Here is a 72,089-nt window from a genome sequence, read left to right as displayed (position 1 = left end):
CTTGGCACCGCAATTGCGGTGCTAACCCCTGCTATTTTGCAGGGCCAGATAGTACCGTACTATCGGTGGGGCTAGCCCACTTTGGCAAAAACGAGTGTAAACAGAAAGTGGGCTAAGGATAGTCCCGTACCAACGGTGGGGCTAAGAATTGGCAGAATCATACATGAAGTGCGAATAGATTTTCCCTTTAAAGCAAGAGATTATTAAAGCATTGAGGTGTACGGTCTATACGAGGTATGAGTTGTTTTTTGTTTTGTTTTGTTTTTTAAATTTGTCTGCTTAATAATCTCTTGCTTACATTTAATATGAGTTGTCCACCTTGGACTACTAAACATAATAATGTCAAAATTTTGGAACTTGGGTGTCTGCTCCAAGTTCATCGTGTCACTGCCAGCAACCAGGGATAGCCTGGTGGTAGTGTCACTACCCAGAAAGCAGTAGATAACAGGTTCGATTCCACCTGGTTCCTTCTTTTCCAACATGTTTGTTAAAAATGTAGATCAGCAGTTGTGATCTTACAGATTTCATTTGTACAGAGGACAGACAAATTGAAGAAAAGTCATACCTCAGATTTTCCATGCTATAGGAACAAATCTCTTTCCTTTGCCTTTATCCCCTTTGTTGTAACAATCCCCTTGCCCTGCTTTCTGCAGCTTTTGCACACAGTTTCTTCTTGTAGAAATATGCCCTCATAGCTTAAAGGCATAATTTACCATTTGCAGATAAACAAAAACCCAGCATTAGTGCTTCAAAATAGTTCTAAAATGTGAGATAGGGATAGAAACAACCAATGTAAAAATTTGAATCAGTATAATCCATGTTAAGTATCGTTTAAGATACAAAATGTGAACAATAGTTATAATAAAAATGTTTCCAGACTAAACCGTCTACAGTTATGGTTTACTGAGAAAAACAGTGATATCTCCTTATATTTTACGCTTTATTGCAAAATTTTTACAGGGGAGGATGTTTCGTGATACAACTGACCTATTATATATATGTATAAAATGTGATATCTTGAACATTTTTAAATCAGTAATCCCAAAGGTAAACAGGACCTTTAATTGTTAGCAGCTCGTGCTGGATTATTTGGTGGCAAAACCCGGGACTTGAAAAGGCGACTTCCAGTTGGTTGTACCGATTCTCCATCCCCCTTGGTAACGGCTTACCCGTCACTTTGCTGCTCTGCTCAACTACACTGCCCAATCCACTTAATAGGTGTTTAATCGGGCAAAAACAGCTTACCTGAATTAATCCAAACTCTCATCTCTTCTTCTACCTCACCTTCCCTGCACCCCCCCCCCCCCTTCCATAAAAAAAGGAATGTCAACAAGATGGAAAACAACCTACATGTATTTAGAAATGATTTTATTACCTCATTTTCTTTATATATGAGATTCAATTTCATTCTGCTGTTGAATAGTATGAGTCATTTCACTCGTGATCCTGTCTACAGACACTGTTCACCACATTCCTTATTTGGTGAAAACCAAGTCAATAAACCTCTGTAGAAACTAGAGCAAGGATCTACCAGAAGTGGCAATAAAATGGTATTATCTTGGAAGATCGAATAATACTGGAATAATAAAGCCCAGCAACATCAAATAAGGAAAACTTCGTTGTTGTTGTTGTTGTTGTTGTTGTTGTTGTTGTTGTTGTTGTTGTTGTTGTTGTTGTTGTTGTTGTTGTTGTTGTTGTTGCTGCTGCTGCTGCTGCTGCTGCTGCTGCTGCTGCTGCTGCTGCTGCTGCTGCTGCTGCTGCTGCTGCTGCTGCTGCTGCTGCTGCTGTTGTTGTTGTTGTTGTTGTTGAGGATGATCTTGTCGTTGTTTTTAATCTTTCCACTACCATATATAAATAGACACTGCATATCACTGCATTTCATTTTGGTCAGAGAATTTTTCGTGCAATGAAAGACACACATAAATGGATGCGGCCACGAGAGTGCCAATTGACAAAAGCAACATCCCATGGCATTGTACACACTGTCATAGTCCCTGGTGTAGAAAGGGTTAACAGGGAGTTTAACCCGAACCTGTATACAGGAGTTGCACTGGTCTCAGATTATACGAGGAATTCACATTGTAATATATGGTAATTTCTAATCTAGATACGCAATACCCCTGCATTTATGACCTTTCACGCTAAAGCTGGCATTGCACATTTTCAAAAATGATATAAAAGAAACCCCTGCAGCAAAAAGTCATAAAGACAGAGTGTAATGATTAAAAAAAAAGAAAATCTCATTATGCCTTTATGTGCAAACTCTACAGAGTGAAGAAATCTTGCGGCGACGAAGTGACAACACGCAATTCCTCAGCCAACCTCTATAGCGGCTTGCTCCCACCCAGCGAGAGAATGAGAGGTGATGAAGACAAATTGCGCCCTCTGGCCTCCCGATTGTGATTAGATTCTCAATTAACGACAGATTCCTCCCACCGACGTGCCGAATATGTGATTGGAAAGAAATTAAAATTGCAGCGGGGGAAACACCACCTCGGGATCCAGTGTCAGACGAAATCCTCCATCAAGATCAAAGGCGCTTCCACTATTCTTTCAATGGTACGAGGCCTCCATCGTAAAAGACGTGTTTAATGCGTCACAGCCAGTTTTGTTCTTTTCTTCCCAACAGACACAACTTACCATTATACCATTTCAGCTGCCAATGACAAGTGCGGAGGAATTGAAGGGCAGGAAACTATAATATCAACATCAGTCTGATCTGGATTTTGCATTTTCAAGGTATCAAAAACCTGCAGTGAATTTCCCTTTTAATGTCAGTGATTGCTTCAGGCATTTTACCTACAATACTGTATGTTTAGCTTACATACATTATGTAGCATTGAAAAAGCCACTTTTAGCAGGCAATCAATTTTCAGACAGATATTTGATGATGCTGGTATGAATTTTACATTGAAATAACCTCCACTGTATTAACATTCTCAATTTAGCATTAGATTGTATGAATATTCTCAATTGAGCATTAGAATGTAGATTTATACTGAACTTGGTGGCATGATATTACAATTGGGCAAAAACATTTTGCACATTTTTGTGTTAAGGTTTCAGTGAGCCAACAGTGCACTTGTTAACTTGTCATCCCTATATACTGTAGGTTGTGATACAGATTCCATTGAACTTCAGTGAGCCCAAAAGAACATACACCTGCAACAGCATTTCCTTTCAAAATGGGAAAAAAAGAATTAAGGTCAAATTTGTTCATGATATTATATTATGAGTTATCTGTCACGCAAATTCATCATCTTCCTTTTTCCTTCAATTCTAATGGCACGCAATCCAAATTGTGGAGCTTCTAAGCAGCTATCTAACATAAAATTTTGCGAGGCAAGATATACTCCCACAAGTCACTACACTCTCGCAAACACTGAACGTATCATCCAAGTCGGCGGGCGGTTCAAGGGGGCATGTTCAGATAGGCTCATGTGACTTTTAATGACATCACGAAAGAATCCGCGGGCCTTGTTATCTCCGCCGATGTCTCTCATCCCGGTGCACTAGCAGGGGGGTTCAGATAAGATCCCGGAGGGGCTTTTAAGAATCGGCCGTTTTTGACTGCCTGGAAGAGCGGCAGGAACAGGAGATCGATGTTTTGCTCGGCAAAAGATTGCAGAGGGCTATTTCGGTCTCCAGCGAAATCCCATTCCCATAAACACACATCACTCGCAGCCCAACTGATAATGCAGCCACGTCTGTCTCATGGAAAACAATTACAACATTCTACAGATGTTGAACTACTTTGTGCTGAATGTGACAGATGAGATGGCTATGAACTTCAGCAATAAAACCTGCTTCTAGGAAGTGCCCTGCTGTAAACATAATGACAGCAATTAGGTGGCAATTGGACAGAGAACGGGAGGACCATGAAATAAATTATGTGACTTTCATGGTACATTCATATTTTGAATGCAACTTTTGCATGATTCTTCATTAAAGAAAAAAAAACCTCTTTCCTCCAAAGTGACACCAATGTCCTCCTTTCTACCTCTTGCAAAGTACAGTTGAACCTCTCTTATCCGGCCTCCCTTTATCCGGATCTCTCTATCATACGGACGCAATCTTGCCGTGATTTTTTTTAAAATAATTACGGGAGGAAAGGGGGATTCCCAACTCCTTGAGAACTCCTACGCAAACACACATGAATTACATATACTTGATACATTTCTTAATAATTATTTAGGTAAATCATCCCAAGAATTTATAAAAGAAAATGATTTCATTCTTGCAAACACGAACCTCTATTTTGGGGTCTGTTACTGAGTGTAACAATGTAAAGGTTGCAGTATACACATTACTAAATGTGGTACTACAATGGGCTACATCAGTACATGTGTATGCATATGTACATGTATAAAGCATTGAGTCTCCCGTATCCGGCCAAATCCCTTATCCGGATGAGCCCCGGTCCCGACTTGTCCGGATAAGAGAGGTTCAACTGTATAGCAATTTGCTTAGTTCAGTGTCCGGCTTACACTGCTGTAGCATCTTATAAGGAAAAAATAAGAATAGACGAGAGCTTTCAACGATTACTTCACGTTGGATATTCTTGATATTTTATGGGATTGAGCTACAATGTCGAGTGGGTTCTCCAAACTAGGTCATGCTGGGCTCCAATCTGGGTCATCCTGAATGGCATAAGCCAGTGTGGAAATGACTCTTCTATATCTATCAAAGTCGCCACAATTGTCATCATTTAATTTCCTACATTCTGCGGGCTGAGGACCGATCGATTTGTGTGCTTATAATTCAATATACACAAAGCAGTGACAGAGGTGGGTTTTTAAGAGCCATATCCTGTGATATATGATTTCTTAAAATGCAAAACAGGTGGGCAAATCTATATACATGTATGTGTAGATGTGTGTGGAAGTGTCAGACTTTTCACCACTTCTGAAGTTCTATGCATGTAATTTTGTTTTACTATTTGTTGCTTCATTGTTGTTGCTGTTCGTTTGTTTGTTTGTTTGTTTGTTTGTTTTCGTCTTCAATACCATGGGAATTGAAAGTCATTGGCTTGTTTCTACTCTAGCTGAGATTAATATCATGTTGTCATAGTGAATGTTTTAAGTTCTCAAAGCAGAGTCCAGCTGATTCAAATAGTCCATACACCCGTACCTTCGGTGGATGGTAAACAGCAGTGCAAGGGTTAATGAAACGAAGGGGTGGTGTATTACAGTTCTCCGTCTTTGGCAGGCTAACTAATTAAGGTGTTCTCAGCTTCGCACCTGGCTGTTTCAATTCAAATTTGGCATAGAATGCAGACATTGATCAGCCTTCCTGGATCGTGGCTTACTTATCGCTCCAAGCACGCTCACAGGTACGGTCACCATGACGACAAGGTGTTTGTAACAAACAGTTTACTGTGATGTGTACATACATGTGGCAAATCGGAATGAGGTGGAACAAGGCGTGGACGAAAGTTTCTCGCCCAAAATGATTGGTCACGAGAAGAATTCTAATCTTAAAATAAAGTGTTCATTTAGCCTTCCTGTATCCCACGCTGACTAGCAGCTGACAATATTATTGACATACCAGTTTGCTTTTGATTCTTTTAGCATAAATCTTTTTCTGGTTTAACCTTTTGCACGTTCTTTTTTCTTTTTATGCTTCAGGGTACATTCACATAAAGTCTGCTGTAATGTCACAATAAGAATGTGTTGTGAGTTACATTCACCCGACATAAAGACATAGTAAGTCTTAGCAGTGTCTGAAGCAACTATGAAAAATAAGACAGCACTGCATGCATCGAAAGTACTACAATGTAACAACCAATACACACTGATATACCCATCATCTCATCACTCAAACTGCATCTCCATCAAATAGAATCTTCAACATTCACAATACCACACTGATACACAGAGACAGTACTTTAATAGCTTCCTGCCCAAGTCACAGACAGTCACAAACATGTAAGCTCCACCTTGATATGGACGTCAATTTCTTAAAGGGGAGAATGACAATGCTGAAAAATTTCTGGAGCAATTATGTTACACATCCTGCAACAATTTCCAACTTATGCAGCTAAATTCTACTTTTCCCCCGACCCTGACAGAAGCATGTGTTCCTCACCATTCATTACCAAAAAGAGCGGGAGATTTGCGAAAGCATTTCCCCCACCGAGCTAATTTTGGAAACAAAATTCAATTTGGCAGTCCTTACAGTCGTTCGGCACACACATCTCGCACATTTACGATTCACGGTTAATCTCTCACGCGTGCACGTTTTACGGGCGTCATCCAGGTATTTGTGTGTAGGCTGGTGTGAAGGGGAAATACTGCCCCAACCTAGACGGGCGACCACTTGCCAGAAATTTACTTCACGGGATTGTTGCAGGGGACAGGTGTGAGAATTGTTGGGGTGGGGGTGGGGTCAACGAGGGTTAGGAAATCGTATTCAACTTCAAGTTAGTGGGTCAAGTCCGCACTTTGTGACGAACTATTATTGTCTTGAAATCACTGACAACATACAACTGTATCACAAGAGAAAGCCTGAGGCAGAAGATGGAAAAAAGGAAAAGAAGAAGAGGAAGAAGATGATGATGGAGAAGAAAACTGAGCAGAAATGTAGAACACAGAGAAGTAAGAAAGATAGAAAAGAGGAAAAGAAGAAGAAAAGGAACAAGAAGAAAGATTGAAATAGAAAATAGATGAGATGGAAGAGTTCCAAAACAAAGTGAAATTGAGTATGGGAGAGCAATGCAAAATGACTGATGAGGCACAGTTAGCAGTTTGAAAATGCATCGTGCAGTATAAACAGAAAGCAGAAAATCAATTCAATAATGCCTATGAAATTACAGTCAAATCAAAGAAGGTGGAAAATACATTCAAACATATGCACAAAAAATGAGGAAAGAGGCAACAACTGGGGGGGGGGGGGGAAGTATTCCTTAGGAAGGCGGTGGAGAGACAAAATGTAAAGATAGCTATGACATCAATCGGTTTGAAATGAGAACATTCTGTCTGTGGTTGGGTGAGACAATATTGATTTCCTCCATTTTTTGCTATCAAAACGAATTTGCCAGTTTTGCCAGCATTCGCCAAAGCACCGATGAACAATGTTCCTCCAGCTGTAAATCGAGGCGGTGAAGTAGATCAGAAAGGATGCAAGAATGGGTAGGATGTGGTGACGGATGGAGATGACCTTTAAGAGAACATGATAGCTGGCCTACAGCATGTCACACTGTGCCAGGATGTTTATGTTTAAAAAAAAGAAAAGGAAGATATGAAATGGGTATTAAGATAGCGGACAGACAAAACTTGGGACCTGGGATGCGAGTGAGCTAGTGCCCGGATGTCTGACTTCCAAAAGCAGATAAACACGTGTAAACAAATCCCCAGGACTTCACTTCCATATCTCATATATCAGTCCATACAACCTCCATCGCACAGTCCTCTTTTTTCCTTGGCATGTTCACACGTTGACCAATATTCTCTGAAGAATATCACTTATAGTATAAGAGTGATATCGTAAATTTAGGGGTGAACAGTTGTTCAGCCTATCAAAGTCAAAATCAGGACTTTCGCAAGCAATAGCAATGAACTGTATAGACTGTGACAATCAAGGTACATTCAGACAATTCGTTTTTCCGTTTGTGAAACAGAAAAAGGAAAAACAGAATATTGATTAAAATACTGTTTCCATTTTTGGCATTTCAAACAGAAATACAATCATTGGTAGATAATTCTGTCAGGAATGAAATAATGATAAATCACAAAAACAGAAATTTAAATCTTTTTTTTCTTTTTACCTTTTTCTACAGGTAAATCAACAAATCAAACACGTTTTTCTGATTTAATTTTCCGTTGTACTTCTTAAAAAATGAAAAAATGAATACCTGTTCAGATTTCGTTTTTCTGTTTATCTGTTTTTGCTTCTGTGAAACGGATAAACGAATAAATGAAGACTGCCCTCTGCGATGATTTTTTTTTTCCTCGCCCTCGGGCTGTCGCGGCGCTCGCAATGCTGCTGCTAGTACTGTAGACTAATAGCGCTATCCGGCGGCGCGCTATTTTGATTTGTGTAATCAACTGCATGAATGCAATCATGGCAGAGCTTGCCATCGGTCACTCGGATCGTACGTCAAGCGCTCGCTACCACCACGCTTCGTAGTATACCGTACCCAGTGACTTCTTACTTATAGTTTACGTTTACATTCTGAGAATGTTCTATCCTTGAATTCGATGGCTCTCCAGGATCATGTAGAAGATATAAGGAGGTGGTTAAAAGAAGGGTTAAACTACAATGCAATATCTTATAAACTTCGGGAATTAGGTATCGGGAGAGGGGCATCACCTTCAAATATCAAACGAGTATGTCGGGAGGAGGAGATGAACCCTGGTCAGAGTAGGATGACTGAGAACGATGTCTCCCGTGCCGTCAACGAGGCCGTCGGTGAGGTACGTATAGCTACATGCACACAACCCTGTCGATTCGCGACAAGGTTGGATCATATTATTACTAATATTAGTCTTTAAGTTGACCTAACCGTGGACACGCTGGGCACATTGTCGTGAGTAAGCGCAGCGACAGTCAAAAGAACTTCTGTAGCAGTGCCAGTAGTGATCGTCTATAGACTCTAGTGTATGGTAGCCCTATCGACCACCTTCTACAACAACACAACACAACTCAACAGTAAAATAGGACTAAAAATTGGATCTGTAACGTGCTAGAATGAAGGAGGGCAGAGTTTTCTAGAAATAATAATCCCCATGTCATATGAAAACCCTTAAATATCAGTAGGGGCCTACTTTATTCTGGGTTTGTTTGTTTTTTGTACTTTTATTGATGTTAATTAACATAAGATGGTAAAATATTTATTATAATCATGAGCACATTTTAATGCAAGGTACCTATCCTTATGATATGATTTGATTTGATTTTTGTTTGTTTTTTAAAGGTTGGCCCCTCATATGGACGCCGCATGATGAAAGGGTATTTGGCCTCCAAAGGGTTAAATGTCTGTGAATCCAGGGTTGCTGGTGTCCTTCGTCAGAATCACCCATACCATAGGGAACGTGTGCAAGTGAGCATTCAAGTTGTGCATCGTGCCTGCAAATTTTCTTTGTATCTTATATTAAATGTACAGATAATCTTTCATCTCCTATTTTGTAGTTCTGCCCTAATAAAATATACTTTCAGTGTTATGTGGATGTTCACATTTTTTTTGTTTAAAAATTAACTGAAATGTGGTTCTTCATGCTAATTACTATTGCATTTTAGGCAGGGCTCTACACTAATCTTTTTCTGACTTGCTCTTTGTGCAAGTAAAGTTATCAATTTCAGATTTTACTTGCCCGAATGAAGAATTGTCCAAAATTACTTTTAAAAGAGATTAGACATCACTATTTTTAAACTTTTAATAGCAAATTTAGGTGTTGGTATAGCTTTCTGAAGGGTATATACATGTAGCATAGTATAAAAGAGACACAGTGAATAATTTGGTTAATTTTGTTTATATTTCTGGTATTTCTATATTTGAGATGATCAATATTTTACTTGCCTAAGGGGCCGTTCACAATTATCAACATTTTCACAAGCGTACAAACTGTACGCAAGGGGGGAGGGGGTCAACACCCGGCGTACGCTTTTCAATTTCAAAAAATGTTGATCCACACTATGACACTAATTGTGGAAAAAAAAATTGATGTTTTGCTTCGCACACTTTTATGGGGGGGGGGGGGATCTTGAAAAGTGTACATGGTTTGTACACTTGTGAAAATGTTGATAATCTTGAACGACCGCTAATCAGGCAAGTAAATTTGAACATTTATTATTTTAATCACCCCACATAAAATTTTATTTGTCCCAGGCACACTGGCAAGTGTGAGTGTCAAGCCTTGTTTGAGGGCAGATTTACACACACACACATATTTGTTTGTTTCTGTGTGTGTGTTTGTGTTAGAGTGTGTATGGAATGCATAATTTGTATGCATTATGGAACAGTGAAAGAAGGAAAAAATTTTTTTATAATGACCAATTTATCTGTGTCATGTATAGAATTTATGTTTGATTGTAAAATGGAACTAATGATAGTACTTTGTATTCCATCAGAGAGCAAGAAATCTGAACCCAGTGCCCTACAATGCCGAGTACTATGGACACAAGATTCACTTGGACCAAAACGAAAAATTGGCCATGTTTGGAGCCACCCACGTCATTGCAGTCGACGGTTTCAGTAGCAGAATTGTTAGTCACAGCACCATGCCAGTTAAAAATAATCTCACCATATATGACGACGTGTACAGGTAAAGTAAATGATTATCATCATGTTTTGATATTTTGATAATGATAATAAGAATAATGATTCTTAGGAATTGATTAGAATAATAATAAGAAAAATAATAAAGATTATTAGGGAACATCAAGAACTTTGACTTTTTTATGACATGTACACTTGTATTATATGCTAGTTCTTCAACAGTTGTAGATATTGATATATTCATTTTATAGGAGCACATGTGACAAACGATTTCTCTGTACAATAATGTATTATGTGTATTGGTAATTGGTAGGAGCCAGGTTCAGTGAATGCAGTGCAAAAATTATTTTTCGTGCTCCGATATAAAACTGTGTATTGACACGAATCAGTTGTGGCAATCAATATAAATACATGTATTAAGAATTATGTATGTAGTTTATCCATTACTAATGAGATTCTTTTCATCTTTTCCTCCCAAATAATTCGACCAACTCAGAGCTGCTGTCCTTACAGAAGGGATGTGGGACTCGGTTCGTGTGGACCATGGAACTGAGTTTTACCTAACCCTATTTATGCAGGAAAGGAATGAGAGATTACGGACCAATGTTGAAAGGTCGCCCTACCTGCAGACAGAGTCTAAGCATGTAAGACCACTTTCACAGTGCTAGCCAAATTGAGTGCAATTTAAAGCTGGGAAGCTGCCTCACCTTAATGTAGGCTCAGTCTGACCTTAAAAATATATTTAGCTGATTACTCTGCTGCTTCCAATTTTATCAACACACTCATATTGAGAAGTGACACTGACAGTCCAGATAATGTATACTGTGTAGCTATGTCATTGCAACTCTATATATGTTTTGGGAATGAATTTCATTTATATGATTTCTTTTCTTCATGTGTCAAGGTGTCCTTCAGTTATTACAACAGTGAGATATGTGATAGGATGTGTGAAAGGACATTCCTGAAACCCTGATACATCCTGAATACCGTGGGGAGGAAGCATAAAAGCTAAAAATGGCAGTATGTAGTTGGTAAGCAACATACAGTGTATCATTGAATGCCAATACAATTTTACTACCAAACTTATTCTGATTTTCCTAACGTGAGTAATAGCCAAGAATGTTATTTTCAAAGATCATTGACCTAGACCTGTGGCCAATGTGTTCAAAAATATAATCAGCTCATTTACATCGTGGTGTATGAGCCAGGTTTGATAAAAACTTATCAAGGTGTTCTTCAGTTACCGCAGTAACAAGACAGGTAAGCTGTATAGGTGCATGGACGGACAGGTGGTTAATCTAAAATAATACTTCAGTAAGATATTTCAGTTAGCCTGTTCAAATTACTCCTGTTTAAATATGTTGGTATCATGTATGACCAAACTTGGATCGAAGGTGCACTATGGCAACCTTCATGTTATGATGTACTTTGAGGCTCCTCATTGGAGGGCAAACATTTTTTCCCATAATTTTAATGTTGAATATGTATATTACGAGATCAGGTGACATTAGTGGTCTGAGAACTGCCTTGTTTAAAGAAAAAACAAGAAAAAAAGTAGTGCATCTATGACAGCAGTTGAAAAAAAAAAACAAGAAAAAAAAAAAGTAGTGCATCTATGACAGCAGTTGAATATTGGAAACTGCAATCATACATGAGACCTGACTCTCATTTATTCGGTCACATGTATGCAATATGGTATCTATTTTATTCAACACATACAAGCTGTATCTCAAGTTCATGTCTTATTCCAAGAAATGTATTTTTTTCCCCTCTTGAAATAGAACCTGAGAGTGGAGCGTATTTGGCCAGAGATAAACAACAGGGTCAATTATCCTCTCAAGACAGCCATTGTGGAATTGATTGACCAAGGTGACTTATCTATGGATTCATCTCTGGACCGGTATTGCACATCAAATCTTCTGATCCAAGTTTCTAGAATTGGCGTTCAGAGATGTGTTGCTTCATGGAATAAACCATGCTATTTCAGGTAAAGTGAGTGCACTCAGTCCCCCCCCCCCCCCCCCAAAAAAAAAAAATAAATAAATAAATAAAAATAAAAATAGATAAGTAAAATGAATATATGAAGTAATTATTAAAGTAATAATAGTATGATAATAATAGTGATAATAATAATAGTAATAATAATAATTACAATAACAATGATTATCATAACAATGACTAGTTCTTTTTTGATCCATATTTATAATCAGACATAAATGTTATGTTTTGTCTATCCTATTCTCCCTTTCTCCTTGGATATTCAAGAAGATGGGCATTTATTCTTGTTTTTTTTTTTTTCATCAGTACTAGATAAATGTTGAAAATATGAATAGGATTGTATCATTTCATGTTTTCATTGTAATGTGTTTAAATTAAAATGTTATATAAAAACTGATGTATTTAAAAAGTGAGAAAAAGGAACTTGAATTTATTGGGCAATAAATTAAATCTTAACCTGAATAATAATAACAATGATGCTGATGATAATGATGGTAATAATAACAACAGTAATAATAAGGTGCAGGTGCTGTCCCTGAACAAATACTTTTCTTCACTAAAACAAAACCTTACTTTTTGGGACTAACAAAACCTTTAGAATTATGAAACCTAATGTCATTTTTCGGACTAAACAAAACCTTCGGAATAGAGAACCTAATTTAGATTTGTGATTAATGAAACCTTTGGAATAGCGATCTTTTGGGAATAATGACCCGCCGGAATAACGAACTATCAAAAATAAATGAACCCTTCGAAAAGAAGAGATGTAAAACTATGAAGAGTTTTAAAATTTTGCAGTTTTTTCCCTTCTTAGTACCCCACCCCCCATGGGACCATAGGTGTCATTTGAACAGAAATGTATCCCTTGCCCATATAGTCAAGGTGCAGGGGACCCAGAAAAAAATGACTTCGTTCAAACCCACCCCACAGAAAAAGGTTCGACTGCATGGGGTGGTCGTTTGGACCCTCTGGAAACACCCCCAAATTGTAGTATCAATGAAATTTTTACAGGCCACTTGTGACAGTTGTGACAAGACCCTTATTCTTCAAGAAAGAGTCTGTGCACGCCAAAAAACTACTACAAGCACCACTAGCACTGTTACAGGTTTTCAGTGCTAGTGGTGCGTGAAGTAGTCTTAGTACACACAGAAACTTTTCTACGACAAACGAAGGTTTTTGCCTGCAAAACTAAACTCTTCATGACAAGCTGGGGTCAGTGTAGTGTAGTTTTCTAGACGTTTTTTATATAGATTGTCTTTATTTCTCTGAGTTGAAGCAAGCTGAGTGAGAGCGCATACCCAGTGATTATGACTCCCGAAACTGTTTTTTTGTGCAATCACTGGGTATGTGCCCCTCACTCGGCTTAGCGCAATGCAGCAGGCTTCTGCACAATACACAAGCTGCAAACTCAGAGAAATAAAGACGAAATGAAAAAACCGCTAGAAAACTAAGACTAAGAATCGGTAAACGCTTGTCGCTATTGGGGCACTGAAAAGTGACAAAAATTATCTCAGTTTTTTTGTATTTATTTTCAGGAAGAATTCATCAAAAATGCCATAAAAAACTATATAATGTGCCAAGTTGCTGGAGATGTCACCAATACAATGGGATACATTTTTAATGTATAATATTGTACATGGTTACCATGGTACCCCCCCCCCCCCCAAAAAAAAAAAAAAATATCTGGAATTTAGACAGGTTTTCTTTCTTTTTTGCCTTTCGTGCACATCACCCATTGTAGATCAGATTCTTAAAGTACCTACTGTACCTCAAACACTGTGAAATTAGAATGGATAAACGGGAAAAGGACGCCCAAGATTTTTCCCCCCATTATCTCCTTAACACTAATTCACCTTCACGTTTTGATACAAATTTACATATCATGATTTTCAATTCATTTTGATATTTCCTTCTACAATAACTAACGAACTCAAAAGTACGCTTAATTCTTTGATGGATAAATACAGCGCACGTGTATATTCCTTCTTTGAAAAAGAATTTATCTGCAAAAGGAATTTATCTGCATTCTTGAATAACCATTCTTTAAGAACATAAACAATCAATTGCTTTCCTCTGCTCTTTCTCAGGATTGTTTTCAAATAACCATCCCTCTGTAAAATACCAAAAAGAGCTAACATTAGAATTTAATTGCTTTGCTCTCTGTATTCACCTATATTTTTTAAGGGAAAATTTGTGTCCCATACATTACTAAAAAACTATACATTTGCCTCTACTTAAAAGTCAAATTTGTTTTTGAAAGTACGATGGATGCAGTTTTTTTAATGCATTTTTACTACTGAGTATTCGGAAATGATATCTTCTTTTCTATGGTGGTTTATTATACAAATTTTGCTGTAACTTGAGAATGTTTCAATATATTCTTCACATATTGTGTGGTACACTTATGCAGAAGGAAGGGACAGTCATGCTTATTGAGCTTTTTGAAATTATGGGCTTCAGATTTTAAGTTATTGACAGCTGAAATCCTGATTGCATGATACTGGTTGCCATGGAAACTTTTTTTTTGTGATAATCATTAGAATTTTTTTTTTTAATTGCATCTCTAAGACAAAAAAAAAAAATACAGCAGTATAGGAGGCATTCTTTTTTTTTTTTAAGGGGGGGGGGGGTACCAATCACCTGTAGGCATCCGGTTACCATAGTAGCTATGCACAATATTATAACTTACAATGAATCCCACTGTATTGTTGACATCTTTAGCAACATGAACATATATAGTTTTTATGCAGTTTTTAATGGATTATTCATGAAAATACATGCAAAAAAACAGTGATAAGATTGTCATTTTCAGTGCCCCACTAGCAACAAGCATTTGCCGATCCTAGTCTAATTTCTAGCCGATTTTTATTTTTGTCTGTATTTCTCTGAGTAGCAGCTTGTGTATTGTGCAGAAAACCCGCTGTATTGCGCTAAGGCCCAGTGAGGGCACATACCCAGTGATTTGCGATTTTGGACGTCGCAATCACTGGGTATGCACTCTCACTTAGCTAGCTTCAACATGGAGAAAATAAAGTCGAAATAAAAACGTCTAGAAACTACACTACACCGACCCCAGCTTGGCGTAAAAAAGTCAGTTTGTAGGCAAAACCCTTGTTGGTCAAAGAAAAAGTGTGCTTGTGCTAAGACTACTACATGCAGCACTGCCACTGGTGCCTGTAGCAGTGCGAGCAGTGCGTGTCATAGTCTTGGCGTGCGCAGGACTCTTTTCACGTTGTTCCCAAAAAATAATGATGAAAAGTGGCCAGTAAAATTTCTACTGACACCACAATTTGGAATCACATACTACCTAGGGATGTTCATGGAGGTCCCATCTACCACCCTGTCTGGTCAAAAACCTTTTTCTGCGGGGTGGGTTGAAACAGGACTCCTTAATTAAGCCCCTTACAGGAATTAGCGCCTTGACTAATAAGCCATGATTCCAACAAAGTTTAGCAAAAAATCTGATGAAAAATGTGAATATGAAAAATTTGAAAAAGAAGCATAATTGTTTTTTTTCCCTTTTAAGTACTGCACTCAAAACTTGTAACCCCTTACCGGGACACAAGTTTTACGGATGATGAACAGCACACAGCAGACAAATCTCACTTCACTTATCTATTGCGCAGAAACTTTTCCTACTACCTGGAATTAAGTATATAGAATTCTATCTTCAATTGATTTTATGTAGGGACCATCAGGTTGCATAATTTTCATCACAAAGTTGATACACAATGCTATGGAGAAGGAAACCATTTTTATTCCCTATTTTCAAGCTAAAATCATTCTGCATCCTAGTCACCTATATTAGGAGGTCTGGGTTAAGGGCAAGTAATGATAATATTAACATGAATTGGTTTTTAAAAAGGGAGTTTACTCTTGATATAAACTTGATGCAGAAAGAAGCAGAAAATTACAGAAAGTTCATCAGTGAGAGGTCTGATATGCTACGGGAAAGTTGTGAATGTTTTGAAAATTTTAATCAATAAAAACACAAAAATGGATACTCTCTGTGGTGTTTTTGTGAGCATGTCTCCCATGTCATACAAGTTGAAAATTTGTGCTTGATTGATTACAATTTCAAAACGTTTCTAACTTATGTATTTTCACGTCGTATATTGTTCAAACTTCTGTTGATCTGTTTTCTGCACTTCCTGTCTGTTATAAAAACCAACTTTACATAGATAGATAGGACTGAAATACAGGTCAAGTTTTAAATTTGAACATGCAGGTCATAGGTCATAACAACCTCGTTTCTGCCTGGTAATGTGAGATATATATATATGGATTTTTAAATGTTGGTAGTTTGCAAGTAGATAGTACTCAAATTACTTTAAAGGTCAAGTTTTTATTCCCAATCTGCAAGTTCACAGCTCATTTTTCTATACAAATTGTATTCCATTCAGTAACTTGAAATCTCTTTGGTTTGTATGTAGTTGTATTGACATATAGGTGAAGTAAAAAATTTGGAAGCAACAAGTCAGTCATCTCAGCTCATCATATGTGCAAATTTGTTTCTGAAAGATAGCTTGAGAAAAACTATTGAAAAAATTTTTTACAATCTGTTACAGTTAACATAGCAGAAAAATACAAGGTCACGTTTCACATTTAGAGTGTGCAGATTGAAAATCAACAGTCACAGTTTATTCTGTATGCAAAATTGGTTTTGAAAATTGAAATCCCATTTTTTGAGCAATTTTTCTGACCATCATGTATAAAGGGTTGTGCAGTGTCCTTAATGATATGCCCAAAATTTGGTGAAAGTGGTGTTATTTTTATCTTAAAATTGCAGAATGTATCATCAAACAACATCTGTAAATATCTCATTTTTCTCTCCTAAATTAGGCAGAGGTGTTTCCAAAATCAGCGATATACAGGACGAAGGAAATGCTGCAGTAAACAGAAACAGGACTTCCCCACCTGCTACAGAAGCTGCTCTGCTGTACGAAGCTGCCAATCAGTCTGCATTAAACACGGCCACATCTTTTTGAACCATCACCATTTTCTTTTGCGGTGGCAGAGGAAGAATTTGAGAGTGCATTTGTACAATTCACACCAGACCTTAAACCCACTCATGGGACTGTGCTGTGAACCGCAATTATGCTCCATTCCAACAGTCATTGCTTCATATGGTAGAGCTATTGAAAACATCACTGTTCATAGTTGTATCTGTAATTCCATATGAAATATCAAACCCCTTCATGCATCTGTCTCGGTGGTTAAGGTGGCATAAGTCCAAGAAATGAAAATCCTTGATTACTATGTTATCTGGTCTAAAGGGGGCCAGATATCATGATGCCAAGCATGGTGATTGCAATATGTCACCTGGCATGCATCCTTCCACAATTTCAAAAATCCTTCTTCTTTATCATTTCTAGTGTGATCTCACTTCTGTTTGCTTTATATGATTGCACAAGTTGGATAAAAAATGTGTGTGCAGAAAATTTGGAACTGAATGCTAATTTCTGTGCCTTTTTCAGACACAAAAAGTGAAAGTAAATGCTTCTCATTCATTGTTAACCAATATTGACATTTACAGTCATTTGCAAAAGTATAGGACCGCCTTTTATATGTGCACTATACACATTATTGCGGTAGTCAGAAGCGGTTTTACTGACAGGTTTTGGGTGACTTTTGCTAAAAATTCACTGCTCAAACAGCAAGAGGTACTGCTCACACTAACAATAAACACCCTCACAAATGAAGAAACTACTTTGATCTCTTCTCAAAACTTTGATGGATCTCACACAATGATCCCCCTTTCATCAGGCATGTGATGATTAAAACATATGTGGGGGATCAAAATCATTGTGGAGAGAGAGATCACACAAGCTCTTTCTGAAAGTTTGAGGCAACTCTCATTACAAGGAGACTGATGTTAATCCGAGCATTATTTCTCACCATTTGAGCAGACAAATTGGGGGCAAGTTGCATACATCTGGGAGTAAACCTCCTTTGACCAAGGCAATGAATGAGTTGAGGCAAGTGCAAAAACTTATTGTTGGTCCCTATACTTTTGCAAATGACTGTATAATCCACAAGGGTCACTAAATGTATAGAAACTCATCAAAACATTAAAATTTAGGGGGAAAATGTATTTAGCCTAACAATGGACCTTATTCTGTTAAGGGGAATAGGCCATACGTTAAGGCAAAAGTTTTGCTCTTTTGAACAAAGGGAGAAGGCAACAGCTTTCCCGTTAAAGGGAAGATAAATCCTAAGAACAATGTGGATTGAGTGAAAGCAGCAACATTAGTAGAACCTATCAGTGAAAGTTTGAAGAATATGGGACAATTGATGCAAAAGTTATGAATTTTTAAAGTTTTGGCATTGGAACTGCTGGATGAGGAGACTACTACAGGTTATGACGTATGAGAGGACCACAATACAAAGAAAGTATAAAGGAAATTGAACCAAAATTCAGTTTTCTAGCATTATGAAAGAGCACTTTACCGACTGCTTTCAGAGAGCAGAGGGAATGATTGCTACCCTTAATATATGTCAGTATCAAGTTCATGGAATTTGTAATTTTCATGAAAAATGAATTTTTGTAGAATGTTCTTCATATTTTCTTTGTATTATGGTCCTCTCATACGTCATAACCTGTAGTAGTCTCCTCATTAAGCATTCCAACACCAAAACTTTAAAAATTCAAAACTTTTGCATCAATTGTCCCATTTTCCTCAAACTTTCACTGATGTGTTCTACTAATGTTGCTGCTTTCACTCAATCCACATTGCTCTTAGGGTTTATCTTCCCTTTGATGTTGGATTTCATATATACAGTTCTGGGGGAAAAAAAAGACCACTAACCTTTCGGGTGCATTATTATGATAAAGTAGCTACATTTTAGATGTTCTCAGTCAGTGACAATGGAAGTTACTTTTCTTTCATCTGGTGAATGTTTACAGTAAATTTCAAAGTGAATGTGAGGGCATCAATAAGTTTTTGAGAAAATTGAGCCCAAAATGTCCATTATGACCATTTGCCTCTTAAAGGGCCAAACAATTGTATTTTATATTTGGCAAAGTTAAACAGGAAACAAAAATATTTTTTCTTGATAAGGAGGTTGATTCACTTTCCCAATACATGTGCTATTTACAAGTTTAACCAGTTCTTAAGAAGAGGGCCCCATTCACGGCATCGTGTCCTCTGTAACAGGAGTTGGTTTTTTTCTCCCTTAGAGCAGTCAACTCTTGTTGCAAGAATTTTAACAGTTCCTCCTATTTGTGCTAATGTAGAGAAAACGGTCTTCTACTATGCCCTGGCTGGCATGTCCATTCATCAATCATCAATTGAGAATTGATATGAAATAGATGAAACAAAGCCACAAACAGTACACAAGGCATAAATCCGGGAATTCTTGCAACAGCAGTGAGCTGCCATGGCGAAAAAAAAAATGGAAATGTCTATCGCTCTACCCTGGTGGGCCATGGAAGGCTGGTCACCACATATGACATGAAAGGCAGGTTAACATGCATCATGGTTGAACACCTGAAATCGCTCATGAAGAAAAAAGTTAAATGCAATGTCTAACTTGCCCAAAGTGCCAAAAAACGTGTTTTTGGCCACTCTCGGCCCAAATTAAAAAAAAAAAAAGAAAAAGAAAAAGAATAGCTTTGGGACTTCTAATTCTCGAAAATTGGGTAACACCACCATATTCTTCATTTAAATTTACATAGGAAACCACCCTCAGAAGCAAAAGTGAGTACCACTTCCCACTATATTGCACCCATCTGAAATGAAGATATGTACGTGTACCACATTTAAAACAGTTGAGTATCAATGTACTCAACTCAAATAATGATAAATAATAAGTGGTGTACTGTGTAGAGGGAGCACTAGCAATAAAATTATTTTGTGATGTGGATGTAAAAAGTAATAAAATGATAATCATTTCGATGTGTTACTAGAGTGTTCCCACGGGAATGATAGTACAAACAAAAGATTGTCACATGATTGCTCTCGATCAACCAATCATCAGCCGATCTTCTGATTAGGATCCATATCACCTGTTAATAATTTAATTTAACATTGATGGAAAGATAAATTTCAACAGTTGAGTAACTTTTACAAACTTATTAGAATTGGGTTAGATATACAATGTATACATATATGTTCAATCTCTTGGGCCTGAGGAAAAAGCTTCGACCTAGAGAAAATTCTACTTATGAGGGGTCAAAAAGAAAACAAAACAAAGGAATGAGATCCAGTCTAGACCTTCGACTTAGGCAATTATTCGACTTAGACTTGGGCAGAGTTGACTGTATATACTCGATTATGTAAGCTACTACCCTGGGAAGCCACTCAATAAACATTCTTGGAACACTGTGATTTGTTAGACATTGCTTTTTATTTGAATTGATGTTGCCCTGGAAAAATCAGCCTAGAATCTGCACTCGGTGTCATTTTGCAGGTAAAAGAATTGTCCACGCAATTATGGAAATAACATTGACATTGTCCCTCATTACTTTTAAATCACTATTTGTATTGAAGTGTTGCTTTCTTTTTGGGCAACTCGGTATATATATATAATTCTAAAAAATTAGATAGCAAATAGCCAAGACGATTTTAGGGCTGCACATTTGTAACAGGTAGTTACCAACACAATTTTTTGTGCATGGGACTGTGTGGAAGATGGGCGACTCATTCATTGCGCCCACGGTCATGTTCACTTGCACATTGACTGCCCTGTTTGCATTAATAGATGTCGTGAAATTTGATACATTAGAGGGGGAAGCACCATGATGTGCTAGTCTTCATGCTGCAAACACACTTTAGACGACCATGATCCTTTGCGTTCATCCCTCCATTAGGCTTTTTCAGTGCTGCAAGAGTAAAAAAAACACCTCGATAGATTTTCCTCCAATCTCAGAGATAGTCCATAATAGGTTGGTTACGTTTCATGATGCTACTGTGTGGAAGCGATTCACATCAAAATTGGTACAATTGATCATCTGGATGTATAGAATGTTTGACATTTTTGGTTCACCCAAGCAGAAAGCTCAAGTGAGTTACCTGGTAAATAGTAAGTAAATAAATAAATCCTTTCATTTGATATGTGGTATGGAATTCATTTTGTGTGTGCAGAGTGAATCTGGCAGATTGTCATGGCAACCAGGAGGTGTTCTGTTTTAATTCTTTCATGTCTCTACTCCATGTAGTGTTTGAAGTTTTTGGATCGTCTAATATTGACTTGTGGCATGTTGAGAAAAATAATTGTTCCATATGCAAGAAATTAAATGAACAACTGAATCAGTCAAATACTGTTGTCTGCTTTAATTATTTTGAGTAAAAATTGTTATTTTCTAAATTTAGCCTATATAGCATGACTTCTGAGTTCAAGAAATGGGGTTAAGTTAATGGGATGTAGACATGCAGTTGAACCCTGATACGAAGTACATGTATGTTTTTCAAACCAGTGATAACACTTCTTCATCATCATAACAAATACACGCACCTGGGACTAGTAAAGCAGCAAATCAAAACAATTGTTCAGTTAATTATCCTGGAGCACCAAACTGGTCACGCCTAGGGACTTGTATTTATGTTTCTATGGAACAAATCTTGGTATTTGTCATGATTACAAAGGCACTTTATCGAGCAGTAATATTTTTACAAATAATTGAATTGATTTTTGTCAAATTGTGGGGGGGGGGGGGGGGCTCTGAACAAATCTATGCACATCATCAATGAAACTTTGCAAATTGTAATATCAAATTGTCAATCTAATTTTGGTTCCAAGAATAGAAGTTCACAAATACGTGCTGTGGATAGTAACTTATCAAATATAGAACAAGTCTCAATGTTGAAAATTTTCTTGACCAAAACTATCTGTGTGCTTTAATACATTATTCATATATTGATTGACCCCTTTTATTAGTCCATACTTGCTGATAATGATGCATTGCCTACATCTGCAATTCAGCATGGTGAACAATTTGGATGAATGGCTGCCATGGCATTCCATGGAAAATTTTCATTTTTGAAATGCAATGTTTCCAGTGTGCTGAATTTGGTGTCCCATGATAAAACAATTTGTCCCATACACATATATCACCAACTATGTTGGTTGACTATGGGCAAAATAACTTGTCACATGTATAGAGTTTGTTTGGACAGTTTTCTTCATGACCGGGTTCCTTGGAGTTTGTGTCCATTACTTCATCAAAATTTAATTAAAGTGAAGCTATGTCCCTACAGGGCATGACTATTACCTCAACGATGTCCCAATTAAAGTTCCTATTCACATACCAGTGATAGTACTTGTCCACAATACTTGCATCACATCATGGCAAGTCAAAGGAACAATCACTTTCAAAACCTATCTGTGTGGCATCTTGAACATAAATGTATGGCATGACCTAACATAAGGTCAAGTGAACAATTAAGGCTAAGCATGCACACCTACACTTGCCAAGCTGGCCTTGTGATGGGATTTGATGTACACGTGCAGATTAACCAAGTACTAGAACATCACTATGTATGCATTGGTGTACAGTGTGGACTGTGACTGCTTGTTTCTGTTGGCCTTGAACTGGTGCAAACATGCTTGTATATGGGTCATTCTATGGACTTGAGGCAATAAAATCATTCAATGTTCATGCAACTTGGGCATCAATTTTTACAGTTCACAATGAAGTTTTGAGGTGTCATTGTAAGGCTTCTCTCCCGTTTTAATACATATTGTAAAAATGGAAATCTTTTATGAATAGAAGAATTACACAAAAAATACCTATGTTACATGGACATCACATTTACAGAACCTTGGTAATAAATTCTCTAGTAAAACTTGCTATGAAGTGTTGTGTGCCCCCACCCCCACCACCAGTTCTTGCTTACTTCATCATCCTGCATACTAAACGTTTACCTTCAAAAAACACAGTGTACAGAGTATAATTGATTGGAATGGGAGGTGTATTATTATCATTAAGACCCTTATAGTGGCAGCAAGCGTGAAAAAACAAATGCATGTTACTGTAACTTAGAAAATCCTAAAATCTGATGAAAATGAAAGAAATGTAAACATTGACAAGTAATATTTGAGGTAGTCTTCTGGTTCACTTTTTATTCTTTTCACATGTTGGCATGATGAATAGATTCAATACATGTTGTGAGCAACTCATCCTCTGAAGTACTTGGCTTACATTAAAACAGGTGACACATCCCACAATTGTCTATGAAATTGGTGTTTAAAGGTGCATGGTCCTGGTGTTTTAGTCGAATGCAGAAGCGGGCACACTGCGCACGTTTCCTATAGAGACCTACAGTATCAACTCCTCTTTAGCGCTTACGCTTTGGCCCACTTCCCCAAGTACAAAGAAGTCCGATTCACTGGTGTCAGTGGTCCGATCACAGTTTGGCTCATGATTCGGCTAAGGGGGATGACAGCTTTAGGCAACATTACTTAGCAACACCTACGCACTTTACTCTTGATGACAGCTCAACTTCGGTAATCTTCGTATCATTGCTGACAGTGATCGGCAGTATCATCAACAGTGCCCTCTACACTGCTGGGACTATGCCCCTTTAAATGTACTGTAAAGTAATAACAGAGTGAAGATGCTGTGTACAATCATGGTAAACATGCATATAAGTATAATTCTTTACCTTCTTAGTACAATATTAAAATGGTATGTACCTTGATTGCATGGATACAAGTTGGTCTACTTCAATAATTCATATAATTCTGTAATGCAACTACCATCACTCAAGCATATGACTTGGCAAATATGACAAAGCTGACAATATTTACCAAAGCATTCTACCAACAATATGATGACAGCTAGTCCCACTTTGGTGTCAAATGTATTGCATTTGCAAGGTACCTTTAATCTTGGAAAATATTTTGCCTGAGTCGATATAATATGAGACCATGTACCATTTAAATTTTGAGATGCTAGATAATTCTGTATGTATGATGCCGCATAGCAGGAAATAAAAATTATGCCATTAATCATCAATGCAACTGATTAACCAGAATGCACTTTTTACCGTTATTATAAAAAGAAGAAGAAAAGTTTCAATTTATATAGTGCCAAATATGAACGTCTCTAAGCGCTTCACACTATTATTACCCCTGCCAATGGGTTCATTATCTTTCCAACTTTTCAACTACCTGGGGAGCATACTGGCCAGTGCAGCTATAGAGGCGCACACATGCCAAATCAAACTACGATAACGTTTGCATCCTACCGGGTACCCATTTATACTCCTGGGTGGAGAGCAGCAAATGCAGATAAAATGTCTTGCTGAAGGACATAAATGCCGGGCAGTGGGTTCAACCCCGAGACCTCCAAATTGAAAGACCCGCGCCTTAGCTTTCGTGCCACAGCACCTCTGCAAATAACTCTGCAAGGCAAGTATAAACCTAGTACTTGTAAGAAAAAAAAAAACCAGATCCATAATAAAACACAAATATATAAATATAGCAATATACATGTATCTCGTTACCACAAAGTACATTTGGCAAGAAAATATGACTACTACAACAATGTATGTCTTTGGTTAACAACTTTAGGAATGTTTAGCACATAATGTCTGCATGCAATCATACATAATAAAAAATAAATAGATATAATTTTGATATAAAAATATATATCATACATGATAAAAGTCATCTATTACTGTGTTAACTTACATGAAGTTTCAGCCTGTGCATTTTTGAAGAACATGACTGATATCTTATATCTAATGACACACTTAAACCTAGTACTTAAAGAAAAAAACAACAACGATCCATAATAAAACACAAATATATGAATGTAGCAATATACATGTATCTCATTACCACAGTACATTTTGCAAGAAAACATGACTACTACAACGATGTATTTCTTTGGTTAACAACTTTTGGAACATGACTGATATCTTATATAATGACACACTTGAACTGAAAAAAAAATAAACATTTAGCTATAAATGCTACTGAGTACAACTGCTGAATACGTATATGCCAAATAAAATGTTCGGTACAAAATACATACTTTTATGTACATAATGTTTCACACACATGGGAATGTCACAAAAAAAGCTAATCTAATGAAGAATAAAGTACTATTTACAGACAGGAATATATGAAAAAAAAAAGAGAGTCCCAGGAGACTTAACACACACCTGAGCTGAAGGATGATTTCACCACCATTGTAAGCTCCCTTTTTGGCACCTAGAAGTATGTCATCAGAACTATGGAATTCTACAAGATCTTTATTACAGGGCCCAATGGAGAGAACCTTGTGGGGACCACAGGTAGCATTTGAACAAATATCTATCCCTTGCCCATAAAGCAAGTTTTGATAAAATGCAACATAGCATTTTGTAAAAGAACCCCCCCCCCAAAAAAAAAAAGAAAAAAAAAGAGAAGAAACAAGGCAAGTGCCAAATTGTGTCTCGCCCACTCGCGTACAAGAAATTAATATTTTTCTAACTCCAAGAAGTTAATGACCTGCCTACGACCTTTGACCTAGTGGTGACCTTCAACTCCCCGAGGGACATTTACCATCCAAGTTTGGTCACAAAGGGACAAAGGGATCGAAAGTTATGAGCCATAATCTAAACGCGTCACAAAAACTTTTGGCCCTAAAAGTATGTTGACCCCTGTCTGTGACAGTCTTGCATGTAAATTTTCATGTATGATCTCAAATGACCTTTGACCTTATCATGTGACCTCTTACAGTACCATAACATGAAAGTACCCCCAAAGCATCCATCACCCAAGTTTGATTGCCATTGTAGCAACATGTGTCGAGTTACGTGTGATAAGAGACTCTTGCAAGTAAACTTTAATGTATGACCTCAAATGACCTTTAACCTTATCCTGAACCTCCAACAGCACCATATCATGAAGGTACCCTCTTTGCATCTATGAACCAAGTTAGGTTGTAATCCAAGCTACTTATGTGAAGTTACTTTTTAGAAGAGAGTCTTGCAGGTAAACTTTAACATCGAAAAAGAGAGTCTTGCACGTACTCTTTAATATATGACCTCAAAATGACCTTTGACATCATCACATCATCTCTGACAACACCATAACATGAAGATACCCCTAGTGCTTCTATCACTCAAGTGTGGCTGCCATTGCTTCAACAGTTGCCAAGTTATGCATCATAAGAGAGTCTTGCAGGTAAACTTTAACATTTGTGACAGACGACAGAAGGACACCATTTGAATCTCGTAGTCTCGCCTTCACCTCTGGTGGGCGAGACAAAAAAACACCTGGAAGTACCCACACCCACTAACTTTTTACCCCAATCGGGGCTCATCACAGGAGTTGTTAAATACAAATCTTATTTTCACATATGAAGGCATCTGCATACAAGACAACCTGGTTGTTATTGTTGGTCTGGAAAAGAAATTTGAAATTTACATCTTGTGGAGCTTCCATGTGCCCCAATTGGTGCGACAGTCATCATATGTACAACTGTTTATCCCTGGCCCATAAGCATGATTTCTAACATGTTTGGATAAAAATTGAACAAGCATTTTGCAAAAGAAGTGCCCCCCCCCCCCTCTCATTGGGGTCCAAAGAGGCCACCCCTAAGAGTTGTCATGAACAACTTTCATTAACTTATAAAGGTATCTACAGTCCAGGGTTGGCTGGTAAATACCATGGCGGGAAATACTGGGCGGTAAATACTAGTACATGTATTTACCGGTTACTACTAGTATTTACCGGTAAATACCGCCTTGCTGATTTTGATGAAAATGTGAAATAACTGGGAAATATCTACATTTTTTTTCAAATCGTAAAAGTGAAATTATGTTGAGATTATTAAGTAACAAGAGACCCGGGGGTCACGCGCTCACCCGAGTATCGCAAGTTCACCTTCCATGCATTCTTGCAGACTCTTACCTGAGGAGGTGGATACTTATGGTGGGGGTAGCTTTGAGAGTGGGGGCATGGTGTCCATTTACATATTCCATCACACTGGTAAAAACACCTGCCAAGTACACTGTACTTTATAGAGTGTTGCATTATGCAGCTTTGGGGGAAAAAGACTTAAAGCCCTATCACTGTTGATTAGAACTATAGAAAAATACAGTATTATTGAATATTCATTAATTTAGGAGGTGTGGACCCCCTGGGGCCCCCAAGGAAGGCATGGTGCCCATTCAAACACTTTGAGATCTTATCCCTATGGGAATGCTACTTGACAAGTTGGGTGAAAATCCATTTTGTTGTTTTTAGCAAGAAGATGAGAATTTAGGCCCGCTTCCTTGGTTCCCAAGGGGGGTGGGGGGGGGGGGGGAGGGCACCCCTGATTCTCCCATGAACAAACTTTAAATAACAGTCATCAATATAGTGACTCATTGTATTAACTTAGCTCAATCACTTCTGGTTCTAGAGAAGATTTTTAAAGATTCCTTAATTTAAGGGGTTTGGAGCCCCTGGGGGCAACCAGGTGGGCCATGGTGCCCATTTGAACAAAGTGAGATCATATCCCCCTAGGGATACTACCTACCAAGTTTAGTGAAAATCAGACATGGGGATCTCAAAATAAAGATAAAAATTTACAATTTAGGCCCCATTACATGTAGAACCTCTCCCCTGGGTCCCAAGGGGGGCACCCCTGATTCCCCCATGAACAAACTTGAAACTACAGTCATCAATGTACTAACTCATAGTATTAACTAAGCCCTATCACTTCTGGTTCTGGTTAAGAAGATTTTTACAGATTCCTTGTTTGGTGAAAATCGGTCATGGGGTTCTCAAGAAGAAGATGAAAATGTAAAAAGTTTACGCATGACAGACGACGCACGATGCAAGACGGACGCCGGACGAAGAGCGATCGCAATAGCTCACTTGAGCCTTCGGCTCAGGTGAGCTAAAGATCAATTTGCATACTTTTTAAAATGAAATTTTGAAATTCTGTGTAGAATTTCAGTATACCTCTTGATTTACATGCTTGAGGGGAAAGAGATATCATTAAAATATCCATGAATACCTTTCTTAGACAAGTTTAATTTCTATCGAGGTGGAATTACCCTTTCAATGCCATATACCCACACAGGAACATGAAAAGTAAATGTTTACATCTTGGTGATAGGTTTCAACAATTTGAAAGTGTTGTCCAATCCACACAAGTTTATGGCCGCATCCTTGGCATTGTCAGCCCTGCATTTTGGGCACTGGGTTGATGTGGACCACCACTCGTCAAGACACGCAGTACACCCCAACAGGGACTTGCAACAGGCTGATGCTACAGGCTTCTCTATTCCATCTGTAAAAAGTGGATTTACCAAAGTATAAAGTAGAAACAGGTATAGTATAAATACATTAAAATCTGAGTCACTGGCCTGGTTTCTTCATTGTGCTATATTCCACCAAAAATGTTATGAAACTTTCCCCAAAATCAAGCTTTGCTTTCAAGTCTACCACAGTATTCTGTTGATTTTTGTAAAAACAAGGCACTTGAGAGAAACATGTGAAAGCAGGAGAAAATAAGAAAACAAGAGCCTCAGTGGCTCACATGATGTCAATCAACCGTCTGTTGCAAATTAGAAATGGTAATTATTATCAATTTAGCAACTTCAGATCTTTTACCCCTGAAAATGATTCATAACAATTTGGTACGAATTTGAGAGGGCATTTTGAAGAAAAATAGACAAATATGTATTTCCTTTTAAATCTCTCCCTTCAGCATGTTAAACCAATACATGTACAGGGCCCTTATTGGAACCACCCATAGAAATGGTTTGAAAAACGTATACTCTTCAAAAAATCAAGTACAGTTGAACCTCTCTTATCCGGCCTCCCTTTATCCACATCTCTCTATTATACAGACGCAATCTCGACGTGATTTTTTTTTTTAATACAATGTAATTACGGGAGGAAAGGGGGATTCCCAACTCCTTGAGAACTCCTACACAAACACACATGAATTACATATACTTGATACATTTCTTAATAATTATTTAGGTAAATCATCCCAAGAATTTATAAAAGAAAATGATTTCATTCTTGCAAACACAAACCTCTATTTTGGGGTCTGTTACTGAGTGTAACAATGAAAAGGTTGCAGTATACACATTACTACATGTGGTACTACAATGGGCTACATCAGTACATGTGTATGTATGTACATGTATAAAGCATTGAGTCTCCCGTATCCGGCCAAATCCCTTATCCGGATGAGCCCCAGTCCCGACTTGTCCGGATACAAGAGGTTCAACTGTATGTCTAATTTACAACAAAATACAAACACTGCGCTATTTCTGGCTGTTTATTTGGGGGCCCCCTAGGACCACATTTACCAACTTATGGCTTCTCTACCATTAATGATAATTCAACTTAATCTTGTGTACAAATCTGTACATTATTCATTTTGAGGCAAACAATTGAAATGGGCACTTCTTTTAATAGAGTTCTTTCCAGAACGGTACCATTCCTGGGCCCAAATGGGCTACCCACATAAATACCATGAATAACTTATATTCTCCATATATTTGAAGTATCAGTAAACATAGAACATTGACTTGTCTGGAAAATGCCTGAATTTACACATTCTTCTTTATCATTTTTGTGGCCTTCTCAAGGTTCCCTGGAGACCATACGTCATAATTCTTCAACTTTGGGTTCCCTATCCCTAATATAAAAAAAACAATTTTGGTAAAAGTTTGAGCATGTATTCTGTATTTTACACAATTCAGGTTTCCGATGTATTAATCTGAACAAAATTAGTAATAGACTATTTGAGCTATCAACGATCAAAAGTGTAAAACATTTTAAAAACCTAGTTTATGTGTATATTTGTGAGTGAGGTTTTACAAAATATCTGAGGATGTATTGTGATTTACAAGGTAACTAGAAGAAGAGTTGACAAGAGATATCACAGAGTTGCCACTTTTTGCTTAATGGCATGATTACATATTCCAAACTAGAAAAGCACTCCGAGAGCACAGACCTCCACCAAGCAGTTACTTTCTACTAAAAAAATATGATCTTGCTCTTCCACAGAGATAAGTGATTATCACCCACTGAAAATTGCCCCATTTCCGAATAAAGAAGCCTTTGTTACGTCATAAACCCTCAGATGCGCGGCGCGCCTCTCCCCAGCAGAAACTAGAGCATGCACTTTAGTGCGCGCATGCAAACCTCAAATACGTGCAGCCTGAACTCCCAAGTTCATTGACCCTACCTGCCAAAATATCAAAAATCCTTCATAAATTCCCCCAAAATTCTCAGATCACTACCAAAAGTTAATCATTTGGTACTTGTGTCATTCTCAACCTTTCCTGCAAGTTTCATCCCAATCCGTTAACTACTTTTTGAGTTATTTTGCACACGGACAAACTAACTAACTAACGAACGAACGAACGAACGAACGAACGAACACACAAACCAACAGTAACGAAAACATAACCTCCTCCCTTGGCAGAGGTAATAACAATTTTTGGTGCTTGTTTTTCACATGAAATTTTGATATGTTGCACAGGTAACTATATTAATTATAATTACCTCTGCAACAGATCATCCAAATTTCATGTGATATAAAAAAAGAAACACACACACACTCAAAATCATGTTATCAAGACTATAATTACAAGACAGATCCATTTTCTTGCACATGTTTTCAGAAAAGGACAGCTTGAGGACCTAGCCCTTACAGGAAGATAGATGACAGAATGTCACATGGGCGGCTACGCCTTACATACTTGGGATGGCTGCAGAGAGCCTTTGGTATTGCCCCCTTGAACTAATGAAGCGCTGCAAGAATAGAGAAGAAATGATTGTCGCACAACATCAGGATCTCATATGGCACCCAGATTGATTAATTGTGGCAATGGTAGACCCCCCTCCCCCATATATAAGCTATTGTCATTAAGTACTCAATAACAAGGATAATTTCTTTTCTTTTTTTACAAGAAAAATATAATGCACATGTAGCTATACCTTTGCAAATTACACATGACAGTGAGTCCTGCAAATGCCGCATGTCAGCCAGACTGCAAGGCAGCATGACTGACACCTTATCTTTCTGTGCTGCAGCGGAGGCACACTCTACTAACTGGAGAAGAGTATCCTCCACCTCCATCAGAGACTCTGTTGTCTCAGCTAGTTTGGGTTTCCTGCAAAGGTGAAACAAAGAATAAAGGAAATAATTCAAGGAACAATGTTTGCATAGACTTGAAGACATGCAGTGTTCCGACAAGAATTTGGTGTGATAATTTACTTCACAGTGGTTTACCCTGCAGTAAATCAGTTTTTAACAAGACGCAATCCACCAAGCAGCCATTAAAAAAGAGGAATGTTGTCATTTGGTTGAAAGTATGTTTAACACAGACATACCGGTACTTTTTATGTACGGGTGACCCAAAATGACCTTTGACATCATGGCCAAACATTTAAATATTTCATTCCGAGGTCATCACAAGTACATACCCTGCAAATCTTGCGGAAATTGGATTGTTTAAGTTGCATTATAATCCCTGTAACCTTTGACTTCATGACCCCAAAATTTTATTTAAATTTCTCCCTTCAATATAAACCCACCCTGTGAATTCATTGAAAATTCTCAAGTTATCTTGTATCAAGCTTATGACCTTTACCCTTTTACCATGTGACCCCCAGATTCAAGAATTTCTTGTTGAAGTCATGAACACATCCAGCAAATTTAAAGAAAATCCTATCATCCATTGAAAAATTACTGGGATATTAAGATTATCTAATTCACTCTATTACCACTGTGACCTTTCACCTTTGACCTCATGACCCCAAAACTTAATCGTTTATTTCTTACCACATCATACACAAATTGCATCAATCTCTTTTACCTCATTATCAACATACCCTGTCAATTAGGTGAAAATGTGATCCTCCATTGTAGAATTATCACTTGTTTTGATGCATTTTATGACCGAGATTAAACAAAATCTATCATTTTTAATAACATTTTTGTAACAGACCAACAAACCAACGTGAAAAGTGATTACTATGTCTCTGCCAGAACTTCATTCAGGCAAGTCAAAGAGCCCTAGACACAAGCTGTATAATTTTTGACATCTTGCCATATGTTTTAACTTATTTGAATTCACAATTCATTGTACTAAATTACAAACAAAATAAATTTCAATCTTTACACAAAAATATATGAAAATAGTTACTTTGCCCGGCTACTGGTCTCGTTGAAACTGGCAAAGTCCACATCTGACACTGCCTTTAAGATGCGGGATGGCATGGCCCAAAATGCCCTCTCTGAAATTGTTGAATGAATACAAAAATCAGGAAATTAGCTGTCATTTATTACTCCAAATTTTACTAGGCAGGATATCCACTTGAGATGAAAATTAAAAAAAAACCCCACATAATCAGGTGTAAAATTATGATAGTAAATGAGAGATTCAATGCAAAGTTAAGATTCTTTTCATGTAAATTCTAATTATGTACATTGTAGAGCCACCTTGCATAAGTCAACGACGCATAAGTTGAATAATCGCCTAAGTCAAAGGTCTATCCAAGTTCTCTTCTCTTTGTATTCCATTATTTTAACCCCTCATTATCAAATCAAGTAAAAGGTATTTCTTCAGTCCCTACAGATTCAACTTAGGCACAGCGCATAGTTGACTGTATCTGTGACGCACACCTCAAAACGAACATGAAGTCACACACACTGAAAATAAGTGAAATGGGTTAACCTAGCCGAACTTGACTTTTTCATATTTTCTGAAAGAGCGGGTCTTCTTTTACATTATGCTTAAATTTGGTATTCTAAAACGGGCAGGAAAGTATTTTTTTTAACAGTTTATCTCGAACATTTTTGGTAGAATAGTGTGATTAGGTGTGTCTCTAGAATCCCTTTTTCATTTCTGCAAAACCTTGTCCACACTCTTCACTTTGGAGCGTGCAACTGCTTTGAAAGTTGGTATTAATTATGGACAGAATGTGATAAGGAGGCATTTTAATTTCAATTTAATCTGATAATTCCTTCATTGTTGTTACTCTGGTGGTTTACTTCCTGTTTTTTGTCCCATTCATTGCACAGCCAGCATGGTTTGGTAAAGATTATAAAGCGCTTGAATAGACATTGTACTTCAGAGCCTCTTTTCTCAGTTCACACTTTTCCTGAGTTTGTGCTTTCTATCCATTATTTAGATAGGTTAGGAGAGTCCATTTGATTTGAGTTATACATCATTTTAAAGCTTAAAGTCTACTCTTTCAGAATATGGTCTGAACTAAAAATTCATGTCTGGCAACTTTTTATTTGTTTTGAGGTGCAGGGTCACTGTAGATTCCAATTTATGAATCCAAATTTTAAAAGTACTTCTAGACATTTGAACTGAATAAGTGATTTTGATGCCATGGAAAAACAGTGGTATAGACTTTGTATAAAAGCAAGACGCTATAGGAGTTTAATAATACCTGAGCTGAAGGATGAATTTCATGATCAACACAAGCTCACTTTGTTGCAACATCTCCTTAATGAATATTTGCATTTTGGAGAGATGCTCCAACATGTCTGCCATGTAGATCCTATTTGTGCCCCCACCTCCCATTAAAAGAAAAGAAAAATTGATCCAAATATGAGTGCCCAAACAGGGTGAATGTGAGAATTTTTATCTTCAACCTATGAAGGACCTTCATCATGAATAACTTGAATGTACTGTATATGCCATATATTTCGCGAGTCTAAATTTTCGCAAATCCGGAATTCCCGACTGTTTCGCGAGCAGTTAAATTCGCGATCATGGAGTCCTGTACTGAAAGGACATATGTACACGCGATCATAGTCAATATTTTCGCGTGTCTTTAATTTCGCAAATAGGACCCAACTTGCAAAATTCGCGAAAATAAAAAACTCGCGAAATATTTGGCGTATACAGTATTTCATCACAACTTTTTACCTCACCTGAGCGAGCTGTTGCCATCCGTTTTTTGTCGTCCGTAAACTTTTACATTTTCATCTTCTTCTCAAAAACGGATGGATGGATTTCAACCAAACTTGCAGGGAATCATCCTTATGGGTAGGGGATCCAAAGTTGTTCAAATGATAAGTGTAGCCCCCACGGGGGACAAGGGGAAGGGCCCCCAAGTTTCAAAACACTGTAAATTTTAAAGATCTTCTTCTTCAGATCCAGAATCAGATTAGTCAAGTTATTTTGTGTGTAGATACCTTTATAAGTGAAGAATGAAAGTTGTTCATGACAACTTCTGGGGTGGCCCCCTTGGAGCCCTATAGAGTGTTCGAAATTATTGAATGGGGCTCTTCAAAGGAAAATTATATTTGTTTGCTTCTTTTACGAAATGCTTGGTTAGATTCTATCCAAACTTTATAGAAATCATCCGTACGGGCAAGGAATGCATAGTTGATCAATGACAACTGCGGCCCCCATGGGGGCCCTGGGGGAGGGCCCCCAAGTGCAAAACCGTAAATTTCAAAGATCTTCTTCTCATATCCAGAAGCAGATTAGTCAAGTTATTTTGTGTGTAGATACCTGTATAAGTGAAGAATGAAAGTTGTTCATGACAACTCATGGGGTTGCCCCCTTGGAGCCCTATTGGGGATTCAAAGTTTGAGAATAGGGCACTTCAAAGGAAAATTATATTTGTTTACATATTTTGCAAAATACTTGGTCAGATTTTATCAAAAGTTTGTAGGAATCATGTTTATGGGCAAGGGATGTCATTTGGTCCCTGTAGTCCCATGGGACAGGGGGTGGAGGGGGGAAGGGGGGGGGGGGGGGGGGGGGTTGGGTCCCAAGGAACAAAACTTAGATTCAATCAAGAGGTATGTCATCAATTTGAATTATGAAATTCCACACCCACCACCCAGGGGCCCATGGGGCCATTCCAGGTCATGTCATGATTCCTACCAGGTTTAAATAGAAAATGACCACCCATACTGAAAAAAAAAACTCCCTTGAAGTGCCCCACACAAACATATCACCCTCCCCCACCCCATGGGAAGTAACCCAGAAACTGTTATGAACAAACTCAATGTGTACTTAACAAAACACATGTATCTTCATACAAAACAACTTGATTGTTCAACTTTTGGATCAGCAGAAGATTTCAGAGTTTTGCACATTTTGGGCCCTCCCCCTGCACCCCCAAGAGGATCATACAGTACATATCATTAGAACTATGTGTCGCTTGCCTATGAGCAGGGCTCGACATTAGCAATGGCCCGTGGCCACCAAAAATGCATGTGGGGCCACCAAAACGTCAGAAATTAAGATTCTGGGTGGCCCGATTGGGCCACCAAAAATTTGTATTTAAGCACAATGTCAATGTGTTTTCATATCCTGAAAACAGATATCATATTTCTGTGAGATTTCAGAACTAATTAGCTAGCCATTTTGTTGCAATCGGGGCACAGATTCTAATTGTAGAAAGAAATTTGTGAGCAATTTATCACCTGAAACATCAGGTGTTTTCATGATACCCGTACCATTTAGGTATTCAATTTTTTTGAAGTTTAGCAACCGATTTAACTTACATGTTTTTTCTTTATTTCTTTTTGGGCCACCAGATTTCACTTTCATACCACTCAAAAATTAAAATCAATGATTTTGGTGGCCCAATTGTGCCACCAAGAAAAAAAAAGTTAGTGTGAAGTCATGCCATAAGGCATAAGCATGACTCCTACAAAGTGTGGATAAAATCTGACAAGGCATTTTGCAAAAGAAGCAAGCAAATTAGGGAATGGGGCATTTCAAGGTGAAATTATGACAACCCAAAAGACAACCCCAAGAGTTGTGATTAACAACTTTCATTCTTCACTTAAAAGGTGTCTACACACAAAATATCTTGACTGATCTTCGTCTGGATCTGGAGAAGAAGATCTTTGAATTTTACAGAGCTTTGCACATTGGGAGCCCTCCCCCTGAGCCCCCATGGGAGCTACACTTATCATTTGAAGAATTTTGGATCCCCTACCCATAAGGATGATTCCCTGCAAGTTTGGTTAAAATCCATCCATCCATTCTGGAGAAGATGAAAATGTAAAAGTTTATGACGCACAACGGACAAAAACGGATGGCAATAGCTCACTTGAGCCTTCGGCTCAGGTGAGCTACTGAAAGTAACAAGGGCTATTCCATATACTGGGACCCCATCGGGCCTGAACTTATCATTTGAACAACTATGAATTCCTTGCCCATAAGCACGATTCCTATGAAGTTTAGATAAAATCTGACCAAGCATTTTACAGAAGAAGCAAAGAAATACAATTTTCCTTTCAAGTGCCCCATGCCCCCCATTCCCTAATTTTGAATCCCCTATAATGCTCCAAGGGGGCCACCCAAGGAGTTGTTATGAACAACTTTGATTCTCAACTTATAAAGGTATCTACACACAAAACAACTTCACTGATCTTCTTCAGGATCTGAATTTGAATTTTAGTGAGTTTTGCACCTTGGGGGCCCTCCCCTGAGCCCCCATGGGGCTGCAGTTATCATCTGAACAAATAGGCATTCCTTTCCAATAAGCATGATTCTGATAGTTTGGATAAAATCTGATCAGGTCTTTTGCAAACGAAGCAAAGAAATATAATTTTCATTTGAAATGCCCCATTTCCTAATTTTGAACCCCCAATAGGGGTCCAAGGGGGCCACCCCTGAGCCCCCATGGGGGCTGCAGTTATCATCTGAACAAATAGGCATTCCTTTCCAATAAGCATGATTCTGATAAGTTTGGATAAAATCTGATCAGGTCTTTTGCAAAAGAAGCAAAGAAATATAACTTTCATTTGAAATGCCCCATTTCCTAATTTTGAACCCCCAATTGGGGGTCCAAGGGGGCCACCCCAGGAGCTGTTATGAACAACTAATTCTTCACTTATAAAGATATCTACACACACAGAACAACTTGACTGATCTTCTGGATCTGGAGAAGAAGATCTTTGAAATTTACAGAGTTTTGCACATTGGGGGCCCTCCCCCTGAGCCTCCATGGGGGCTACAGTTATTTTTTGAACAACTTTGAATCCCCTACCCATAAGGATGATTACAGGTCTGCAAGTTTGGATAAATCCCTCCATCCGTTCTAGAGAAGAAGATGAAAATGTAAAAGTTCATTGACGACCCTGAATGCACGGCGGACAATGGACGCCGCGGCGCGCCGGACAAAAATGGATGGCAATAGCTCACTTGAGCTGAATGCTCAAGTGAGCAAATAATTAGTAAGATGAAAATTGGCAACTCTCAAACTTGTTCAAAGTGCATACTATTTAATGTAAGGGGCACACTAAGCAGCTCTACATCCTCATTGCTTCATAAGTACTGGCAGAATCTTGGCAGACAAACATCACTTTCTTGTTTGCTTACATCATGACACAACTGATTCAACTGGACTTTCTTCAATAACTAGAAGCATTGCAATTGTAAACACAACAAAATCTCAATGCCTTGATTCCATCTAATAAACCCCAAGATTTCATGAACCATAATTGTACCTCGAGTTGCAGCAGAGTCGACAACCTCCTTGTTTCCTGAATCCAGGAGGATGAAGGCGTCGGGGGACTGCAGCTCCTCCTGAATTTTTTCTTTGACTGTCTCTACGTTAAACTCTCCTGTGCGGAGAGCAAGGAGAAGTATCTTACTTGACCTGAAGTTCCCACCCTCCAATGCAGCAAGATGAATTTTTCTAAAAATGAATGAAAAAATGAGAAACATCATGAACAGTAATGTAAGTTTCATAACACATTTCTCATATTTTCTTCGAACATTATCAAAACACTGAAACAATGCCCCTATAAAGTTTGTACTGTTACACAAAAAAAAAATTCCACAGGAATAACAACTGTGCCCCCCCCCCACCAAAAAAAATAAAAAATAAAAAAAACATTGGTTTAACATAATATGACAAGCACTTGTACGTTCTGTGAAACAAAAAAAAAAGAAATAAAAAATGAAATGTGTAACAACAAAAGTGAGCTGTAACCCCTCATGCTAGGTAATAAATTAAAAAAAAAATATATATATATATATATATATGAATATATAAATATACATGTCATATATATGAAGGGTTTGTTTGCAAAAACCAATAAGACCATTTTTGAAGATTTTGAAGTACGGTTTTTGTAATAATGTACAAAATAATACCTTTTAAATGACATATTGGTCGCTACATATAAAGTTATATTTTTGAAGTTATGGTCAAAAGAAGCACAAATTTTCTCATTATTCTCTTTATTTTTCTTGACCTTTAATCGCAAATATCTCCATTTGGCAAATATGGACTTATCGGTTTTTGCAAACAAACTCTTCATATACATATATATTGTATGTATATGAACTGGCCTTTCCTGGATGATGTCAGTGGCAGAATATAACATACCGCTTTACTGGTTTACTCCCACTTGAGCGATGTGGCTGCATCAGATAGGAAGTAGATGAGCCTGAAAGAGATAAATAGAATTACTCATAGGAAACTCCGAGCAATTTGACTCCATGCAAGTCAACTTGATGCCTTCACCTGTCTTGCATCACGAGTCAAGGTATTTATTATATATCACAGTATCAACCAACCCATAGATATAATACTATGTGCATCATTTCATTGTACACAAAAATGCTTCTAATATTTCCCAATTTTGTTGCGATCAATCGTAAAAGTCAACATTGGCGGAAATCCCTTTCAAAATTTGGAGGTACTAATAAGCCTCCATTAAATCTACAATGAAATATGAATTGGTAATTGCCATGCCAGCCATTGCAACTCACCGGAGGTCAATCAATTCTCATCTATTGTACATTAAACTAATTATAATATTAGGCCCTCACCCGATGCCCCCATGCCATGGGCCACATGCATCAATTTTGTAACTTTTGATCCTATTTCCCTAATGTGTATTTCCTCTGGCACTGTCCATCTTCAGCATGTTACCTCCTGTAATACAGGGAGCCTATGGGACCACCAAGAGGAATGTCATAAAAAATTCAGTCTTCAAATCATGAAGCATCTACAAAATGTAAAGACTGTGCTATGCCTGGATGTGGAAAAAACAAAACAAAACATTACTTTAGACATAGTTCGGTACAGGAATATGCTCATTATTTCTACAAGCAAAAAATCTAAAAATTTGAAATTTTAATGTGTAATATTTAACCCTTCTGATACGCCAGACGTCTACTCTTGTCCATAGTATTAGTTTCAATTTATAAAGCGCCTAATATAAATCACCCTTAACCCAAGGCTGATACTAGCACTTGCCCGCTTGCCCAGGGCAAGTAAAATTCCATAACAGGCAAGTGTAATATCAAATGTTCAAATATACTTGTCCAATTGGGCAAGTAGAAAGTTGATCATCAAATATGGAAGATAAAAAAATGTGTCCAAAATTGACCTAATTATTCACCATTTCATTTATACTTGGAGCTCTACTATACACGTATATAGATGCCCTGGAGCAGGCTATACAAACACCTTGTTTGTTAAAGTTAATGATGTTTATCTTCTTTTTTTTAATGTATTGCTACATTGTGGGCAAGTAAAGTTTTCATTCACACAAGTAAAAATCTGATAGTGTGATGATTTTACAAAAGGGCAAGTCATAAAAAGGGTTATGTAAATGTATGGAGCCCTGTCTATGTATTATCCCAGTCATTGGATTAATTATTATTCCTGCACTCTTAAAGTACTCATTTTCATCTCCCTTGGGAGCATACATGTACTGGCCAGGCAGCCTCTAAAGAGGAACGCACAACCAAATTAAGCTTCAATAACAATGACATTAATATCCTACTGGGTATCCAATATACTCCTGGGTGAAAAGCAGCAATGTGGATAAAATGTCTTGCTGAAGGACATTAATGGCAGGCAATGGGTGATTTCAAGTTCGGTGCTAGTGCTAGTGCTAGTGCTAGCCCCCGAATAACAGCGTTAAATCGAGCTCCAACACCGACGGTCAGATTAACGAGGCGATACCGATCAAAATTATCGATCACCAGCACTAGGTGTTGGAATCACAGCTATAGCACCGCGAGCTCCGCGGTAATTGCGCGACGAAAAAAAGTGATTGCGCGTGATTACAGTAAAATATTAAAAGATGTAGACAAAATTGCTTAGTTTTAGGGACATAGTGGGGAAGAAATATTAAAATGCCACAAATTTCATCCACTCCCCAAAATACAACTATCTTAATTTTGCTCCCAGGCTCAGATTTATGAAGCCATGTCGAGAGTGTTCGTGTACGTTACGTGGGCGACCACTGCATTAGCATAGACTTTGCACGTAAAACGTGCATCTATTATGGACGTGAATATGAGTCTCGCACGGCAACGCTAACACCAGCACCGAACTTGAAATGACGAAAATGTTAATCCCTAGGGGCTAGTGTTAGTCAATGGTGAAAAAGCACGTAAATCGCTAACACAAACGGCGGAGCTCGGTTCAGCAGACGACATTCAACACCGAGCCCAGCACCAGCAACCGGAAATACGTCATAATTTTGAGGTCAACTCCCAACACCGACGTGATTTCAAGTTCGGTTTTATCACCGGTGCTAGTGCTGAGATAGCACTAGCACTAGCACTAGCACCGAACTTGAAATCACACAGTGGGTTTGAATCCGGAACCATCTGATTGGAAGACTTGCGCCTTACCAATCATACCACAGCACTCACAGACTACAGACAAAAATAGAAGTCCTGGCAAGCCAAAAAAAAAAAAACAATGCATGCAAATTTAATAATAAAATTCACTTTGTGAAAAGTGGATTCCAAGTGTGATGTGTGTTCCAAATATCATGCCTGGATGCGTTCAGAATGATTACGTCTGGATTTATGCAAGATTTCCTCATAGACATGGGTGGGGGTTGTCAATTAATGCAAGCAAAACATAGTTATGTGAAATGATGTGATTATTTGACTGTTAAAACATGATTATACTGTTACACTAATTGAAATATTATTAAGAACAGCTTGCCATTATGTACTAAGACAAGACATTTACCTGGCACAGATTGGGACCTGTATTGCACAGGTGCTGCGGGGGGCCTCAGCTGGCTCGTGGGGGAGACTTGAGTGCAGGTCCTCTCCTGGCTGCTGATGGGGTTCCCACGCACTCTGTAATGAGTGGTGCTGGACAGTTCTATTGATAAGAACTGTCCATCTTCAGGGAACATGGCCTGATTTGTATCAGACACTAAAAAGATGGAATCCGGTTGTAACTAGTACAAAGAGGGTAAAAAACAACAAAAGGGATCACACTTTGAAACTAGGTATATCACAGGAGAAACAAACATAAATTGATTGAATATGAATTTAGATGGGAATTACTTCAACTTTTATGGAAATTATTGAAGATTGGAATCCATTTTGCATGTTAATCACAAAGATTTAAAATGTAACCAAGGCTGTAAAATGAATTATAGGATACTGTTATTAGAATCTTCCATCAACTGCAAGTACTAAGTAGAGAAATGTGAGATTAAATGTGGTTTTGTCGGCCATTAGATTTTGATTCGAAATAGGTCTAATTGCATTAAACATATGGATGGAAGCATTAGGTTCTGCAGTGAACTAAAAGTGAATAAAAAAAGAACATGAATTCTGTTTTCCCTAAAAAGTCATTCATTGACATATTCAATTATTCAAATTCATTCAAAGTAAAGATTAACTTGATGTAAGATAACTCTAAGATTTTCTTTATAAAAGGTTTTGGACTGTATCGTCAGATCATAATATACAGAGTAGTTCCAGTTATACTCTTTGAAAACAAAGGCATGAATTAATTCATTTTTTCATGCTCGACATGTCAGGCGCTGGTTAGACTCGTGAATTGGTGCATTGATCTGCTCAAGTTGGAAATAATTATAATAATTGGAATAGGACATATCACAATGAAGTGTTCAATTGACAAATCAAATGACCATGACTTATGTCATGACTGAGTAAAATCAGGCCGATCGAGTGCGGCATGCATGGGGCGCCAAAAGTACCAGTAGTGATTCCGTTACGAAATCAATGATTTTGTAATGAAATCAAGTTTACAAAGTGATTTTGTGAAATGTCACAATCGAAACCAATATCCTCAACTGATTTCGTGACGAAATCATTTTGTAAACTTGATTTCGTAACATAGTCCTGCCCCCGCGCCTGCGGCAGAGTCCGCCTGGGCTAGGTTAAGACTTTGCGCGGTTGCGACATTTAATCAACATCGTGCTCTAAATTAAAGTTTTTTACGACTTTGATGATGAACGATCGGAGTGAAATTTTGTGAGTTTACAATGAAGATGTGAATCCAAATGACTGAGATAAAAATGTTCTAACAATATCAATGTTTAGATTAACAACAATGTGAAGTGCGCTGATGCCTCAGGAGGGCACCGGGGGTTACTTTTGAGGGGGATGGGGTTACTCCTGAGGAGGAGGGGTTAGTCATGCGCATGGCCCCCCGTGTGAGTGGGTTTCCTGGACTGACATGGATGCTACGTACACTAGTACGTACATACGCAAAACACATGTGAAGCAGCAATCAACACCACGAACAACATCGTTCGTTTGGTGATAAAATAATGTTTTTTGAAGTCAATAGATTGATCGTTCAATGTGCCTTGTATATACAATTTTCATAATCATTGTTAATTGCATTTCTGTATTTCAATGTGCTAATCGCTATTTTGTACCATCTACAGACCTAGATCTAACGTTAGACTCTAACAGTTAGTAGGCTTTGAATATGGAAAACTATAAGGCACAAATTTAACTCGATTTGCATTTCATTTTCGGCCCTTTCATGCGAGAGAAAAGTGACGCTGTCGTGTCGGTGTTTAAGTCTGGTGTTTAGCTATCGATCAAGGACAAAGTAGACTCTATAGTTAAATTTACTGGAGCTTAAACCGTCCTAGCCGGGCTAGATCTAGGATTCTAGGCCTCAGCTGTTTGAGCTCAGATTATTAAGGGCTTCGGGAGGCTCATAACACTATGAAACTCTAACACTAACACCATATAGACTGTACTGGAAATTACCCATTGAAGATCATTACAGTTTACACAAGTAATAGTAAGTTAGTACGAAAAGAAGTTCCAGAAAGGCTTAATTTCAGAATACCCCCCCTCCCCCATACGTCTTCCAGTGGACCAGACTAGAGGAACTTAATGCATTGAAGTGAATGCCTCGTATAACAACACTGTCTAAGACATGGTCATTGGTGCAAATTTAAGTACAGTCATGTATTTACTAATGCAGTAATGGGGCCCGGGGGGCAGGGGATATTCTGCAATTGTTCCGGAAATACTCGGTCACAAACCTTGATAAAGCTTAGTCTTACCTTGAATATTCGGGAAAGGTTTTTTGCACGTCACTGTGCTGAAGGGTTAAGCGCAGCTGATCTGTGTAAAACACACTAGTAAACGCCATGATGAACTAGAACTAGCTACCTGCAGGTGGATATGATCGGAGCTGGGTACTTTCCACGTCACGTCGGGGCTAGACTGCGCTGGCTGAGGTCCTATATGCAATGCATACGGTGAGCAGCGCACGGAACTCGGAGGGGACTTTTGGGGATATGGTGTTGCTGACAAAACAAAATTAGCGCGCCAGCGGGAAAGAATAGTCTCTGATCAAAGCCAGTAAACATTAATATTTTTGTGCTCTCAATCCTATTCTATTAAATGATTGAAAGTTAAATTTCCGGAATTAAATTCTGTTAAAGTGAAAAGGCCTAATAAATCGGCATTGGAACTGCATAGTTTGAAGGTACAGAAGAAAAGCAAAAATATCTTCCTTTTTTTGCACATTAAAAAAAAAAAAAAAAAATCATCGCAGAGGGCAGTCTTCATTTATTCGTTTATCCGTTTCACAGAAGCAAAAACAAATAAACAGAAAAACGAAATCTGAACAGGTATTCATTTTTTCATTTTTTAAGAAGTACAACGGAAAATTAAATCAGAAAAACGTGTTTGATTTGTTGATTTACCTGTAGAAAAAGGTAAAAAGAAAAAAAAGATTTAAATTTCTGTTTTTGTAATTTATCATTATTTCATTCCTGACAGAATTATCTACCAATGATTGTATTTCTGTTTGAAATGCCAAAAATGGAAACAGTATTTTAATCAATATTCTGTTTTTCCTTTTTCTGTTTCACAAACGGAAAAACGAATTGTCTGAATGTACCTTGATTTGTGACCCCTGAGCAATTTCAGTTGAGAAGGTATGGTGAGACCTGTCCCTTCTGAGTGGCGAAACACCACAGTACTGGAGCACGCTTTTTCATCACTCTGAAATCTGTCATATTTTTATGCTTTTGCAATCTGTGCAGACAACATACGCTTCACTTTTTTTAAAATCATATTATCATACAGAGCATGATGGATGCACATCCCTTTACAAAATACTGAAGTAAAAGAACAAAACAAAACTGTCAATCTAAAGCATAGGTCTAATATGCTACATTTGGCAAAGTACGGACTATGGAGCAAGAACGGTCACTCCTGTAGCAACAGGATAGGGATGAGTGGTATTGGTATCATTACAGTCATCACATAAATTCTAATCCATCATTTGTACACCCTAGATAACCAATAATAAAATTGAATGTAATAACAACTTCTTTTTTTCTTTAGCCTTGGAAGATATTGATGAATTCTGTCAAACCTTGTTCTTTACATCCATTTCCTCCATTAAAATGGACCTCTAACAAAACCCATCAAAGTGATATGTATTTCTTGCTAATCATCGAGTAAATCTCATGTTTTTCTTATCAGGGGTTTTCCCTACGAAGTGTGCTGAACAGGAACACAAACAGAACATGGGGCAATAATAGTCTCAGGCCAGAAGACTGCACTGTACTGTACAGCCCTCTTTTTAACCCTACCACTCCCACTTCTACCAGCCCCTCCCTACCACCACTCCATTATGCTAGCCCCCTTTCTCCTCGCTCCCCCCCCCCCCCCCCACCACCACCACCACCACCACCACCACCACAGGCCCTCTCCTTTATCTTCAACCGGAGGTACACATGTATGTCTACCTTAATGATCCCATGAATGCTGTCTGGATGAATACAATAACAACGCCAATCAAAGGGGGATTCACAAGGCCGCCAGACCTCCTCCGCAATTTCATCCCTCCCCATGTTTGCATGCTCACCTTCCTTCCAGATAATAAAGATGACAGCACGTCGTGCGCACGTGCCCCTGGAGAAATTTGATTTTTCTGCACGCACGATGTTCCTTTTCCAGATGTCATCAATATTCCGTAGCAACCCCCAGCGTCATGTTCGAGTATGAGCGACTTGCAAACCGCCCTACTCCAGTTCCAACATTCCTTCGATACTGCCACCACACTTCCGTGGGGCGCAAGAGCATCATGTTGTTGCTTGTAGGGTAAACAGACCTCCCTCCACACCTCCCCCATAGGTGGGAGTTATCCGAGAGGATACATTTCATCTCATTGTGGGAATGTATTCCCCGAGGGACTGCAAAACCATGGTCCCACATCTCTGTCGCATGGTACATGCTGTCATCTCCGAGTCATAAAACAGCCCACTGTCTCTATCTTGCATATTACATCCTCCTTGGGCTACTGGCAATATCTTGGAGATTATAAAGTGTAATAAAATCTGCAGCTCCAATAACAACAGGCATATTGGAGCTTTAATAAAAGGTACTGCTTAGTGATGTTTCCAGTTTGAAAAAAAAAGAGAAAAACCAGCAACAGAAATCTATGGTGCCAGGTCCATTATGTGAGCAAAGTCTCTGATATCACCTGAAGAAATGGAAATAAAAATGGGTTGAAATTTAAGACTATATAATATTCCGCATTTTCCAATGACAGTATTTCAGTGTTATTAATAGAAAAAACATGAATATCCTAATCATTTATCAGTAGTTCATAGCTCTCTCGAAAGTAACACACTAAATTTTCTCACAATGAATGTGCCACCACAGCGTTCATTTACACTGAATGTCTTTGAATATATCACAATACAGCTCCGGCAGTAAAGTTCCCAGATTTCTGAAATTGAGATCCACCTCAAAAGATGCACAGAGTCTTTAATCCGGGAAAACATCAGCGCAATATAACCTGTCCTTGCCTCACCTCCAACCCACCCTCATCATCAGACATATATCAGCCCATAGCAGATTGCATCCTCAATCTTTTAGCGGGTGCTCAACAGCAGCTAGGGAGATTGAGGCAACATGAAAAAAAAAAAAATCTTTCTCTCTCTCTCGAGACCACTGAAATTGAAAGTGGCATTGAAATGTGAATGGGTAGGTATGTAAACATGTAACTACATGTTATATTCAAGTTCACAATTGTAGAAAGGGCATTGAAAAGTACCTTGGGGATAACCCATCCATTCCAAGCCCACAACCAGTGCTTCACAAAAAGAATGAGTATAAAACATGGGTATGTGGAGAGGGGGGAGGGGAGGGGGAGGAGACCTACAGGAGTGAAGGAGTAAAGAGCCAACAAATGCTCAACAAATTCGAAAATTGAAGATTTGTTCACATCCGTTGCTAATACTAGAATAATTTATAGCATGTTTTGACATTCTTTGTATTCGTTAGCTGTTTGTGGAGATTCACAGAGTTATGCGGGAGCCGATTTTCAATTTGGGACATGTTCAGAATCGAATATCGGCTACCTCTGCGAATCCCTATGAATACATAATGAATACAAAGAACATCAAACATGTTACAAATTATTCTAGTATTAGTAACGGATGTGAACATATTTCTTCAAATTTTCAAATTCGTTGGGCATTTGTTGGCTTGATACTCACGAGTGTGATGCAGTCTTTATTAAAGGAGGATTGCTTTAAAGGGGAAGGCTAGTAACTGATCAGTGGGAATCAGTGGAAATGCTGGGAGATGATTGTTCCAATCCTTATGGGATTCATTTAAGAGTTCATTGTATATCTATTGTTGTGTGAAAATGATTTGCTTCAGAATGGTCTCATGTTCAAATAATGTGCAGTTTAATGCTTCCAGGTTAGCGTCCCTGGTCAGTGACGGAGCATTAATCTGCACATTACTTGAATATGAGACCGTTCTGAAGCAAATCATTTTCACACAACAATAGATATACAATGAACTCTTGAATGAATCCCATAAGGATTGGAACAATCATCTCCCAGCATTTCCACTGATTCCCACTGATCAGTTACTAGCCTTCCCCTTTAAGGAGAAGATTTGACCTTCATTCAGGAAGCAATGCACTGGAAAGACTATTCATCTCACCATGGATAGGGTCCATGATCTCACAAATTTCACCCCAAGAAAAGGATCATTCCATTTTGCAACAGCCCACATCTCCCTCCTTGTTTACTGGTGCCCCTGCCTGAGAACCCCCAGGCACCAGCTGTAAATGGGTTAATGGTCCAAACTTATGTTAATAGCAATAGCTAAGGGAGGGGGAAAAAAAAACAAAAAACAGGTGAACAGAATGAACGGTTGGAAACATGGCTGGGGAGGTTGATTCCATTGGGTGCATCACACCTTATTCCATATTGCTCTACCTAGTTTGATACAGGTGTATTTATAGGAATATCTTCGGCACTCTATATCTTTTTAAACTGCTACACAAACAGATAAAGAACAAAACAAAAAGGGCTTTCCACTCTAATCACTGCTGAAATATGTCTTTTCTCTTTGCAGCTGTCTCGATGTTTTAAAACGAACTCCACCCAGCAAATGATCGACGTCCTCGCGAGAAGATGCAGACGCGCCCCTCGCTTTCATACTGAAATCAATCCCGGCTAATTGATCACCCGGCGTTTGTTTCGCCATTTACCGAGGGTCTCTGAGCGTGACAAACGATACCGTGCAGTGCGTTTGAGCCGGGCGGCAGAATTGATTTCCCATAATGTCTGTAATTAAGACTAGACGTCCAGCATGGCTTTTAGTGACTAATGGAGAGTGCCGTGTGCTATTATTGTTGGGGCAACATTTAGGTAGCTACAATGTAAATGCATCTTTGGTCCTAGTGCTGCTAAATACAGAGCTAGACAACATGTGAATGAAGTGAACTATTCATTTTTAAGGGATATGTCAACACACACCTGGCCATATTAAAACACTTTGGTGGCCATTAGGGATGGTAGCCCTCCTTTGCATAGTGACAGCATAAATGCCTGTCTGTGCCTTGTTGTTGTTTTTTCTATAGTTTCCCTTTCATAGGGGGGGGGGGGGGGAGAGAAAATGTCCTCATAATGTAGCCGGCATTATTGTACGTGTATTTGTAACTTCATTTGGTTGCTAGTATAAAAACATTTAGTGCTAATATACTAATGATGCACAGGAGAGAGTGCGTTAGTGCGCCGAGTGCATGTTGCACCATTGTCAATACTCGAAAGTGCGCCGCACCTTCACTTACGCCACGAAATAATCCTGTGCATCATTTGTTTTATAAAATGGGTCTATGAGTTATTTACTTACCTATAAACGTCGAAGTGAAGTAAACGTCAACCAAATTCAAGATGAAGAAGTAGTGAAGTGAAGACGTCGAAGTGAAGTGAACGTCGAAGTGAAGTGAACGTCAACCAAATTGAAGATGAACAGTGAAATGAAGACTAATACAAACATCAACTCATGTACAAGTTCCAATTGCCTTACTTATGGTGGAAGTGCACCTCGCAGTTCTGGAAATGGAAGTGAGGTGCACTAGAAGTGCGAACTTGAGGTGAGTTTTGTAAAATGGAGACACTTTGATACCGATACTCCTGAACCTGACTCTGCGTCTGAGAACTCTGAATAGAAATTGACATTTCCTCTGACTCTGTTCCATGATCATGACGATTATGTTCTTCACCAGCAACAGTAGTAGATCTAACAGTAGTAACACTGGCATCAGAAAGATCATGTCTTTGAAGTTCTACACTCTTCTTGGACTGTGCTTTACAAGAACTGCCTTGTACACTCTATTTCAGCTTTACAAGAACTGCCTTGTACACTCTATTGCTTTTCGGAAATGTGCTTTTGTCACAAATGTCAAAATCTTGTTCGTCTAGATAGTGACGCTGTACTGCATACCTGATTGACTGAATACTACGTTTGCTGTACGATGTGCCGTCCTCCTTCCTTGCCCCAGCGTAAAATTTTAACAGTAGCTGATCCAAATTTTCACGGGAAATATCAGTCAATGAAGTCTTGGTAAATTTCACAAAGGCCTCAAATCTTTGCCATCCGAATTTCAGAGACCGTTTCGTGCTCGCCGAATCAGTTCCATTGATTAATTCATCCAATTCCTCGTCATTTAACAGTTCAAATTGCGCCTGCAACGGATCCGAGCTGGAGGCAGCCATTTTTCGTTCGTTTCGCTGGGCTATCGATATCGCAATATCTAACCTCTGGACTTCGCATATTTAGCATTGCAGGCACTGCAATTCAAAGGAGCGCACATACGATCGGCAATTTACCATAGGATTACAGGCAGTGCAATTGTACTGAAGTAAAGGAAGAAGGTGTGTCTCATTTCAGCGCTTCCTATTGGCTACATTCTTGAACCCATTTTATAAAGTAACTTGTCACAAATCACATTTGCTTGACAATAATACAGACCTGCATTATGCATGAAATCTGCAATACATCACCACCAAGCAATATATGAAAATGACGGCTCATAAAACATTTATGATATCCATGTATACCATACGTGGAGATTGCTTAAAGCATTTACACATTAGCACACATGTATTATATGTGGGGCCTACTGCTGATATGATTACCATACTTGTGTATCACATGCAAAGCATTAATACCTAATCCTTATGAACAGACTTAGTTTTTATTCTTTCCCTCTCTCTCTCTCTCCTTTTCAGGGGCTAAAACTACGCACCATTTCAAACTTAAATTTCAAAACATTTCACAAGAAACGCTGAATTCAGCTGTCTGGCACGTCACATGCAAAGATTCATGAAATTTAATGGGAAGAAACAGAATGGAATAATAATACTCAAGAACAAATTACAAGCTTCATGAGTCTCATTCTTATGGAAGACACTGAGTCAATAAGAAGCAATACGCTTTCATTACAATGGGAACTACATGTACACAGAGAGCATTGAATATAATCGGAGCATGTTGGGCACGTAGAAATTCTGTGTGTATGCATCACGCATCGCTGCATCGCTCAAAAAACATGAATTGAGGGGGGTGGGTTGGGGGAGGGAGGGAGGGGTCCTAAAGAAGCCTGGGAATGAGTCACTTCCGAGCCGGGCTTAAATTCTCCCCCATCGGAAGTGTACCCACACATCCCTTTATCCCCCTTCATCTCTCCAGACGGGTCGCAACTCCATTAAGATGTAAACAATCTCAGTGCTTATGGAAGAGGCATGGCCATAAATTCCTGATGCCCTGATTAATGATTCAAGCGAGAAATATTGGGCTAGGAACTTCAATTTTTGTTTTCTGTTTTCGTTTTTGTTTTTTGTTGTTTTCTTGGCATGATCTAAAGGGAGAGATGATATTGCGAGATCTAAGTTGGTGGAAAATGTAAATTACATTGGAATCTCCCTGACAGTTATTTACGTGACAACGATCATCTGATACTGTTGTAGATCTCATACGTGTATCAGTACATAATCCCGCACTTCAGTGATTGTTTATTACACTCACACAGTGTTGCTATAAATTGCAGAGATTAATTCAATATTTTGTAGAGATTGATTCAAAGTTTTAAACTTTGATGACTAGCTTGTAGTTCTGTGGTATTATCAGGTAAGACTCTCGCACAGAAATAACATATAACCCATTAAAGACTAGTCCCGAGTACATAGTTATGTATACTCGGGCAGGAGTCTGCAGGAAATGCGTGTTTTAGCATTGAAATCAGCTCGTCCTCAATGGGTTAAAGATTCAGTACCATGTGGACAATCGTCAAAGTTTAATAGGTTTCATGGTTTGTTTTGAGCTTTAACAGACAAAATTCCCACAGATGTACACACCTGTACAGTCTGTGCTGAAAATGGCAAAGACTTTCTGCATACATACTCTGTGAGAGGGGAGCTGTACCCTCTGTGGTATTTCAGCTGCAAACAAATTTACGAGCCGTATGTGTTTGACGGAGGACGTACGGTCATGACCGCACCGCTATCCATTATCAGGGGACATATTGTGTACGGACCATACTGGTGGAATAGGCAGATACTTGGCTGTCTGTAGCAAAGGTTATAAGAGATCAACATCAGGAGGAGGATACACATACATACATGTATGTAGGCCTACATGGAGGCCTAATGGGAAGCACCAGGGCATACAAATGAATGATGATACCAGTTCTTACAGAGAGCAAAAAGGAAACTTTAAAAGAAGTTTAGGGCCAATATAGGCCTTTAGACATATATGGTAGGGTGAGGCAGCAACATTCATATGTGCGTGTGTGTGTGTGTGTGTGCGTGTCACCAAAAAAAAATAAAAAAATAAATCTGACAATCCAAAATATTAACATGTCTGGGGCAGTGAAGACAGAAGAATGTTCTCATCTGGAAAACAGAGACAATTCCATAGAAACCTAGAAAAAAAAATTGAAAGTGCAGCTTTCCACCATCTACATTCAATGGCAAACATTAGAATCTACAAGACAACAATCTTAACCCCCCCCCCCAATCTATTTGCTGAATAGATTTGTGCCAAAGACGCTCCAATCGTCTCCATCCATTGAATTCTTGTGGATGAGAGAAAACAAACAAACAAAAATTTAACTTGAAAAGGGGGCTCACACAAAAGAAGTGAACTTGCCGTAAAGAATCATGATCACTGCAATTAAAAGTGCTGGATAGCCCCACCCCCCCCCCCCCCCCCACCCCAAAAAAAAGAAATGCATTTATATAGTTGCGGTACATTCAGAAGGAAGCAGGAAATGCAATCTAGTTCTGTCAAACATCTATGTCAAGGGTAGAACTTGGCAAGCCTTGAGACGGCGTCACGGCTGCCTGTCATTCCCAACCATCAAAGACGACCCAGTGCAACATGCAGGACTCAAGTGTGATAGATAATTGGAATTGGCAAATCTAGGGTAGCATCTCCGGCTGCGACAAACGCAAATTCCTATGCGTGGGGTTAACAGTGCACACTCCTAGCAGCCACGCTAACTTGATGTACAGCATGATATGCTGCGAGTTTAATGTATCTAGACAGCTTTGTCTTTAATACCTGGCAATTCATATTTTAAGTGAATCACTCATATTCAGAATTCATATAAGTTGTTTTATTTGGGAGAAAGTGAAAATGCTTGACTGAAACTACGGCACTACAACACGTGTAACTGGGGGGTGTTTCATCAAGTTAGTCAGCGCTGACAAGTTGTCAGTCACTGACAATTTCAGCAAAATCCTTGGTTTTGATTGGCTGAGATGCTATGGTCACTGACTGTCACTATGGTGATTGTCAGAGACTGACAACTTGTCAACGCTGACTAACTTGATGAAACACCCCCCTGAACTTTGATACTGTTGTGTCTATCAGAATCGTAATAATTTCAAATAATTGAACTAAATTTCAATCAATGCTGGGACATTACCACGGATTCAAAAATTCAGCATTTTGGATCATGCCATTATTACCAGAGCAAGCAGAAATGGGATATTAAAGAAGAAGAAAAAAAAAGTAAAGAGAAACAATGTAAAAAGAACACAAATTCTCAATATATTGAAAATGTGCCCAAAGTAATCTGAGTACAAAGTAAAAGGCAGGTGAATGAACTCTAGAGGCAAATATCCTCCTGATGTTAGAAATATTAGCTATCAAGATATCACAAAAATATGAACAAATAACAAAAAGAACAATGACCACATTCCACCAGGTATTGTCTGACAATCTTCTAGCCAGAATGAAAGCTTTGTGACCAAATACAAATATCAGACATTACTCTGTTGCTTTAGTAGTGGGTCCACCCCACCCCCCCCCCCCCCCGATTTTTATGGAATGAGTTGTTCTCTTATTTTGAATAATTCTCAATTCAATACTTTATTTCCATCATCAAAACAAGAAAAAGAAAAAGAGAACATGATTCAAAGTGATACAAGTTGTTGATCTGTCTTTCATTCATCTGATAAGAGCATTTTTTTTCCAAATACAATAATAACGTTATGCACAAATGATGTCATAAAAAAAAACAATGCACTTTGTCATATGGTAACAAAAAAAGTTAATAATCGTAACAATGGAATAATATCAAGAATGCTTTTTTTATTATCAACAATACAATTTGGACTCCGAGGTGAATGGCATTGCCAGAGACTGTCCTAAGTGTCTTTCCACAGCGTGGCTGTCAAACATATTCTCATTCCAAATCCAATATCACAGCAGAAATGAGAGAAAGCGAGAAGCAAAATCAGCAGAAACATGAAAACAAAACCAAAACAGCAAGACTCTGCTCATCATCGACTTCTGTTGTGAGAGGAATCATCTAAAAATACGGGCAAGAAGCCGATGATGAATTGGTTGACGACAGAGTGATGTGGCAGCCAGTAAATATCTAATAACTACAGCAGGGCTCTCGCAACATACGGATGGAATGAGTTCTGATTCGAGATTATACGTATACTGCCTGCATGAGACACAAATTCTTGTTGTGGGGCTACACAGTCACAAATAGATATCTCCTTCCTTGCTGTCTTATTGGAACAAATGGTGATACATTTGCACGAGCACAAGCAGGCCTCCTGAGAATATTGCAGAGTGATTGACTGTTCACAAGTGAAATTGTCAATGCAAAGATCTTTATCACTTTGCAAGTGGCCCATTCACACACACCTGTGATTAACAGTTTTCAAAAATTGATCCTTGCAAACACGATGCGAAAAGCCATCCCTTCTTGTGTGTGGACACACACAAAAAATAACTAGATATCATGATCCACATCATGATGCTAAAATCAGTCCAACTCAATATTTTTTCTTTAAAATCTGAGGTCGAGATAATTTGTCTCACACAGTTTGTCAATGGAATGTGAATTTTTTTTTTCAATCCCATGATGCAACTGGCTACACCACGTCTGCAAACCAAAGTGCATGTGGTCATGCTCCAGTCATTTTTGGGTACGTATAGTTTGGAGATTTAAAGGGTGTGTACAGTTCTGGTCGAGGTGAGGATTTAGCTTTTAATGTTTTGCGAGATATTCAGAAACCACTCTATGAGATGTCAAAGAGCATGCAATTCTAAGGGGTATCAAAAGTTTATTTGATGAAAATCGGTTTTGAAATGGCTGAGATATCCAAAAACAAGGTGAAACATAGAGATCCTAATAAAGTTGTGGCATGTCGCCTTTTATTATCATCACTTTTTTGGATATCTCAGCCATTTGAAAACCAATTTTCATCAAATAAACATTGAATACTTCTTAAGATTACATGCTCTTTCATATTTCGTAAGAGGTTTCTCATTATCTCACTTAAGAATGTTCAAAACATGAATCCCCACCTCAACCAGTACTGTACAGTCCCTTTAAAGCACTTGCAGCCACATAATTTTTGTCCCATGTATTTGAACGTGGTAAATAAATCACTATTAATGCAACGTTATCCAAAAAAGCTGATTTAACTTTTGTGTGTGAATGGGCCTAGTGACAGGGACAATGCACAATAAAATGACAGAAAGTACACTGTAGGTTGAGTGTACAATTTTTAAACATTACAGCTCACCCACTATGCTCATACCGCTGATAATTGTGTGTATACAATTGTAGTTCTTACAAGAATGTCAAACTTACCTAACTCACTTGCAATAAACTTTCCCCACCATCACAATCAAATTAGGCATGTACCATTGGTCAAAATTCCACGCAAACACTGAAATACTGCCATCTTTGGACTCATTGAATAGTACAGCAATCTCTAGATCAACACAAGCACAAGTGCGATCCCACTGTAGTGGTTTTCAATGCCGTGTGTATATATTCAGCCCGTGGGGCTTTTCCAAAGGGTTGTCACTCATTCTATGCTTGATTGACCTACGAAAGCACCAATTGCTCACTCAGGTTCAAAAAAAAAAATAAGTTGAAACCAGTCACTCAGAAAAACTAGACTTCCACTCTGCCAAACTGCATTCATACATCATGAATGGCGCACAGCGAGAGTAAACACATACGCGCGTGAAAATTACGATCCGACTGTTTATCATTCAAACATTTCAGCGACCTGGAAAACCAGCCCTTTCTGTCCGCATGAATTCAGCTCAATGGTGGATAGTTCAAGCTGGGTCTTTGCACTGGTACTTGATTGCATAAACCTTCAACACTCCTCTCTGCATATAAGTAATCTATAATCCAGTATCCCCTTGATCAAATTGTAAATGCTCAAATCCCCAGGGAATTTCACTGTGGAAATCATCACCTTTTTCTCAATAAATCGGCCCTTCTGACTTTCACTGCACACATCCTACACTGTGGAAGTATTAGATGGAATTGGTTGATTTCATTATATCTGCACAAAACAAAAAATCAATTCACAACTATTTTGTCATGTGCCCGAGAGAAGGATGGAAATGCATAGTGATTCACGGAAGGTGTGCCCATTCGCATCATTCTCCCAGACACCCGACACTTTCTGATACTTTCGAGAGGATACAGGAACCTAAAAATCTCTTCATTTGATCAGCCAGTTTACGAATCTATACTTCACAGGCCTACGAATTTAAAAATGCATGGGTGTTTGAAAATTCTGCGGCTGGAACAAACCACCATGTACAATATATGAACAACAGAGGGCTCAAACTGAAACTGAGAGATAACTTTTTTTTTACCTCTTCTTTATCAATAGTGGGAATGTTTAAATGAATAGCAGTATTAATTATAACAAATAATATGATACCGGCACAGCACCAGATCACAAACATTGATACACTCAACAGAAACTTGCCATCTTTTTAAATATATCCTAATCTCCACAGGGGAAAAGATTTCAAACTTTGAGAGTTAATTGTTAAAGTCTACTGCCAGGTTTTGCTCCACTGTACTGAAACTATCATGTTGGAAATAATACCACAAACAAGCGCATAATTTCTGTTTTGGTTTTTAACAAATTTACAAGTCAACAGATATTCAATTGCTAAAGTCTTTTATCTGGTTTTGCTCTAATATTATTACAAATATTTTAAAAAGTAACTGTACATAATTTCAAAGAGTAACAACTGATAATTGTGCATATTCAATTTATTCCCTGTCTTCTTTTTTGTCATATTATTTCTCCTTTGTCCAACATACTTCTTTTTGTTTTCTTTTTTCTGCCATTCTTTCATCCTATTGTATGATACAATCAATATCACCTGTTTCTATCATTCTTTCTCCCTGCCTCTGATTTTTTTCTTTCTTTCTTTAGCATCCCTTTTTCTCCAATATACCTTCTTTCCCCCTTTTTTTCCCCCTCTCATTCTTTCAGCACCTGTCAAACATACCAGACCAATATCACCTGTTTCATTCATTCTTTCTTCCTGGTTCTAATATATCGTCTCTTTCTTTCTATTGAATCCATCCTGACTGGATACCTTTCTCTGTCTGTTTGTCTGTCTGTCTGTCTGTCCGTCTGTCTGTCTCTCAATCTCTCTCTCTCTCTTTCACATCAACAATCTCTTTTTTTTTTAACATCGTTACAATAGCATCGCAAGTCAATGCAGAAATAGACACTGAACTGCAATATACTCAAATGGGTGACACAGCGTAGCTTGGGGGAAAAAACATTATAAAAATGACTGCACCAATGCACCAAATAGTAATATACAGCTGATGCTCAATCATGCACATTGCCATTGAACGCGGCCCTCTATAAAGAGGTTTGCCCTTTCGCAAATTACCAGAACATCAACTCAGAGCTCTTTTTGTACGGTTGTTGTTGCCATTTACTTTTTGTTCATTTCCCAGGAGGTTGAGATCAGTTGTTTTTGTTGTTCCTGCCTTTGCTCTTATCTTGTCTAGAAAGCTCTTTTCAGACACAATTAGGGGTGCAGACTCCAATATTTGATAGCTGAGTTAAAGAGAAATGAATTTTTGAGAAAAAAAAATGTGTGTGTGTGTGTCACTGATCTTCAGTAGATGTAGAAATAGGCAATATAAATCCGGTGGTATGTGAGTGTACTCAAAATAGTATTGATGTTCTAGGTTGAAGGTCATAATAGCTTAATGTACATTTTCCTGAATAACTATATATGCATTATGTACTTTTTTTTAACTTCATTTCTTTTTTTCAATTCATTATTACTTCTTATTTCATTTAATCTTGGAGGGAACAGCAACGTCAGTTCATAGAGTACATGTTTGCAAAATAATCTGGTTAGGGTAATAGTATTATCTGGCAACCCAAACTGGCTGCTACAAAATTTGTGGAATACAGTGCACTCCTGTCGACATTATAACAAAGTCTTTAGGACTTGCAGTTTTCTCTTGTTATATAAACATTTAATTATAGCCAAATAGTACATGTATAATGATTTTGAGACCTGAATTTTTACTACGCTGTTTTGAGAAATTCATTTCATCCATGTTTGTTATAACAGGAGTGCACTATAACAAGGCTGCTTTCTGAGGATAGCACAAATATTAAACATGTTCTCCTGACTCACTGTACAGCAAAATATTTTCACAGCATGAAATCATCTCGAATTGAAGAAGACAGCGTTTTTCGCAAATTGTCACTGACATTCAACACATATAATGGTATAGACAAGAACTTTCGCATGCATTTTAATTTTGTGAATCTTGGCTCTTGGCAAAAATTTACAATAAATACATGCCAACCCTCCTCATTTCCCAGTACTTTGCTTTTTACCGATTTCAAATCATAATCTAAATGTCATGATGTTAAATCTCCAGTTCTGGTGATAACTTCTTCACGTGAAGATACTCATCCCCTTTTTGAACCTGTGTTTTTCTTTTCTTTTCTTTTCCAACTTCGAATGAGGTTCACCGCTTTAACGATTACAGAGGATCAGACCGGAATAGGCCTACATTAAGGAATGGAATTCTTGAAACCTACAACCTGTATGAAGATTTCTGAAGTACGGCAATTCACATACACACACAAACAATGTATTTGTTAGTTTTCCATTTTTGCTCACATGGCAATCAGACAAGCGCGTGAAAGAAGTATGGTTCACTAAATACAACGCTTGGATAACTTATTTCTGTTGCCCCAGGTGATGAGGTATTATGTGAGTTTTAAGCATCCTGACAGATTTGGAGCTGTGATAGCACAACGATCATATCCATACCACAAGAACATTTGCTACAGTCAGACTGATGGGCCTTCTGATTAAAATCATCCCAGGATTGTACCCAAATCCAAATATCCCCTGGATACACAATGCTAGTCCAAATATTTACATGAGGGTTAGGGCTGATACTGCAATAGAAGGCAGTATGTGTGTGTGTACTTGGGCACGGCTTCTTGGAATACCGCTGAATGGCTGTTCATGTGAGCTGTGCATGATATCAATTCAAATGCCCCTGAGCACTTGGAATTGGTGCACTGTGCCAAGGTGAAAATAAAGGTGCAAGGTATTCTTCCTTCTGTAAAATTTCTCACATTTGAGGTTCTTACATATTATGGGGTCTAGGACAATTACCCCCTGGAGAATTACCCATACCCTTCCCCTTCCCCTTCCCCTTCCCCAAACCTAATCCTGAACCTACAAATAATCCTGACCCCAATCCAAACTCTAGCCCTAACCCTAACCCCTAATCTTTGGTCTAACCCTATCATTGCACTAACCAGTATTTGATATGGGGGGGGGGGGGGTAATTATCCTGATACAGGTATTATGTTGGTGACTTTCCAACCATCCCATGCATTGTGCATAAGGTCAGCATTAATACTCATTATTTTCCCTTTTTTAGTAAAGGTTTACAGCAACATTTGGCACATACATGTGCGCTAACTGCATTTAACATGCAAATGAAGAAATCTTAGTATTTGAATAGAGAAAACTAATCAGAGTCATCACAAACTCAATATTACCTGTACTAATAATAGACGAACTAAGTAAATTTATGTGTTTCAAGGTGTTATTGTAACACTGAATATATTTGTGCTTCCATGATATCGCGAAACAGTGCATTTGAACAATACTACTTCACATATAAGCACTGTGGACTCTACCTGTTTGGGGTTTTTTTTTGTTTTTGTTTTTTTTGTATTAAAAGAAAGATATGAAAATCTGTTAAAAAATTATGAGTATCTTCCATCTACGTAGTATGTATTTAGTGCCAAGCATCTCTTCCTGTATACAGTTGGGGGGGGGGGGGAGGTAAAACGAGTCTGTACAGTACTGTTTCCCTAGATCTCCGAAATATTTCATGCAATGTCTTTTCTCTCTTGCAGAAAGAATTCCAGCTAAAACCCTGAGGTGTCAGACTGGTTTACCAGTCTCATTTGTCATAACATTCAACTTTACCCTGATTGCCTTCCTGTGTGGAATAGATTCGAGTGTGAAAATCTGCGGAGCTCTTCTTCTAGTACTTTCTTTTTAGGAGACGTCCCGATTTTAATAGTGGTCGGAAAGAATGAAAAAAAAATATCCTCAGGAAAGCAAGGAATGAAGACTAGTCTTGGATTGCTTTGATTCAGATAGCCGTATGATAGCGTGAGACTTATTTGATATCACTGCAGTGGCGCTGCTGCAATCTTCCCCAATCAGTGTGTTCGGTTGAGATTACAGCCCAGGGTCTCATCATTTGCGTTTGCTTGCGTGTGAGAGTGACTTGACAGTCATTCTACATGCTGACCAGGGCTTCCTTCCTACCAGAAATTAACAAACCTAGCCTCACTTCAAGGCAGTGAGTTATTGTTTTGTCTGCCCCCCCCCCCCATATCTCCCATATACACACATACACACTGACTTGGGGGGGGGGGGGCATTTCATGAAGCGTTTTGTCAGATATTTCGTCTGACAAAATGTTAAAAGCTACTGAAATCCTTGCATCTGATTGGCTGGAAGCAAATTTGTCCGACAAGTTGTCGGACAAAAATGCTTCATGAAATGCCCCCCTGGCCTCACTTCAAGGCAGTGAGTTATTGTTTTTTTCTGCCTCCCCCCCCCCTATCTCCCCCCCCCCCCCCCCACACACACACACACTCAGCTTGACCTCAAGGCAGTGAGTTTAAAATTGTTTGTTTGTGCCTACACGCATAAACACACATTCTTTATAATTTGATATTGTACAATAAATGCACTTGTCCAAGGAAAGCTCTTTTAGCATATTTTGAGTCTAGCCCCTCACCAGATACAAAGGTACACGACAAGCTCTTTTTTTTGTCATAGCTTTTATTGGGACCACTGTTTCCATTTATTTTTAGATATCTCAGCCATTTTAAAACAAATTGTCAGCAAATAAATGTTTGATTCCTCTTCAAATTGTACGCTCTTTTAATATTTCCTTTATTGGTTTCTAATCATCTCGCAAAAAAGTTAAAATCTGAATCCACACCTTAACCAAAACTACACTATCCCTTTTTAAGCATCTGTTTGTCTCATCAAATACTCACAAGGTGCAAAATTAAACTGTCATATTTTTCCTCTGTATTTTCTTTATAGAGAAAAAGTAAAAAACAAACAACCTGGGAGAGGAGCATGCCTAAAATCAAGGTCAATGTCTTGGGAGCAAAATACTTGTCATCGCGCAGACGGCATCCGTGCAGACGAGAGCTGGAGATTTCTCAACTGCAGGCAGGTGGTGGAAAGGCATGATCGCATCAACTCAGCATGATCCAGACGGCTCAATCAGAATGCTTGCACTTCAAATCCACCCCCTTCCAAGACGGGGATATTTATTTACATCAGTGGGCAACGTGTCCAATATATCACACTGGCATGAACATACACATGTAGTTTAGCATATATATCTGCAGCTCTACTGCACATTCATCTTGTAAACTACAATCGTAGCTCATTGAGCTAGTAGTCTGTCCAAATTAAGACTTATTCAATCCCTATAAAACAAGTGATCTGCCCTCAAGGCAAAAGATATATCATATTGTGCAATCATGCCCAACAGCGAACTGGTGTTTTATACCTGTATTCGAACATATGGCCTACTACAAACTGCCTAACTACTTTTAACCCGTTGAAGATGGACTGATTTTCCTCCAACATGCATTTCCCATTCATCCCATCCTAAGAATACTCGAGACTAGACTTCAACGGGTTAAGAAGCAAGGAAATAAAGTGAAGAAATAGATAATCAAAGGATTGATGTATGGAGTGAACAAACACAACTGCATCCTCCACCAAAATGAAGTGGGCTCACTATGTTCACTATTACCTGAAAAAGAAAAAATATGGAGACCCATTGAGAAGTGCTACCTATTATTCTGCCCCGAAGTGGCGTCAATTACCGCCTAAAGCAGAGCTTGGGCTGAATATGGCGACAACGCTGGAGATGAAATTTATGTGCCACTTTTCAAGCTGTGATTCTATCACGCCTCCATGGCTCCAATGCCTTACCGAGTGCAGTAAATTACACTCCTCCGTGGGCGGACGAGATGTACGTAGCCGCGCCAAGCAATTATTTTCCTAAATGCCAAACCTTCATGTCGTACTTGCATTTTATACGACATTTGTAATTGGAAGTAATAAGAAACGGTGATTCATGATTATTTGAGTCTCTGGGGGTTTCTTTTGATGGCATTTTACCAGTTTCCAAGTGCCGAGAAAGCTACATTCACTCTCTACCTGAAGACAGTAACCAACGCCGACAAAACATCACAAACTGTCTCCAGACTGGGATTAAGAGATCGTTGTAATCTTCTTACATTCTCCACTTACGCTCACCTACGACTGAAGGCGTACACGGATACCTCAATCATACTTAACAGGACACCAAAAAGGGGATCAATCCAACTAAGCCAGTAAACCTTCCCCTCACTTCATACCCCCTCATTCATCCAGAAAGGGGAGTGGGAGATATTAGTCTCACGTCAAGTCTCTGGGCTACTGTAATTTTCTGCCCTGCCTCAAGCAATTGTATTGATCTATACATGGTTTCAGAATAGATTCATGTTTGTCAATGACATCAATGCAGCTGGGCATCAAAAGATAATCTTTTCTGCAGCAATGGGCTTATTGAATTTGATACGACAAAGAAAGACGTCAATGAAATTACACGGCCAGTCCTGAAGGCAGATTAAATTTGCTCCAGACATACATGCAGCTGCATCAAAATCAACTGGGCAATCTTAATATAATTTCAAAAATGGAAATTGAACATGTCACCTACAGTATCTTGACCATGTTTGCTGGATGCTGTCAATTCATGTGTTTATGTGTTCATGTGTGTGTGTGTGTTTGTGTGTGTGTATACATTTTAGTGCACATGCTCAGAATTAAACTGTTATGTCAATCTCCATCACACACTTTTTGATTATGATGAGTAGGCCTATGTACTCACCTGAAATAATTTGGGTTTGTATGTAATATTCCAATTCTCTCTCTTCTTTCGATCTTTAAAATAACAACAACAATATTCCAATTGATTGTCTCTCTGCATCTTTTTAAAGTAAATTTGTGGAAATAAACTTGAACTGAACAATCCCATTACACAATCAGCACCCATTCTCTGGTGTTCAAAAGGGGGGAAAAAGCTTACAAATGTCAGTCGTATGTATTGTGTCATGCTATTGATAACTAGTTCTTTCAGTAGCGCAGTTTTTCTAAAGATCACACGCACACTGCAATGCAATTGTTACAAATGTCTCACTTGTGATGGACAGGGTTTTTTTTTTCATTACATACTGGTACATGCTTAATTTGAGCCACACACACAAAAAAAAAATGTACATTTTGCCTTTCTGCTGTTTTTAATCACATTAAAAATTTCCTAAACAATGTGTGTTCACATCAGTATATCGAACTTATGTACCCATTGAACATTTCAACTGGCAGTAAAATGACATATTCGCACAGCAGAAATTGAAAACATCAACAAAACACACATAAAGTTTTGCACTTCGAAAACAACAAAACATCTCTTTCGAAGAGAAAGTTTGGTTCTTGTACTGAAACAAAAACTCATCACTCACCTGTGTTGGTTGTGTGGTGCACCATTGAGAAGTATGCAGAGAAGCATCCATGAAAATGAAATATATGTAGAAAAGGAAAGAAAAGGAAAGATAGTGAAAATCATTAGTTTGCAACATAATATATAAATCACTACACAAGATTGTTGAAATGCTCCTATAGTGACTACAGTTTTATAATTTCATTTTGGAGAGATTTTCATCTTCTCAGCTCTGCAGACCTTCTAAAGGTCCTGTCTACCTTTGGGAACAGTGATTTAAAATATGTTCAAGACATCATTTTTTATGCATATGTGTACATGTACGTCAGTTGTATCACAAAAATCCTACCATATAAAACTTTTGCAATAAAGCCTAAATATAAGGAAATATCACCTTTTTTCTCACTAAACCATAACTAGATGGTTTAGTCAGGAAACACTTTTATTATAACTACTGTTCACATTTTGTATATAAATTTAACAATATTTAACATCGATTATACTGGTTCAAAGTTTTACATTGGTTGTTTCCATCCCTAACTCATATTTTAGAACTATTTTGAAGCACTAATGCTGGGTTTTTGTTTCACCTGCAAATGGTAAATTATGCTTTTATTATGCCTTCAAAGGAAAAAACAACAATCTTTATGAGAGAATCATGCCTTTGGTTTAACTTTCACAGAGCCATCTCCATTCATATTTGCTGCCATTCAAAATGGTTATGATCTATTCTACAAATTCCAGCCTGTGAAGACTCTGCAGCATTAACGAGGTACACATTGAAAGGATCAAACTCGCGAAATTGCTTTTCATGATCCCTTGTCAAAGTGTATCTATAGCTCGACTCTCTCTCTCTCTCCTTTTCTCAACATTCTGAATGCATGTTGTAATCCCTTGCTTTTTACAAGGGGCACACAGGGGCACTTGGAAAGAATGTGTACACAGTAGAGAAATTACATAGCATGAATGCATTGCCTGATACAAAGGAAAGGCTATATATAGTAATAGTATGATACTGATAGAGAGTAGATATAGGACCCTGCAGAGAGTGGTTCCTGCATTAAATCTCATGAAAGTGAGAATGCGCCTGCTTTGAAATACTAAACCCATTGTGGTACAGAAAACACCCATGACGTTGTACATTGTATACACTAACTAACGTTTCTGGAAGAGAAATGGTTAAGTTAATGTTCATTTCAAGGACATGCTACAGACATTCTCATGAATGTGATGATAAAAGACTATTAGAAGGATAATGGAAGTACAGGTTTTGTAGTCACTGATCTTGTCCACATCCAGAGCTGCCGAATTTGTCTGATGTGGAACTCTTCCCTGCACATTCACCTCAATTCACATCACATCAAACAATGATATATTTCCCACAAACACATCTACACGCATTCATGTACGCATTGCGCTCATAGCAGTGAACTCTTTCTGCCGTACTCAAGCTTGCAGCCTGTATTCCTATGAAACCTGCAGTTACTGGCATGGTGGGCATGATGCGCAGTTAAACCACTTGGCAGAGTTAATGCTATCAGACTAACACTTCAAGAGTCATGTGTATAAAACCTCACAAAAGTTTTTGAAAGATAACAAGAGAATGCAGCAGATCTTATTTGTAACACTGCATGCATATCAAACAAACTCCAGACAAAAAAACAAAACAAAACAAATCAAAACAAAAACTTTTCACAGCTTGAAATCTCCTCACATAACTCTGATAACAGAACAAGTGCAAATGTCCCCTAAAGTCACAATCAGGTCTAAGATCAAGACAGACATTCAAAGCAATCAAATTGTTTGCAGGAGAGCTGCTGGTATCACAAAAAGGGTCACTGGTATAGTCCCACCTGACACAGAGTAGTCCAGAATCTCGACAAGTCCGCTGGATACCTCCATTTCTGCCATCGCACCCCTGCCTCATTCACAAGGGACTTGATGAACAAGTCGTACAGTGTACAACACTTTCACAGCCGGCCTCTCACATGGGCCGAAAGCGGTATGCTAAAAGGAATTCACATGTTGGCCTGGACACTCCCGGTTTGCTTGTCTTGGCTATTTTTCCTCTTTTTTTTCAGTCCTTTTCTTTTTTTAGATCTCCAAGAAGCCGTCACTAGTCCTACACCACAAGTTTCACTAATGACTGGCACTTACACGGTTTGGGATAGAGCTATTCGGCTTTTCTACCTTCTTGGATGACAAAAGAAAACTAGCTGACTTGAGTAGGCTTGCATGCTTTCTTTAAATCCTCTCGCTGTATCTCCCATTTCCATACAATACAATGTAACTCCAAACTGCTGCAGCATTCTTTCATTTGTTTAAGTGGGGAAAAAAAGTTACACTGAACCAATAAAAGATAGACTTTCAGACAGGATATTGCAGCTTATCATTTCCTAGCACTTATGAAGTTTTTCCCCCCTTTTTCTACTGTTAGCAGAGCATCATGCTACCAGTCGGTGAGTAAAAATGCCAAGACACTCTACAAATGAAATCTATGCACAATTTCTTCAGTTCAAATTCTCTTTCTTTCTTTTTTTTTTTTTTGGAATGGGTTATTCAATTTAGTTCACAAGTCCAGGTAGCTTGGAGATAAAAATGAAATATAAACAGACAAGATACAAGTTTCACAAATTTACTTCCATGATGGCCAGCTAGAAACTACAATGTACATGTATGTACGTGTAGGAAAGGACTTTTGAAAATGACATTTATCATCAAAACTGTCATGATAACCAAAAAAAAAAAAAAAAAGCTAATGTCAAAACAATGACATCAATTCCATACCTTTAGTATCTAAACAAGCTCTTTGAAATTCATTCTGTCCACTGATGCTTCTACAACCTACTCTGGATAGTAGTATGCCCAATCACTTGAATTTTGCAAAACTGTTTAAAACAAATTGTAAGATGAAATAACTTCTGCCTGTGTGCTGTTATGTGTTTTTTACAGTGCAGAACATTGTGCATATTAAACAACATATTCACCAGACCATCCAGGGGCTATATGGCAACGTGTGCAGGATTTGATTTTTTTTTTTTTTTTTTGGGGGGGGGGGGGTGGAGGGGAGGAGGAGGCAAGAATCTTGGCACAAAACTTGCTCCAGCGAGTTCAGCGGATGCGCAGAGACAGGAGGAAGGATGTGCGAAGAATTCCTGTCTTCTTCACACCAAGTTTACAGCCTGAAAGGTCACCATCGTCATCATCATCTTCCTCTTCTTTTTCATCCTCATCATCAGCCTCCGGTAATGAAGAGTTCACTTGGCAAGATGCCTCTTTCAGTCCTTGATCTACTTCTCATGGATTCTGCCCACTTCCTCACCCCTCCTATACCTCAATCTCTTGTCTTTTATCCCTCCCCTCTCCCACCCCTCGCTCCCTCATCCCTCCCTCATCCCTCCCTACCTCTCTTCATCTCCCTCTCTTCCTCTCTAGTAATTCATCTAGCCATCTTATCTCTCTGGATCTATTGTGTATTCTTTGCCCTTTTCTTATCTCCATCATCATTACAATACATTTACATAAAGCATATGATTAATGTGCTTTACAAAGTAAAACTGTCACATTACAGAGAAAAAAAACAAAAATGCAAGAACTTCTTGTGATTGTTTTTGAAAAATTGAGACTAAGAGTGATGAATGGAGTTCTCATGGCTCCATCAACCCATATTTTTCTTTAAACTTATATATCCTTGATCTTCCAATCTGTATAAAATTGATCTCCCAATTTATCCTGCATTATATGTAAAATGAACTCAACATGTTCCCTCAAACTGCGCAACAATATCTTGATAATTCTACCCACATTTCCTCCCTACTCAAAGCTTGCAGTATACATTTGTTTGCTATACCACCTATTATCAAAACACAGGTCATTCATGAAGGCAATTCAGTTTGGGTATGACATATAATTTAAGTATAAACAGAAGCTGGTCCTGTCAACCTTTCTGGTGCCATGACCTATCAGAGTGTTAATCGTATATTTGCATTCCAACAAATGCATTACATCCCTGTATGCTTCCTGACAATGTGAAAGGAGTGTAACATAGGTTTGGAGGTCATTTCCTGCTTCCTAACACCATTGCATCACATCTGCACATGTTTATAATACACCAAACACACACAAAACACAAAAATACAGCATGCACATGTGCACACACACACTAAACACTACAGGCATAGAGGCATGCAACCTCAATGTATGTAGGCACCTATCCAAACACAATGATGAATTTCCCATTTCATTTTGACTTTGATGGACAATTATTGACATTTATCTCAAATGAAATGTCTGTTTGACTATTTGTACAAACTTTTTTTTTGCTTTCTCAAGTACTAAAGACAAGTATCCACTACAAACAACCTCCCGATGCCTCCTATTGGGAGAGAGAACAGGCACAGGCATGTTGAAAAAGAAAAAATCAAAAAGCATTCAAGTATGCAATTCCCATTTAAAAGATACTTGATAGCAGAGATAATATCACAGGTTCCATCCCTTTATATGCATAATTTGGCATCATTTTTTTTTAAATCCACCCACAGGCAGCAAGATCCTCAGAGGAGGCGGATGTCAACAAAAGACTCTGCCTGAGCTAAATACCGGTTGGCAAGGAAGCGCAGCTGATGATGGATTAGAAGGAGAAGGGAAAAGCCGGGAAAATTTCTCTGGATGCATTTTATCTTGCACGCACCTTTTCACTGCACCGCTCTGTGCAGTCTCGGAATACTGCTCGCAGCTATACTTTGCGAGTGATGTCGGCCGTAATTTAAAGAGATGGTCCTGTGATGATTAACGACTCGTTTAAATATGCGCATTTAACTAGATACAGACCTAAAATGAAACACATACTGTATATCTACAGTATTAAATTCATCCATTCTTATGCTTGATTCACTTCAGTATGTGAAAGCCCATGTCATGCATTAGTTGTTGCCATGTTAGGCAAGTCTTCATCAGGGAAAACGTAAGTTTATAACTTAATGACTTTAGCAACAAGAACCCAGATAAAGTGTACCATAAAACAGTCCATGCCATATTGACACATAATCTTGTCATATATGCAGTGTAGACAATCAAGAGTATAAAAATACTGCCTGTCAAAGCAATTGCAGTCCATTTCATCTGAATATTTGTGTAGAAGATGAACATTTCAAAATGGATTCAGTTTGAAACCCATGCATGTCCAATGTGCAGCACCAACTTGTCTTCAGGACACCTATAAAATTGTATCAAATGATGCCTCGGGGAAATGAATACACAAGAAATTTTGGGAAAATCAAAGAAGGTTGCAATATTACAAAAGAAAAAGGAGAGAGAGAAATACCGGGTAAAGGCTTGGGCAACTTTGCAACAAACAAAATTTTTGCTCTCTTCTAAAAATTTACACTGCTGTGTTTGAAGGAGCTGACCACAAAGTGGGTTAACATAGAAACCCCTGGACGTTGCATCCTGGACACTATCGTCCACCACCATCTCGCCGGACAACCAGCAACGGAGTTTGACGCAAACAAAAGCAGAATCTGCGGATGCCATCTTGAGCTCGAGCAACAACTGGGTGCCAATCTTACCCTTCCATCTCCCTCAAACACTCCGTCGAGCACAGATTAAGCATTGAAACGGGGATGGAACATGTTCTGTATTTCCATATTGAGGTATTTTGGGAACCGTACATATGCTCAAAAAAAGGAATAAACAAAAGGCAAAACAGCCGTGTCACTCTCAGATGGGAATATCAAGGCCTATACATCTTACCTGGTGTCAAATTGGGAAATCATAGTCTGGGATCCATACCCCATACTTGACTCTCTTTACAAACTGGAACGATTGAAAACCCATAAAAACACATTTCTTCTCCCTCTCCTCCCCCCCCCCCCCTCCAATTCTCTAAGGACAAGACAATTTTGCTAAAACATGCTTTCCCCACAGACACTTGTCGATCGTGTAAGTACACTCAGGACTACTAGTGGTCTTACACAGGATTAATACTCAATAATAGCAAAGTCACTTTGTAAGCCTGTCACACTGACCTTATTCAGCTCGTGCCTAGTCAGACAGCTATCCTACAACACACTTTCATTACATCTGGATGGTGGGAAATCATAGATCTGGAAAGAAGACTAGACTATACCTCTAATCATATCTAATGATACACTGGATCAAGGGACTGTACATGGTGAAATTATGTGTCACAAAAGCCTTTCAATATTGTTGGCTGAAAATAATTTTTCTGAATATTATGAACTGAGCAGACTTGAATATTCAAATGCTGTCTTTTATGAAGGTAACAACAGACACAATCTAGGCTAAATTAACCTGTTCACTCCAGGAACCTGGTGGCCTGTGTATTAAGTCTATGGGGAATTTAGAATTCAGTAAGGAATGGGTTAAAGTAGCTGCAAGTAAATTGGAGGCTCATTTGTTGGTTCTATTCTTGCATGGTTTGACCACTCTTGCAAAACTTGCTGCTGTTGCAAGTTTCTGTATTGTCAGAGAGCCATGGTCAAATCTGCATGGCAGTCAGAGGCTGATAGAATCTGTCTTTGCAGAGAAATACTCGAAGGTAAAATGTGTAAAACCTTGGAAACTACTCAGAGTATCACATGGGTCCATTTGCTTTACTTCTTTCTCTCTCTTTTTTTTTATTATTTTATTTCTGATGTTCTTAACCTCTCAACTATATATGACAAGATAAAACAATCATGATGACATATTAGCATATTGTCAAATGATCCTACTACAAAATTTTCAAATCAGCTAATACCTTACATCCCAAATCCTCCATGAAAGTTGGAGTGAACCCCTACAGTTCAACCCTGGAAAAATGACTTGGGCAAGACAATACTGCAATGTATGCACATATTTGTATTACACATACCAGATTTGGTCATGTGTTGACTTTGTACATTTGATGCTGAGCTATGGGCAAAATGTCCAAGGTAAAATGGACTTTAAAGCACACCTGCCATTCCTTCTGTCACAACCATGTCAGTCAGCAAAGTATTGAATGCATCAGCTGAGATCAGAGGACTTTGGGGCTCTCCCATTGGTCCCTTCCCCGATGATGTCACTGGTCTCCAAGCTCTCACCAACGATCATGTTCCCTAGTCTCTCTCTGACCTTCACATGTCCTTTATCTGGCATTCAAGTTAGCTTTTATACAATGTTAGCCCGCTTTTGTTTTTGCTTTCATATCTTTGGATACAGCACAGGTTCACAACCAATGACCTTAGGTGCAAATCACAATGAGTGAAGTTGACAGCTTTTGGTCAAAGTATAACCTTTTCTCATGAAATGGAATTTAGCACTTATGGTAATGACTCCTTATATTTTGTTGCACTTATTTCACTATAGATACATCAGTAGTATTGGTATAGAAACTAATTATAGAGACAAAAATTGCTTGACTGACACTTCAATGGCACACATATAAACCTTCTTGATCTGATCCTCTGCCAAATCAATACAACATACTAATCTTTTGGCTAGTCATAATCCATTTCATATTCCGTTGTGTGGTTTAACCGACCTCATACCACATCATGAAAAATGAGGGGTTGTAATGAGATACAAAACATCCAAACTAATGGCAAAATTCACAGTGTTAAGTCTCGCTACACATAGACCCTGTGACCCACTGTATTGGTTCAAGGATTTATATCAATTGATGACAGTATCAACAAAGCCCAGTCCCATGCATACGGAATGGTGTTGCACTGCCCTCATCTGAGGTGAGTTCTCACCCCTGCCTGAGTCTTTCAACATGGGGGCCTCAAATCAAATTTCCTAGCAGGAAGAGATGATGAAGCCAGCAGGGGCCCAGGGTAACAGCTCAACATGCTATCGAATCCCTAGCGATACCAAGGGGGTAAGAGGAATACCCCATCCCTAACCCTTCCTCCCCTCTCCCCCCCCCCCCCCCTCCCAAATAACATAAGGAATGCCAGGGACTGTATGTTACTTTAAATGAAGAGAAACAGTTTGACAGGAAGACTTAGCAGAGAAAACCGCAGCTTCCACCCTCCCATTTTCCCTTCAAAATCTGTTCAAGGCCAGAAATTCCATGAAACAGTGCTCCTATCAGCAAAATATTCCCATCGCCTCCCCCCCCCCCCCCAAAAAAAAAAAAGATGAAAAAATCACAGAGCAAGACAAACATTTACGGCAAATCAGAATTACAAAATTGTAAATTTGTAAGGGGCCATCGGCCAACATACAAATTGTAAATGGCAACCTATGTCTGCATATGGAACTCCTATCTGCTTATAAGTGTGAGTTCGATGGGCTGGATGTTGCATAGTTTCTGGTATAAATGCATTGATGTACAAGTTCAGGAGTAGAAGATGGAGCAGCATGACCTCATCTTGCTAATTCATCATTGCAATTTGCCTCTAAGCTGCGCGTGCATGGTATTTTCATTCATGCAATATCACACTTCTTGCAAAATAAGACTTCATACCAAACCTGCATTGCCCCCCCCCCCCACCCCTTCATAAATTTCATGAAAAACTTGAACCATGAACACCTTGAAAGCAAACAAAAAATAGTAATAATAATGATAATAATAATGATGATAATGATAATGATGACAAAAACAATAATAATAATTATGATAATCATGATGAAAATAATACTAATTATCAGTGTTATTATCATCTTAATTCAAATAATAATCTCCTTGTGTATTTCCCTTCTATGTCACATGAGTTTAATGCTATCTGACTCTCCCTAGAGTAGAAGACACACTCACTTTATAGCTCAGATAAGTGACGATGAAGAATGTTGCCCCATCACCATTTTCCTCTCCCCTCCCCATCCACACCACCCACCCCCCGCCCACCCTCTTTCCAAGGAGGATATTGTACATAACATTTTATTATTCAAGAAGGAAAGGACATTTTAAAAGTATAAAGATTTTAATCTTCTGATATTTTTTTTCAACTAGGGACATTTTTTAAAGGACTGCAACCAAATGTATGACTGTTTACTGTGTGGATGTTTTGATTTATTG

The 72,089-nt window shown here is 38.4% G+C and overlaps 1 protein-coding gene across 1 annotated transcript; it reads right to left on the bottom strand.

Moving 5' to 3' along the window:
- Positions 1-27,868: 27,868 nt before the first annotated feature.
- Positions 27,869-64,993, bottom strand: LOC139727285 (uncharacterized). The gene is made up of 7 exons (XM_071638239.1): positions 64,936-64,993; positions 41,105-41,296; positions 38,489-38,549; positions 37,602-37,792; positions 32,314-32,404; positions 31,103-31,278; positions 27,869-28,430 (listed from the first exon to the last, which is right to left on the bottom strand). The coding sequence occupies exons 1-7, from the start codon at positions 64,991-64,993 to the stop codon at positions 28,240-28,242; spliced, it is 960 nt and encodes a 319-aa protein (XP_071494340.1). The 3' UTR covers positions 27,869-28,239.
- Positions 64,994-72,089: the final 7,096 nt, after the last annotated feature.

Source organism: Diadema antillarum, unplaced genomic scaffold, assembly GCF_040938485.1.
Source record: "Diadema antillarum isolate AM-2024a unplaced genomic scaffold, OU_Dant_1.0 seq00000124_RagTag, whole genome shotgun sequence".
NCBI classification, from domain to species: Eukaryota; Metazoa; Echinodermata; class Echinoidea; order Diadematoida; family Diadematidae; genus Diadema; species Diadema antillarum.
The sequence above is the reverse complement of the archived record's forward strand: the minus strand, read 5'-3'. Positions and strand labels throughout refer to the sequence as shown.

Coding starts and splice junctions, on each gene's coding strand:
- LOC139727285 (XM_071638239.1), bottom strand. CDS start 64,993: ATGGCAGAAATGGAGGTATCCAGCGGACTTGTCGAGATTCTGGACTAC. Junction 38,550..41,104: donor CAGGTCCCAATCTGTGCCAG/GTAAATGTCTTG, acceptor TATCTCTTTCAG/GCTCATCTACTTCCTATCTG. Junction 31,279..32,313: donor GAGACCAGTAGCCGGGCAAA/GTAACTATTTTC, acceptor TCACCTTTGCAG/GAAACCCAAACTAGCTGAGA.